The following is a 70,151-nucleotide window of genomic DNA, read 5'->3' as shown; positions in this document are numbered from 1 at the left end:
ATTACCTGTACAAGATTGGAAGTCCTGAAATAATTGATGGAAGAGATGTGGCTCCTTTGGGTTTTCTGCACTTTGCTGAACCCTGTGGTGTATTTGGTGCTTGAACCTCAGTTACTGAGAGGAGCTGAACCAGCCTCTGAAGGGGTTACAGTCAGAAGCAAAAGCCAAAGTGTCTTGGAGTGTTAATTGACCCCTCTGAGGCCCATTACAGAGCAGGTGTCCCCATGGATTAGTTAGAGAAGAAAATTGGAAGCTGTGAGTACAGGTAGGCAAAGGCACTGTGCAAGGGGAGCTGATGCTGAGTAAAACTTGATATATTTTATCATGCCAAGTGGTCAGCCCCAAGAAGGGGGATCCCGTCCCTCACACTGGCTCAGGGCTCTTCCTGGGGCACTGTGGGGTAGGGTGGGCAATGCTGAGTGGAGGACAGTGGTACCACAGCTCCCAGCCTCCCTGGGGGGCTGCAAGGAAGCCACGAGGCCCCAGTTCCATGCGATTATCATGTTCCCTTTCAGGCCTTGGTAGCAGAGACAACTGCCATAGCCAAGGGGACAGAGACCCCCAGGCTGTGGACACCCAACCTATGGCATCTCCCTGCCTTTCCTGAGATCTCTCCTTCCTCCCTACCTGTTCCTTGGAACACAAAGCACTGCACTGATCCAGGCTCTGGGTGACCTCTGGCACCACAGCACTACCCTTCAAGGGACATGTCTTTCTCCTCCTGTCCAGTCTCAACCTCCCAAGCTGCACTTTGCGATGCTTTTCCTTTCTCAGGTGGTTTCCCACTACAAAGAAAAGGTCCAAAATCTCTGAAAACACCCAAAACTCCTAATTTCAAGCTACTTTTTTACTCCCGCATGACCTTCCACACCATCAGGACAAGGAAGCCCAGGTCCCTCAGCCACTCCACACACTTCATGTGCTTCATGCTCTCTAAACCCACCTTTGCAGACATCCTCTGGGCACTCTCCCGTTCCTTCCTGCTCCTCAGAATGGGAAGCCCCAGAGAATTTTACAGGTGTGACCACACCAGTGCTGAGTCGAGGGGGATGATAACTCCCCGTGTCTCGATGTTCATGCTACAGTGCAGCTCCGTATGCAGGAGCTGGCTCTATTCATGGTGAGCCTTTACCAGCGGCACATATGGCATCACTCACAGTGCCCAGGGCCTTCTCCTCAGACTCACTCCTCTGCTGGTCCAGTCTCACTTTGCCCCTTCTCCTTGTACAACTTGAGGTTCCTGCTGGCCAAAGCCCCAAGTATCTCAAGGTCCCTGTGCACTGAAGCTCCAGCACATCAGCATTTAAGGCATGTGTGCAAATGGTTCCTCTGAGAAGACAATAACTTGAGTGGATGTATGGCAGTATGGGTAAGAAAAAGAAATGCTCATTTAATGGAAGTGATGACGAAGGTGGAAAGCACCACTGTAACGATGAGCTAGCTCATCCTCAGTCACACTGAACTTCACAGGAAGACAATGAGCAGCGAGGTTGACCTAAATATATGTGCCTCAGAAGGTCAGTACCACACCTTATTGGGCAACAATAAGGTCAAGTTCAGGGATAGGAGTGACAAAAATCAGCATTTGCTGCTTTCTAAAATTTGCAGCAAACTCCTGCCAGCAGGCAGCGGAGGCACAGATGCAGAAGCCATCCCGACAAGAATGTTGTGCACACTGAAAAGTCTTCTTGGTTGAAGGCAGACTGTGACGAGGGCTGAGCAGTTTGTCACAACAGGCAGAGCACAGCCTGACATTTCCGATCCTAGTTCACGTGACTGCAAAGAACAGGAAGGAAATTGGTGCTTGCAAACAGCCTGGATCGTGAGCATGACCCATGGCCTTTGGTCACAGAGGCCAAATGATCCAACCAGCTGGTGTGCATGTCAGATGCAGAGGGCAGTGGGGCCCATAAGAACTTGCCTATTTGACAAAAAGGGTTGCAAGGAGCCAGGCTTACCAAGAAAGGCAATCTGCAAAGTCCTGATTTCAGCTGGGACAGAGTTAATTTTCTTCCTAGCAGCTGGTACAGTGCTGTGCTTTGGGTTTAGGGTGAGAACAATGTTGAGAACACAGGGATGTTTTAGTTGTTGCTGAACAGGGCTTATCCTAAGTCAAGGATTGTTCATTTTCCCATGCTGCCAGTGACGGGGGGCACAAGGTTCTCTGACCACAACCCTGAGTAGTACAGCTGGGAGTGACAGTTGGTTCTTACACTAATAACCGCCATGCAATACAAGACCTGCAGCAGGTGAGTTTGGTGTCTGGATGGTGCCATTTGTTGTCGTGAGACAAATGTGAAGACTCTGGTTATGTCCTATTAAAGAGGAGCCCAAGCACCCCTCAGGTCGTTCTGGATATCCAGAGAAGTGGGGGGTGGGAGCAATGGACAGGCCTGAAGTGTGTCTTCAATTCTTAGAGGTGTTTCTTTCCCAAGGTGGAGATGGTGTGGGTACAAGGAGAGTGGCCTGATCCTCCCGTGCCAGGCAGAGCATCCAGCCCAGGGGTGCAGACGTCTGGAGGAGGCTCAGACCAGAGGTGTCTATAGGAGATCCCCCTGCCAGCAGTGAATTTGGGAGATGCTTTGGCAGGGCTTCCTAAGGGCTGATACAAAGGAGACAATTCCTGGTGGCAAAAGGCCAGTGCAACCCTTCGTGCCCACCTCCCCTCTCCCCTACAGCCACTGTTATGGAGGCTGTTGATCACCTGTGAGTGGCCCTCACCCAGGCAAGAAGAGCTGCCCAGAGGAGCACGGAGCCACGTGGAGCAGAAGTTGCCAAAGGCCAGAAGGGCGATGAAGCTGCCCTTGGGTTGGCAGCAGGTGGAGCAGGACCCAGCAACAGCTGGTGGCTAAAAGAAGCATGTCCCCAGAGAAGACTGGTGGCATCCTGAACCTGGGCTGGTGCCCAGCAGATGTTGTAGCCCCACCTCTCAGTGAGATGAAGGAGCTGATGCAGGGAGAAGCACCGCACTTCCCCAAATCCTGCCTCAGCACTGAAAAGGGGACAGTCAAACCCTGTCACTTCTCTGTTCCTCCAGGAATGGGTGCAGCAAGATGAGAGGCTTGATGTGTCCTGTCGTGTCATTCTGGAGCAAATATTTGAGACAGAGCGCCAGGAACTTGTAACCATGGGCACGTGAGCTTTTCCTCTGAGGGTCGGTGTCACATGGCTGCAGTGACCAGGAGATGGTGGGGTTTAAACTCCCAAGAGAGGTGTGCAGGACAAACCCCAGAATCAGAGCCTTGGAGTACAAGGGAGAAATTTTTGTCTTGCTCAGGAAGTTCCTGGGCTGGATTTCTTGGGAAACTGCCCTGTAGAACAAAGGAGCCTTGGACAACTGTTTCATCTTCAAGGCCAACCCTGTTGAAATGCAAAAACTATGTGGGCTTTTTATGGATAAAGTTGAGCAACCATGGCAGGAGGCTAGCACACTTTCTTGTGCACCCTTGCCACTGCAGTTGCCTGTGCCTGAACATGCCCACTTGCTTTCGCTGCAGCCACATTTTCACTGGAATTTCATGGAAATCCCAGCGCTCCTACTCTCAAGTTGGCATCCACCTCAAGCCCATACAGCCTGGCTAACCACCAAGGCACCAGCCACCCCGTGCCCCTGTGTGCAGCCCAGGGCATGGTTCACAGCCCCCCTTTCCTTGTTGGTGACCCTGCTCCCAGCACTGCTGTGCTTTTCCCAGATGCCCCCCTCTTGCCACCAGCCTGCCTGTGGGATGGGGTGGAGATGCACAGAGGGCTGAAGGGGCTCAGGCTGCCCTGGGGGAGCACAGAGACCTTGTCTGTACATGCAGGGATGGAGCTAAGAAAGGCAGAGCTCAACTGGTGCTCAAACTGGCAAGGGATTCAGAAGGTAGCAAAAGGGGCTTCGGTAACAGTGTTGGCAGCCACAGCAAGGCTAAAAAAAAAAAAAAAGAAAAGCGGGCCCAAAACTCAGTGAGGGAGTGGGCCTAGTGACCAAGAATATGTGGAGAGATGTTCAGCAAGCTGGTTGGCCATACATGACTCTGTGGGTCCTCTATGAGGTGAGTTTCAGCCAAGGGTGCTGAGGGTGCTGGCCAAGGTCAGTGTGTGGCTGCTTCTGTCACCCTGGAAAGGCCATGGCAGTCAGGGAGGGTCCTGATGCCTGGGAAAAGGCAAACATGCCACCCATCTTCATGAAGAGCAAAAAGGAAGACGAGGGAGCTACAGGTTGCTCAGGCTCACGTCTGTCCCTGTGAAAGTAATGGAGCAAATCCTCCTGGAAGCCATTTCCAAGCACCTGAAGGACAAGAAGGGGATTTGGAACTTCCAGTAAAAACTGAATAAGGGCAAATTCTGCCTGACCAACGTGAATACCGTTTACAATGAGATGATGGGCCCTTTGGATGAGGAGAGAGGTGGATATAGTAGCCCTCAGTGAAAAGGGCTGCCTGGGACCCACACAAAGTTGAAGACAAATGCCAGTGTTCATCCTGCCAATGCGCTGGGACAACTCCAGACAAGAGGCCAGGCTAGGGACAGCAGCTCTGCAGAAAAGGACCTGGGAGTCTGGGTGCACAAGTGGGACAGGAGGGAGCAGTGTGCCCTTGGGAAGAGGCAGGTCAACCTCATCCCAGGCAGGATTAACAAAATCACAGACAGCAGCTTAAGAGAATTGACTCTTCTTCTCTATTCATGGGCCCCAATAAGGTTACTGTGTCCAGTGTGGGTCTCCCCAGCACAAGAAAGACCTTGACAGGCTGTGAATAGTCCAGCAGAGGATGGAAAGATGGTTTGCGCCTGGAGCACACTGAATACTAGGAGAGGCTATGTGGGCTGTTTGTTTTTGAGGGTTGTTTTTTTTGGAGAAATCCCTCAGAGCCAAACAGCGGATCAAGGGCCCAGGGGAGATGGTGGGATCTCGGTCAATAGAGATGTTTCAAAGTCATGGAGACAAGGCCCGGTGCACTTGATCTGGCACAAGTTGTCTGAGTATGGTGTTGGAGACCAGCTTAGGCAGGAGCTATGGCACATCAGGTCTGAGGGTCAGTATGAAGCTGTTTTCTTCTTTAGTCATAACGGTGGTGGAGTTGGGTATCAGAGTTGTGCCTGTATGCACCCCCACTGCACTGACATCATTAGAGCCCAATAAATTTTTCCTTTTAAAAGATTTTCCTTCTACCTCTGGGTGCTTGTGCAACCCTCACAGCTTCCATCCAGCAGAAATCACTTCAGGCTGCCATGGTTCCCCTTTGTACCAAGAAGAATCCTGGTGTGAGGACATCTCGAAGGGCTCACCCATGCCCCCAGCACAGTGTGAGCTCTTCTACAGGAGTCGTTCCTAGGCTGGCACTCATGCCATGGGCTGAGGACTATCACAGCTCATCTCCAAGGCCAAGCCTTGCCAGGACCGTGCAGACAGGCCAAGGCGACCAGCTCCAAGCAGAGACACACCCTCTGGGTGCCCACGCAGCTCACAGAAGGGCACCCACAGAAACCTCATCGCCCAACACAGAGGGGCTGTGGCAATGCAGATGGGTGGCAGTGGGCAGAGCAGGGAGGACCTCCTCAGCTGGGCTGGCCAAGTCCTGCTGCCTCACATGGCCCCACAGCCCCATGGTGCAGGCACTGCGTGGACCAGGGTGGTTGTTCAGGGTGGGGAAATGTCTGCCCAGCACAGACCCCGTGGCAGCCGACCATGGTTCTTCCTCCAGCAGTGGCAGCCTCTCACCAGCACCCGACCCTAGGTGAGCCCCACGTAGGGTTTTTCAAGCAGCCATGTGTAAGAAACTGAAAGAATTGTTGCCTCAAACAGTCATAAACACAGAAAAATTTGACAAGCTTTGGCCATTGTGATCGTTCTAAGGAACGCCACCCAAGGAAGCATGGAGTGTATCGAAGGGTGCACAGCTCCACTCCCTCATGGTTGTATTTCCAAATTCCTTAGATAAGCCTCAATGAAGGGAAACAAACTGAGTGAAACCATATGTTCAGGTTAAAGGAGTGATAAGAGAGAGAAAGAACCAGCACCAGAAGGACCTAAGCAAAAACTGAGGAAAAAATCAAGGGTGTTGGGGCGAGCACAACCACTGACTCAATTGACAAGGGGCTAGGGGCACCTGATCTCCCTTCCATGCACACAGAACCCATGTTCCACCTTTTCCTCATCTCTCATGGAAATGAGTTGGAGGAGAACCTGCCTCTCCTTGTCTAGTATGAACGTCAGCAGAGAAAATGAACTTAAAAGGCAACAGAAAACTTTACTGGGGGTGCACCTACTGCTCAAGATTACCAGACCTGAGACAATGCTGGAACTTGGGGTGGTGATCCGCATACTTCGACTCTCTCTCTCTCCCTTTTCCTTTTATTCCTTTCTTTTCTTCCTTACAGGTTTATTAATAAGAGGCCACAGTGCTTGCTATCCTTTTCCAAGTTTAAGTTGTTTCTACTGCAAGTAAAACATTTTAACCTGTCATTTGGTGTCATTTCACTTTAATTTAACCCAAGGGGACCACAGAACCTTTATGCTTCCCTGCATTCCCAGTCTGGCTCATAACAACCTTGGAAAGGCTCATTGCCAGTACGATATTCATTTTTGGCTATCTGGCCTCTGCCTTCAAATGCACGCTATGAGAGAAGCACACCTGTGGAGCACCTCATCTGCACAGTCAGAAGGGGTTCTGTAAGCATCAGCAATGTTGCCCTCGAGAAGAAGGCATTTCTCAACTGCCAGAAGGCACAGAGCACATTTAGGGAATATTAATGCACTCAGAAACACACACCTCCGTGGTTCACCTCGCTGAACTTCCTTCACCATTCTTTTAAGCAATGAACACAGAGAAATGTTCTTCCTCCTAGGGGTCCTACTAGGAGAGAGTGGAAAAGAAGGACCTTGGCCTTCCATGGTGTTGGAGAAGAGCAGAATGCACCTCATTCAAAAGAGGGAAGCAGCAATATGTTTTATTGAGGTAAAGTACTAAATAGACAGAGTTCCATAAGTGCGAGGGAACTGAACAAAGTTTTGACAGGGGCTTGATAAGGTTCAGTAAGATTGATGGTGAGGTTCACCTTACTAATTACTGCATGGAGGAAACCCACAAAGGAAAATAGAGTTAGAATTGAGTTAGAATGTTTCACATAAAGACCAGAGATGCAAGGAGAGAGGAGGACACTCCCACTGTGTCACACTCCAAGGGGCCCCCATAACAAATCCTGTCACATGTAAAGAAGGGTCCAGCCCAGTGAGCCAGACTGGGAGGCCCCCACATCCCAGACCGGTCATGCAGGGTTACTGGGGCCAAGTCTGGGCTTTGAACTGTGCAGGAAGACACAGTCCATGTACGAAAATGGAAAACCAGGGCAAAATGCCAACTTGGGAAGGCCATGTGCGTCGGAACAAAGAGGAAAAGACCCAAAGGGGATCCCCAGGAAGAACCACATGAAGGAGGAGAAACAGAAAATGGGCCTGTGAAATGCAAACTGCTTTTTGAGGTGTGACACCAAAAATTCAGGTGGTGGGGGGGACATCCAATTCCCCAAGCTTGTGAGGGATCTCACAGCTACCTGTAAGACCATTGTGGCGGGCAGGTCAGTGCTACATGTTTTGCCTTGTCCTTTGGCTGACGACCTGATCAAAAAGCTCTGTCTGACTGAGCCAGGGGAGAGGTCAGGAGTGGGCTGGGACTTGGGCACTCACCCTACAGCTCCAACCCTTCTGAAGGGCACAGCAGCCCCAGGGAGCATCCCAGAGAGGGATGGCAGCCTCCCCAGTGTCCCCACTACTTGAGCTGGTCCAAAGGGCGTGAGGAAACAGAGGCCAGGCACTCTCTGTCTGTCCTGCATTCATGCTGCAAGTGACCTTCAGCCCTGGCTGCCTTTGTTCCCCTTCTGCCTCCCCACCAGCCCTGCTGCCCAGGACAGAAGGAGATCCCCTGCCCTGGGACTCCTTGAGCAGCTTCCACGTTTCTCCTGTCTCCTTTCCCCGTGCCTGCTGCATTTTCACTGGCTCCCACCAAAATGCAGGGTCATGGCTTATGGGTATCTGGATTTAGTGCTTTACTCTGGGTGATCCTCACCTTTGAGGGATGTCTCATCTCCTGAGTGTCCATTCACTGCCCACCCCAGGGCACAGAGAGTGTCCTTTATTTCCTGACCCCTCCAGACTCCTTTCCACAGGGAACACTACATGCCATCAGCCCTGCTATATATGTGGCTACCTAAGAGGTAATGGAGAGCTCCTGCAGCACCTACACAGCCCCTGGGCCCCAGGAATAGTCTTTGAAAGCACCACATGGTGTCCAATAGATCTCACACTTGCCACAAATTTATCGCCCCAAAGCAGGAAGTAAATATTGAGAAAAGACATTTTTAAAAGTCCAATTCCTTGGGCTTATTCTTGGCAGCAGCTTTGTTAGGACAGCCCAGCCTTCAGGCACTGCACGCAAGAGACCCTTTTATTGCTGAGATGCTCTCAGGGAAGCCGGATCTGGTAGAGTGTTCAAGGCATTTGTGAAAGGGTGAGACACAACAGATGAAGCCTCTAGAGAAGTGGAATGAAGCCAGGCAATTACCTCTTATGATAATTATCACAAGGGAAAAATAAATCAGAGGCTTGGCCTAAGCCAAGCTCTGGGTACTCTGCAGAGAAGGTGAGGCAGGTTACTGCTGGTGGAACAAGGTGCGTTGGATCAATTCCTTCACCGCATCCTTGAGCTCCCTGTTCCTCATGCTGTAGATAAAGGGGTTCAAAGCTGGAGGTATCACTGAGTACAGAACAGCCACCACCAGATCCAGGGATGGGGAAGAGAAGGAGAGGGGCTTCAGGTAGGCAAAAAATGCAGTGCTGATGAACAGGGAGACCACAGCCAGGTGAGGGAGGCACGTGGAGAAGGCTTTGTGCCGTCCCTGCTCAGAGGGGATCCTCAGCACGGCCCTGAAGATCTGCACATAGGACAGCACAATGAAAACAAAACAAGTAAATAATAGAAATGCAGTAACCACAAGGACTCTAACTTCCCTGAGATAGCCTGAGTCAGAGCAGGAGAGCTTAAGGATCTGGGGGATTTCACAGAAGAACTGGTTTATGGAATTGCCTTGGCAGAGTGGTAGGGAAAATGTGTTGGCAGTGTGCAGGAGAGAATAGAGAAATCCAGTGCCCCAGGCAGCTGCTGCCATGTGGACACAAGCTCTGCTGCCCAGGAGGGTCCCGTAGTGCAGGGGTTGGCAGATGGCAACGTAGCGGTCATAGGCCATGATGGTGAGAAGGGAATATTCTGCTCCAAGGAAAAATACAAAGAGAAAGACCTGGGCAGCACATGCCAAGAAGGAGATGACCCTGGTATCTTGGAGCAAATTGGCCATGGAATTGGGGAGAGTGGTGGAGATGGAGCCAAGGTCGAGGAGGGAGAGGTTGAGGAGGAAGAGGTACATGGGGGTGTGGAGGTGGTGGTCGCAGGCGATGGCGGTGATGATGAGGCCGTTGCCCAGGAGGGCAGCCAGGTAGATGCCCAGGAAGAGCCAGAAGTGCAGGAGCTGCAGCTCCCGCGTGTCAGCAAATGCCAGGAGGAGGAACTGGGTGATGGAGCTGCTGTTGGACATGGTTTCCCTATGAACCTGGGTGCCTGTACTAGAGGGAAAAGACAGTGACGAGTGAGGACAGACTTCTCTGTGAAAAACCAAATAAATCACTCAAATAATCATGCCCCCTAGACATACTACCCCTCACATTTTCCTGCTTCTTAGGACCTTTGTGGACATCCCTGGATATTACTCTGGTTTGTGCTGGCTGGGGGTGCTGTGAAGAGCAGGGCCTGTGGGCTCCCAGATGTTTTGGACATGCTCTAGGCCAGGCTCTGCCTGGGAGCAGGGGGCATGTAGGGGCCAGGTCTCACAGATTTTCTCAGGTGAATTCCCTTCGAACATTAAAGGGCTTGACAAAATCTACAGCCCCAATTCCAAGGAAACTTGACTGCATCAAGGAGTTTCAGGCTTTTGTTTCTGTTTTTTCTTTCAGAAAGCTCTTCCCTACCACCCCACTGCCCCCACCCCAGCCCCATCTCCTCTGGGGACTCTTCTGTGAAATCAGAAATGCTCAGCATCTCTGCTGTGCTCAGTCTGAGCAGCCACAAGTCCTGGGAGGCAAAAGGATTTGCTGTGGCTTAGCACAGGGGCAGGCGAGCTGGTCTGTCCGTTTGTCTTGTTCCTGACTGCCCTGTGTCTGCCCCTTGAAATGGAGGGGGATTGCACTCCTGAGGTACCTGGAGAAGCAATCAGATCCCTCTGAGAGCAGAGGGATCCACTGCAGGTCACTAAATACTTCACCCTGTCACCAGGTACTTTAGCAAAGTCTTACCACCCCACTCCTTGCCAAAGACATAGAGTTCATTTTTCCAACAAATTAACATTTTCCTTCTTGTAGCATCCCAGGGATTCTACAATGCGTTTTACACACAAATGCTGGGGGAGAGATCTGCTGTCTGCAGGGTGACTCCCAGCTTGGGAGGACATCCCAAGGAGTCACCAAGTGTCCTCTTGGTGTCATCTCCTGAAGTCAGCTCAGTCCCCACCCGCACGGGCTGCATGGCCCAGAGCCCCACAGCTTCTAGGAGAGCTGAGACACCGGGTTCCCACGGACACGTCTGCGTGGGAGGACCCACGAGATGCACCGGAATGGCCCAGCTGGGAGAGGCCAGCAAAGAGACAGCCAGGCACTCGGGACAGCCTTCCCCTGTCCCAGCTCTGCCCGCCAACTCCCAGCTGGTGACACCGCAGGGCAGTCACCCTCAGCCCCTGTGCTGCACGGGCACGGGGCAGGAGAGATGCCCTTCACCTCTTTTTGGTGCTCAGGGGGGCGAGGAGGCTGCTGGTGGGCTGGACTCCATGGCTGTGAGGGCAGAGGCTCTGCTGGGTGGGAGAGAGAAGGGGAGAGATGTCAGTGTCACAGAAATCGGGAATGAAAACTCCTTCATGCTGGGTTTAGCATTAACAAGCAGGCATTACTTTATGTGGCTGGGGACATGAGGGAATCATTCCACCTGACATGTCCACCGTACATTACAGTAGCCAAAGCTTATATCCCTCTGTTGCATACATATTCATTAAAATTTCCTAAAACTCATGATCTTATATACATAGTTATTAGGCATGCAGTTTAGGTCTCCGAGGGGCATCCATGGGGGTCGTTGGTGTTCTCTAGCAGTCTCTGGTGGTGTTTGGAGAGGAGCCCTTCTTGAACATTTCCTATATATTGGAATTGGACTTCATTGGTTTATGTATGCACTTCTTATCTCCAACCAGCTTCAGCTAGTTCATTCTTTTGCAGAGCACCTTAATCTCCAAGGACAAGGGTTTCTGATTAGGAGTCTCCCAATTTACACACAAAGCCTCTCCATTTAGGCCTTCCCCATGAGGTGTTTATCACACTTGCCTAGCTGAAGGACCTCCGTGGGACAGACAACGTGTTGCAGGTGTTTGACTGATTGCTTAAGTTCTTATGCTACCCTAAACAACTTTATTTTTCTTCACCCATTTTCTAACATCAGGGGAAGGGACCTGCACTGCATGAGACTGGAGGTGCCAGTGGATCCCCTGAAACAGGATTTCTGTTAAAATTCTCACTCCCTGCCCACGTCTCTGCTGCCTGCAGCTGTGCCTGCTGGCAGCCTGTTTTTTTTGGTCCCCATCTCCTGCACACACAGACCCCATCCCAGCTGCTGTGTGTTCAGCTCTGCCCTGCAGACACCTCCTGGGGCAGGGCACTGCCCAGGACCTTCTCTGCTCTTCAAATTTCAGGTATATATGGCAGAGAAAACCTGCCAAGCCTGCTGCTGGTAATGCTGGTGATCTGTAAGCTGTGGGGGATTGCTCTGATGCTCCCAGACTCATCCACCTCTCAGTGAAACAGATCTGCATTGTCAGTACCTTCTCCAAACCAGTGAGAGTCATTCCCATCTCTCACTGCTCACCCAGCCAACCCAGAGTAGCAAACTGAAAGCACAGGCTCCTTCCCTTGCAGCTGAAGCCTCCCTTTTTTCTCTCTTACAAGATTCCCCTCCAGAGCTGTCCAGGCTGTCAGCAGGAGCTGTGGGCAGCCCTGACCCACGCATCACCCCCTCAACAGCACAATGACCCTGCCCTACCAGGGGTGATTGTGATGAAGGACAGCCCGGGGTGCCCCTGGCTGCACACCCAGCTTCACGCTCCTGCAGCCGTGCTCAGGAAAAGGGAAATGACATGCCCTGTCCCTCTGACCGTTCGGCAGATAATCACTGCTCCAGAGAGCATCATCCCTGGGATGTGCCAGCTCTAGAAGGACCCTCCCAGAGACTCTACAAGTACCCACCTGCAGCCAGAGACTTACCGTGTTAGGAGCTGTGATGATTTGTCCCCCAGTGAACTCTCAGCATCCTCCCACTCCACACTGTCTTAAATCCCTCTCACTTCTCTCCTCTCCCCTTGTCACCTGTGGGCAGTGCCCTCAGCCCTGCCGTGGCTCTGCAGAGATGCTGCTCCCGGGCAGAGCTGTCTCTCTCCTGTGCTTCCCGCTTGCCATCAGCTCCTCCTGCCCCCGGAGCCCGGCCCAGCCCAAGGCACCACTTTCTCTACACTGCTGCTGTCCCTCGAGAGATCCCTGGTGCTCGAGGGCTGACAGCTCCTGAAAGGCAGCGGGGCCACCCCTGGGGAATGTTCTCTAAAGTCAGCTGAAGTAATCACCAATGTACCTCTCCCAACAGTGGAGAGAGACCGGTTACAGCATGGTCTGGCCTGTGAAAGCCGTCAATGTCCCTGTCTGGAAAATGTCATTTTCCTGTCCCAAACCAAAAAAAGGATGCTTAGGGAGGGATAAAGAAGGAATTTGTTTCCCCTGTGCAGGGCAGGAATTCAGCTGAGGCAATGTGAACATCTCATTCAGAGCTGGAAGCCCTTGGGCTAAAGCAAGACTCAGCTCACCCCATGCACCCCACATCTGACATGATGGGGCAGCTTCTGGCATCTTCTCACAGAAGTCACCCCTGCATGCCCCTCTCCCTGCTGCTAACAAAAAACCTTGCCACGTAAGCCCAATACAGGTTCCTGGTCATCCTTCCTATGATGTGCCCTCAAATACTCCAGGGTGTCTTAAATCTCAGGGTATGACTGCTGCGTGACATATTCAGTATGTTTTAACCACTGAAAAATGGTTATTGTCAGCCTGGCTTGCACTTCCAACTCTTTAAAATCTTTTGCACTGTGTCTTGTGTATGTGACAAAGACTTTGAGGGAGGGAACACAGAAACAGAGGTGGACGGGACTGAAGAGGAATTACCAGGTAATTGGGATAGATGCATGTTATGGTCCTTATCATGTGTGATCAGTGCCAGTAAATGCCTTGTGGAGTCGATGTCATCAGGACTTGGTCATGGTCAGACAAACTGTGCTCCTTTTCACATATAACATCCATGGACATTTTTATCGGACCTAATCTCCAGCACTTCCACAAACAAAAATAATTTCCATTTCTTAGGACAGGAATCACCCTGTTTTCAGAGAAACAATTTAAAACCCAAAGTGAAAAATACTCGTTCACAGAGAGGTCCAAAATATCTGGGTTTGACATTTAACAAGTGGGTCAATCGGAGGAGCCTCCCAGGGTGACCTTGCCGATTGAGGGTGGGGGTTTCTGCTTCTGGGGGTCTGAGACTCCTTATGGGATGATGGAGAGAGCACTGGGGATTGTGCCAGGCTTGCTGTGGCATGCCTAGTGAAAAACCAAAGGCAGGGAAAGAGAAGGACCAAGGTGGTTTGGGAAGAAAGAAGCATCGGAAAACAGGTGGAAATGAGGATGAAAGGAGCTGGTCATGTGTGGCTGGTCAGTATACTGGTTTAGGCGTACCATGCAACTGATGACTCCAGTCTGTCCTGTCTTCTTTTGAAATTCCATCCAACACAACTTTCTGGGGTGAGGACATCTCTGCTCTTGGTACGGATAGAGGTCCAAGGGCCCATCCCTGGAGTGGGAAGCACGAGTCAAAGGGGCTCATGCACCTTCAGGGCCAGCAACTGGAGAGATCAAGCTGTGTGCATGTGTCATGTTGGTGGGTATGTCAGTGGGTGGAACCACTAGTGTACATCAAACCAGATTAACCAGCAAGTAGGCGAGTCCTGGGAGCCAGGTATTTAGAGACCCTATGTCTGGACTAGACCCTGGTGAGCCCAGAGGATCTGTGAGTTGGTTGCTTGAGGGAGAAAGTGGCCCAAAGCGGCACCTGGAGAAAATGTGGGGTCTTGCAGTCAGGTATTGATAAGGCCACAGGTCTGGACCTGGAGGGGAGGTTGTCCTTGGTGTGAGAGAGCAGCAGGAATGCATGGAGCTCTGCCTGGGGACTAACAGTGAGTTAGCTGCGAGCTGGTAGGCCAGGATCAGAGGGCAGAACAACATGGACAGCACTGTGGGAGGATGGGTGGATTTCTGCTCCAGACCTCTTGATCAGGTAGATGAGGCCTTCTTCAGACAACTGGAAGGAGCTTCATGCCTGCAGGCCCTGGATCTCATGGCAGACTGAAACTGTCCCAGCTGCCTCTGCTGAAGGGGTGCAAGCCACCCAGGAGGATTTTGGAGCTCACTGGTGACATCTTCCTGACAAGGGTGACTGAGGAGCCAGTGAGGTGAGGTGCCCTGCAGCAGGACTTGATACTTGCAAACAAGAAAGAGCTGCTCAGGGCTGTAACAATCAAGGGTGAGAAAGTAGAGTGTGGGATGCTGAGAGAAGGGAAGAAATCAAGGGACAGGACGTCAGGAGAGCAGGCTTTGACCTGCTGAAGGACCTGCTTGGAAGAATCCCATGGGATACAGCCCTGAAGAGTAAAGGGTGCAGAGAGCTGTTTGATGGTTAATGATCTCCTCTGCACTCCAGAACAGTCCACACAGACATGCTGGAAGTCAAGGAAAGGTGGCAGGAGGATGGCATGGATGAAAAAGGAGCTCCTGACAGAAGCCAAGCGTGAAGGGGAAGGACAGAGGAGGTGGAAGCTGACTGCTTTCCAGGCTCAGCGGTTCTGTGATGTTGTGCTGGAGAGAGACATTAGTGTGTGCGTGTGCTTGTCTGTGCATGGAGGAACTGGGGGGATGAGGGAATCCTGGATCCAGGTCCCAGACAGCTGGAGGACCTAAAACCAGCTTCTGGAGAGATCCTTATTGTTTCAGTCTCTATACAACTGCAACTCCTCAGGGTGTTATTAGGTGTGAGACACCACCACCATCAAGGTGAGCTATCTGCACAGAGGCACTAACAGCTGACCAAATGGAGCTTCAGCCCAGGGAAACCTGAGAAACTCTGGGATTCTGGCCAACAGAAACCTCTTGAAGTTTACAAGGAGAAGTGGCCAGTCCTGCATTAGGAGGAAGAATAATCTCCTCATTTCTCAGGGCAGGCATGGACCTGAGTAGCTGAGCAGGGACCCTGAGGAGAAGGGCTTGGGCACTACGAGGACACCATACAAGACAGCGGTACATGCTGGCCACAAACAAGGCCACCTGCATACAGGTCTGCACTAGGATGAGCATGGCCACCCAGACTATCCTGACATGCGTTGAAGTGTGATTTCAGAGATGGTTGGAGATTTTTCTCACGGTGAAGTGAGAGCAAGTCTGGTAAGCATGGTGGATGTCCAGAGCCTTCAAGAAAACAAGTGCAGGCGTAGGCCACCATAGGAGAGCCTGTGGTGGACATGGCCAAGGGAGCTGACAAGGTTGAAAGCCCCTGGCAGAGCTGAGCTCTTTCTCCTGTTGGCTCTGGCTGTTGGCTGTGTCACCAAGGCCTACCAGGAGACACCTAATCCTTACAGCACTGGGGCCTCATGGCCCCCTTGTCTCCACCCAAGAGCCTGGTAGGTGTCGAACCATAATCCTGCCCTTGGCATTGCACATCCCCACAAAACTCTGCCCTGAGAAGAGCTCTGAGCCTTCAATCACTTCCTCAACACAGGTAAAGGAGATCCCTCCCTGTCACTGTCTGGAAGCCCTGCCTGTTACTAAGACAAGAAAAGATGGTTTTTATACTTAAGTCTTTTCCTGATAAAAGAAATGACACCACTGAAAATAAGTTTCTCTCCCCACCTAAGGGCAACATCAGTGATTACTTCAGTCTGCTTCAATGTAGGTTCCCCCAGAGCTCCAGGGACACCCGGGGGGAGCTCAGAGGGGACAGAGTAAGTGCTGCTTTGGGCTGGTCCCCTGATGCTGAGCTGGGCTGGGCTCCTGAGCTGGAGGGAGCTCCTGGCCACTGAGCAGTGCTTGTGAGAGACAGCTCTGCCCAGGAGCAGCTCCTCTGCAAAGCGCAGCAGGGCTGGGGGCACTGCCTGCAGGCACCCAGGGCAGAGCAGCGAGGCAGGGAGAGGTACCAGGCAGCGTGGAGCGGGAGAGTGCTGAGAGCTATGATTATGAGTCTTCTTCCAAAGTTGTTCTCAAGAACATGCCCAAGTAATAGACTCTAAAGAGGACTGTTTCTTTGCTCAGGTGCTACCTGTTGGTGGACAGCACCCACACAGATGATGAACAATCTCCAGTTAACTTGCCTGGGGCTTTACAGCATGTGATAGGGCTGATGGCAGATGAGGGTTTTTTTTCTGGAAGGAATCAGGAGCTGCCAGCAGAGTGCAGGGGACCTGCAGGATCAGCATGCGCCAGGAGGTCAGCAGTGACTGAGCATAAACGTGTTCAAGATGGGGGGTCCCAGGTCTAAAGTGCTAAATCTGGGTGTGAAGTGCTGAGTGAGGGCTCTGCACCCCCAAGGGACACAGCAGGCACAGGGAAAGGAGCCTGGTGAGTGATTTGTTCCACCATCAGTGGACTCTTGTAGCCTGGATCCAGTGCAGCACCCAAACACATCTTGTGGTGTTGGCAATAAGGCAGGATACCTCTGAGCACCCTCCATGGCCACATAAGAGCTTCTGTGGAAGGCAGTCGGTGGCAGTGATGTCCCTGATCTTGGTATGCCTCCCAGCCTGACCAACACAGCACTGTAAAATCATCCTGTGACCCCAGGCAAGCCTACTTGTTCCTCAGATCAGCACCAGCAGCTCAGGGGCTGTGGAGAGCATGGAAAGCGGGTGCAGAACTGGCTGTCCAGGCCAGCACAGATGTGCCCACCTTGAGGAAAGGTCCTGTGGAGAGGTGGGATGTCCTGGGAGAAGAGCAGGACACCATGTGCATGGAGGGCAGACGTGGAAAGAGAAATTCTTTGCTGTGGGTGCCAGCTGAGGGCAGGGTGCCCTGTGGCTGGGGCAGCGGAAGCTGCCTGAGGAGTCCCAGGGCCAGGACTCTGTGCTGTCCTGGGGAGCGGGGCTGGCCCGGGGGGCTGCAGCCTCCTGGGAGGAGATCTCCAGGCTATGACAGCAGGAGAGACACTGACAGTGACCTCCATTTCCTCCTTTCTGCGGGGCCAGACCAGACCGGGCTGCTCTGTTCATCTGGGGAGAAGGCTGGGGAGTGGGGAGAGCTGGAAAGGCTGGGATGTCTGGGCTTGGAAGTGCTGGGCAAAGCAAAACACTGTGTACCCCTAACGTGTGTGAGAGTGAAATGTCAGAGCACACAGCTATGTCCTCGCACAGCCAGGCCTCTCCTGGGAGAGACATGAGGGACCATCAGAGCAAGACCTGTTCTCTGCCCGTGTGTGCTGGACACCCCAGGAAAGCTGCCCCAGGGCAATTGTCACATACCAGCCAGTAACAACCACCATTTCCAGCACGGGCCTCTCACCCCAGCTCAGAGAGGTTGTTTATCCCTCCATGGAGGGACACTGAGTGACCAGGTCAGCAGCCCATGTTTGCATTTTACAGATGAGTCGTGAGTATGCAAATTGTGTGCACGTGGGGAGATGAACCTGAATGAGCACAGATGCCCTCAGCTATTCCTGGGTATCCCATGAACATCTGTGGGACAGACAGTGTCTCACAGTCACTTCACCTTGAGCGTATTGTCCCCTGGGAACCCACCAGAATGCAGCACTGGGATGTGCTTCCTTGAGCTGAGGTCCCCGTGTCCATTCCTCATGCCTCGGGGCACCTCAGAGGAGTGCAGAGCAGGGTAGTACACTGCGAGGCTGAGATGCCCTCCAGCCTCTGGGAGCGGCAACTGGAGGCCAGAGAGACACTACAGTTGTGACAGTGCACTGCCTCTGCGTGTGCAAGGGAAGGACTCGTGCCTCTGAACACCCCTGTGGGCATGAAGAGCACACGAGGCCAGCTCAGATGTGGACATCATCTCCTCAGATGTGGTCCAGGGGGTCCCTGTTATGGTGACAGCAATCTTGCCTGAGCCCACCATCCCCCCAACCCCCATCACCATTCCTCCCGGTCCCTGTGGCCCTGTGCCCCACACTGTCCCCATGTCCCCCCAAATTCACCAATTCCCACAGGTGATCACCTCCAGCACCAGCCTAGCACCCACTGCCACCTCCCCTGTCACCACCACTCTCCCCAGTGTCCAGCCCATGGTCAAACCGGTGGCAGTGTAGCCCATGGTCCCCAGTACCACAGGCAGCGTCCAAAAGTACATCATGGTTTCCACACCCCCCACCAGTGACACCAATGTTTGCACCAGGACCCCTAAAGGTACCACGGTTCCGGGACCCCAACTGTGCCCCTCCGCCACTGTCTCTCCTGCTGTCCTCTCCACTGTCCCCCCCAAATCAGAGGCCTGAGAGGACTGTCCCAACCCCCCCCCCACACACACACACTCAGGAAAGCTAACGAGACCGCTTGATGGTGGCAGACTCCCCCCAGTGACCCCACTGGGACCCCACTGCTCTGGAGATGGGTGGTGGCCTGGGTATCTCCTCACTGTTCCCATGTCCCCCACACAGTGTCCCCCACACAGTGTCCCCCAGTGTCCTGGAACCACTCTATGGGGACGAGGGGTGGCCTGGGGATCACCCAGTGTTACCCTGTATTGTTGTCCTGGGTTTCAGTGAGTGGTGGGGTTGTTTTTCGTAGCAAAGGAGGGGGCGACAGGGATGGCCCCTGGGAGAAGTTTGTTGAAGCTTCCCCGGCTCCAAGTCTGCCCCACCTCCACACCAAGGCCAAGGCAGTCAACTGCGCCTCTGTGCTAATATGTTTAAGAAGGGACGTGGTGAGAAGGAGTGGGACTTGTAAGGAGGAATTGCGGCAGCTGCGTAAACAAAAAGGTCAATGGAGGAACGGAGGAAGAAAGGAGGGGGGAGGTGTGCTGGAGCAGAGACCCCCCTGTATCCTCTGGTGAGATAACAGGGTGTCCCTCCCCCTGCCACCCATGAAGATCTACGGTGGAGCAGACACTGATTTAAGGTCTAAGTTTTACATAGATGACCAAGGTGACAGTGCCCGAAAAAAGCTGGGATCATGTGGAAAAGGTAGACCTTGCTGTTGTAGTTCAGCGCTGGGAGTATTCCAGCACGTGGGGCTGTCCCAAGCCAGAGCAGCTCGGGAAGGGCTGCAGCCCATGGGTGGAACTCCAGTTGGAGAAAGTTGGTGCCCCACACTGGAGAAGCGTAGGGAAACGCTGTGGCCCATGGGAGGGAGTCACATCGGAAAAAGTTTGTGGAGGACTGTCTGGTGTGAGAGGGGGACCACGCTGGAGCAGGGGAACAAGTTCCAGCAGCTCCCCCCACCGAAGACGGAAGAAGTGGCAGCACTGACTGCACCCCCCCATTCCCTGCCCCTGCGCCACTGGGGGAGGAGGTAGAGATATCAGGAGCAGAGCTGAGCCCGGGAAGAGGGGAGGGGTGGGGGGAAGGTGTTCTCAAGATGGGGAAATGCTTCTCACTGTCTTATTCTGCTAAGTGTTGTTGTTAGTGTCTGTAATAAATGTATGTTCTCTTTTTCTTCCCCTAACGAGTTTGCCTTTTGCCCATGATCATTATGGGTGATTTGCCCATCCTGGTCCTATCTCGAAGCCCAAGCCTGGCTTATTTGTCCCTTCTCATTGATGGGAAGGAAGGGAGGAGTGAGCGGCTGTGTGGTGCTCAGATACCCTCTGAGCTCAAACCACAACAGTTGAGCAACCGGCTCTGACCTCAGAGCTGGCCCTACCTGGAACCAAAGGCAGGAGGAGAGACTTCCTGAGCACAGGGCAGTCGCACCCTGAATTGTCCCAAGAGCTTATGCTATAGAGACCCTCAACTCCTGGTGGAGCTGAACCCTGAAAACCTCCAGAGATGGAGATCACAGAGAGTCTCTGGGTGTCCTGCTGCACTGCAGCACCAGCCTGCTAGTCAGATTTTCCTGTTGCCCAGGGTGAAGCTCTCAAGAGGCACTTTGTGGCAGTTGCCTCTGCCATACCATCTGCCGCCAGAGAAGAGTTTGGCTCCACCATGATCTATTCAGGTAGGCGTCACCTGCCTTTAGAGTGCCCTGTGCCTCTCCTTCAGCAGGCTGAAGAGGCCCCGTTCCCTCAGCCTTTCCATATATCTCATGTGCTTCAGAGCCAAAACCTCATCATGACAGACTTCCTCTGGACCTTCTCCAGTTTCTCCATCCACCCACTGAAAGGGGAAACCCACTGGTGCATATAGCATCCATCATAACTCCCATGCCCAACTCTTCAAGGCCGCTCCTCAGCCAGTCCTGTTAAAGCCTGTCCTGGAGCAAGGGGTTATTCTGCTCCTGGTGTGGACCTTGCCCCCTTCTCCTTGCAAAACCCTCCTCCTTGTAAATCTTCAGGAGATTTCTGTTGGCCAAATAGGAAACTGCCAAGGTACCTAAGGACTGAAACTTCAACATTTCAGCATTTCAGGCTCATGGGCCAATCCTCAAACAAGATAACAATATGAGGAGTTGAAAGACATTACAGGTAATGAAAGAGAATTTTGTGTTTAATGGGGTTGCCGCCCAAGGAGCAAAATGCTACAGCAGCCATGTCAGCAATACTAAAAGAGGGTACAAAAAAAGAAATGCATGGCCAATGGGGAAAGCATTAACAGGCTAGGCTATTCTTTTTGGAGGGTATTAGGATAGTGAAAGAGAAATTAAGGAGGAGGAGGAGGAAAGAGGGAATGGTAACATTTAGGGGGTGGTTAATGATGGGGGAGAGCAGAATCGTCAGAGTTTGAAAGTGAAGGCACACGAGTGAGACCCCGGTGTGATGTGCTCTGTATTCACGCCCTGCCCTGCACCTGCGTGACAGGGAACGGCCAGCCCTTGCCTCACTGCAGTGGGATGCGGGGGCTGGCCCAGGGGCACTGAATCTGTCCACGGTGCCCAGCACGGTGCCTGTAGCACGACCAGGCTGAATAGGGGGAGGTCCCTGCAGAGGGCCTGTGGTGTCCATGTCAGCGACACGTAGTTGTGCTGGAAAGCACTACTGGCCCGTATTTGCATATCCTGTATTTGGATATTAAACTGAGATTCATCTGCTTTAAATTAGGTTAAGCACTGAAGGGATGTACATGAGAAAACTGCCATTATATTCAAAGGACAGGTGGGAAACTCATCTAATGACAAAAGGAAAGAAAGGCTTAGATCTTCCTAGGGTACATGATTCCATTTGGTCAGATAAATATCTCTGTAGGCTGCCATGCACATACGGAGTAGGGAAACGTTCAGTCATCCTAAATGTGGGCATCTGCTGTTGGGCAAAGGAACTCACAACCAGGCTCCAGGATGCTGCCCTCAGATGCTGCCCCGTCTCTCAGAGCTGCTCCACCAGAGATTGAAGCTACTTGTACTTATCTGGAACCACCTCTGGCACCCCAAATGTCACCAGGTATTTGTCTAAGGAGCTCACTGCTGGCCTCCATCTCCATTAATTAGCAGGGCAGATGAGACAAGCTTCTCACATGCAGGTGCCTATTTTGTGCACACCTGAACTGAGGAGAGAGGAACCCCAGGTCTGTGGGTTTGTGACAGTCACAAGAGGGAGCTGAATCCCCTTCTAGGCCCAGGACCACAAGTCTAGAGTGAGATGCCTCAACAGACTCAGCTGAATCAGTTTCTCTTCAGGGGTAAAGAAATCCCTCCTTGGCACTGTCTGCAATTCTTGTCTGATATTAAGTCAAGAAAGGATGAGTCTTATACCGAAGTCTTTTCCTGATAATAGAAATGACACTGCTGAAAATAAGCGTTTGTCCCCAGCTGAGGGAGGGAACATCAGCGATTCCTTCAGCCTGGTTCACAGCAGTTCCCCTGGAGCCTCAGGGACACCCGGAGGGAGCCCAGAGGGGACAGAGAAAGTGCCACCTTGGGCTGGTCCCCTGCTGCTGAGCTGGGCTGGGCTCCTGGGCTGGAGGGAGCTCCTGGCAAGTGGGCAGCGCTGCAGAGAGACAGCTCTGCCCAGGAGCAGCTCCTCTGCAAAGCGCAGCAGGGCTGGGGGCACTGCCTGCAGGCACCCAGGGCAGAGCAGCGAGGCAGGGAGAGGTTCCAGGCAGCGTGGAGTGGGAGGATGCTGAGAGCTCACTGCAGGAGAAATCTTCACAGCCCTTGACTCAGTAAGTCTGTGGGTGCAGGGCAATGTACCTGAGAGTCCTGGAGGGTCTCTTAGAGCTGGCCCATCCCAGAGCAGATAGGATCTGGCAGGATGGCTCTCAGGGTTTCTTTTGTGTGGAGAAGGACATGGTACAGAGCAGGGCTTCCCTGATGCACCCTCAGAGGGACAGGGCATCCCATCTCCCTTTTCCTGGGGCCGGCTGCAGGGGTGTGCAGCCGGGTGTGCAGGCAGGGGTGCCCAGGGCTGTCCTTCCCAGCAGGGTCCCTGCACCCCAGGGGCTGTGTGCTGGGGCAGGGACTCTCCCGCCTGCCAGGGTCAGCACTCAGCCTGCCCGGGGAGCTCCCCACGGCGCTGTGGGGAGAAGCTGTGGGGGGAAGGAAAGACCCCTGCCAGGGCAGGCTCCTTCTGCTGTTGAGAGAGATTGCTGTGTGGATCAGGGCTGCTCACAACTCCAGATCACCTTCAGGATATTACCTGGGGGATGTTTCAATGGGAAGGACAAGGGAGGGGCTACCTGAAGCAAAGTCACTTTCTAGAGTCTGTGCTTTTGGTTTCCTGCTGTGATGGGGAGGCACAGAGATGTTAATGGAGATGTCATGTTTGTACAAGACACCGAGACTCCTTGAGCATTTCAGTGACAGGTTAATAGGTCAGCAAGGAATTCATAAAGCCCTTCCCCACCTTCAGCCCAATGATCAGCATCAACATCATCCTCAGGGTTGATCTCAGCTGTTCTTTAGGGCCTCCAAACACCGAGCTATCCTTAGACTATGCATGCTGTCAGGAGGTGTCTGCAGGGCAGAGCTGAGCATGCAGTGGGTCGGATGGGGGCTGTGGGCACTGACAGGGAGGAGACATGGGGACAGAGAAAGAGCCCCTGGCAGGGACATCTCCAGGCAACAGAGAGGGCAGGGAGAGAGAGGGAGAGGGAGCTGCTCCCAGAGACACCGAGGGAGGGGGGATTCAGGCAAGTCCCTGCCATCCCCTGCAGTGCATACTCCTCCCCTGGTCTCTACTCTCACTCAGCAGAGCTTCTGCCCCAAGGCCATGTGTTCCCAGGCTTCATCACCCAGATGGCATCCTGACCCTTTACGACTTTGAACATCCCAGTACCTGTCTCTCTCCCCCTGTTCTTCGTCCCTCAGCAGGAGCACTGGGACATGTCTCTGCATTTCCCCTCCTGTCTGTGCTGCCCTTGTTCTTGCCCTCAGTCCCTCTGGGGAGGAGGGTTTCAGCTGCAGATCAGACAATGAAACATTGGGTAAGGCCCTGTAGATGTGTCCAGGGGAGCAAAGTGCCCTGGCCCATCCTAACCCGGAGGGCTCAGGGCAACACAGTGCTTGGGGCTGGGGAATGAGCTGGCTCTGTCTGCTCACTGCAGCTGTGGCACAGCCAACAGTCTCTCTGGGGTTGTCCTCCTGGAAGATGCTGAAGAGCACTTCTGCATTACTAGTGAATTATAGCTGACATGAACTGTTGATTTCATACCCTTTCTGTCATACCCTCTGCTGTAGAGAAGGGCTGACTCCTCCAGAGCCAATGGGCCAAGGCCACTGCTGCTGGAAAGTCACTCTGCCTGCACAACCCAGAGGCCCAGCCTGAGAGACGAGCAAGGAGGGAGGTAATGTGTGTTTGGGTGGGGACAGGGGACAGAGAAGGGGAGCATTGAGTAATGCATAAAAATTTACTCACAGAACTCTGCCCCAAATTGTAACTGCCTTTTTCCCCCTGGACAGGACTCCATGCTCAGAGGCAGCAGATATCTAACAGCAGCTCCATCACCCAGTTCCTCCTCCTGGCGTTCACAGACACTCGGGAGCTGCAGCTCCTGCACTTCTGGCTCTTCCTGGGCATCTACCTGGCTGCCCTCCTGGGCAACGGCCTCATCATCACCGCCATCGCCTGCGACCACCACCTCCACACCCCCATGTACTTCTTCCTCCTCAACCTCTCCCTCCTCGATCTGGGATCCATCTCCACCACTGTACCTAAAGCCATGGCTAACTTGATCTGGGACACCAAGGCCATTTCATATGCAGGATGTACTGCCCAAGAGTTTCTGTTTGCCTTCTTGATGTCAGCAGACTTTTCTCTTCTCACCATCATGGCCTACGACCGCTACGTTGCCATCTGCCAACCCCTGCACTACGGGACCCTCCTGGGCAGCAGAGCTTGTGTCCACATGGCAGCAGCTGCCTGGCGCAGTGGGTTTCTCAATGCCGTGCTACACACAGCCAATACATTCTCACTACCACTGTGCCAAGGCAATACCATTAACCAGTTCTTCTGTGAAGTTCCCCAGATCCTCAAGCTCTCCTGCGCAAACTCCTTCCTCAGGGAAATTTGGGTTCTTTTGGTTGGTGCCTGTTTAACATCCGGGTGCTTTATTTTCATTGCGGTGTCCTATGTGCAGATCTTCAGGGCCGTGCTGAGGATCCCCTCTGAGGAATGGCACAAAGCCTTCTCCACGTGCCTTCCACACCTGGCTGTGGTCTCCCTGTTTGTCATCACTGCCATGTTTGCCTACCTGAAGCCCCCCTCCATCTCTTCCCCTTCCCAAGATCTGCAGGTGGCTGTTCTGTACTCAGTGGTGCCTCCAGCAGTGAACCCCCTCATCTACAGCATGAGGAACAAGGAGATCAAGGATGCCATTAGGAAAGTGATTTCATGGCTATTTATCAATACTGTTAAGTTTCCCTCCTCTCTGCAAAAGTGACTCATAGGGTATCCCATGCTAGGCCTGTGCTTTTTTATTATTATCATTAACATAATTTGAATTATCATCACAATTTTTGTTATCATTCTCATTTTTATAGTTATCATTATTGGTTTTGGTAATCTGTGGTTGTTTTTTTCCTACACAAATGTTTAGATTCAACTCGCTTGTACTGAGATATGACTCTGCTCTGTCTCCTGGAGCCTGTATAAACTATGTCTAACACTGGGTCAGAGCTGACTCTCTCATAGGATATCTACAATAAAATGGGATCTTCCCGGTGCACTGCTGAAAGGTTAGGCTCTTCTACCAAAGCTGGTGCCAGGAATAGGCACGAGAAACTGCTCCCTGAGTGTCAGTTACTCCATGTAGTCAGGGGCCAAGAGCTCGATGTCATGGCATCCATGTTTAGTGACAGTGGAGATGGTGAATGGTCTCTGAATTCCATTCCCATGGTTGTCCCACAAGTGACATGCAGATGAAGTCCTTAAGGAGGGGAGCCAGGAGCTGGCTGAAGAGCACGGGGTATCTCCATGGACAGCAGGTGCCTGGGGCCAGCAGGGACTGGAGCCCCATAAATTGAGAGATCACCCAAGGTGGGGAGTCACTCAAAGGGAAAGTGCTAAATCCAGGTATCTTCAGGAAAACAAGGACTCTGAAATCCCAGAGGGGCCATGGGGACGCAGCAGGCACAATGAAAGGAGGCTGCAGAGCGATTCATCTCACCCTCAGGCACAGATAAACACCTCTGCTCCCCTTGGAAATGCACCATAGTCCCTCCCTTCAAGCACTGCCAGCTCCACAGACCCTTTTGGAGGGGGTTTGCAGCAGTGATCCCTACAGATCCTGGGGCCATATGGAGAGCACAAGGAGGGGGCCAGGAGAGGCTGCCCAGAGCAGAGTAAGGATGGGGGGAGATCAGAAGGGAGGTGACCTGGGCTGGGCAACGGCCTCCAATGGAAAAATGATGATGTTCAGCTAATCCAAGGCAATGTCCAGACTCTGGGTCTGTTGGTTGTCCTTGCTGTCCTGGTGCTCCAGCAGGCCAGGGAAGTGGCTGAGGAAGGAGTGGTGCCCCCAGGCTCTTGGTGCTGTCGTCCTCCAGTGTGGAGCTGGCCACATCAGCCTGCCTGCATGGCCCTAGGGGGTCCCAGTGAGGTCATGCTTGGAGAGTAGGTTGTGATTAGCATTGCTCTGAGTCGGTGTGATGGATGATCTGGGTGGGCATCACAGAAGGCAAGGACAAGAAGCAGGAGGTGAAATTTCAAATGAGGTTTTGAGGAAAGAAAAGAACCCCAAACCCACAATGACAGTGGGCCAGGGGCCTGTGAGTTTCAAAACTCTAATTTCTAAAGAGTTTAACAGGGAAAAAAATCATCATGATTAGAGCTAGCTCAGGAGAAAGCACTGACCAATCTGATCTAACTGTAAAGTTATCCCTCATCAGAGCAGACCACACTGCTAGAGACATCCAGAGGTCCCTTCTGACCAAAACCACTGTAGAGGGATGGGCTGGGCAGCGTAGGGGAGGAGAGTGGACACTGCTCTGTGCTGAGGTGTAGGAGGGACCTTGTACGGAGTGCGAGACCGGAGTTAGACCTCACACCAATGCGATGAAAGTCGTACTCTCTTTATTAGTCCAGGGTACATATATTTATACAGACAACGCTAATTATTATGCCTACTAGTCACTAGCTGATTGGCTTAAGCTCTAAAGGTCGTATTCACACGGTCCACGTACTTGCAGTCAGCTAACAGCACAAGCTGCTCATAACACTAAGTTTCTCATGCCACTATTTCTAATTCCTCTCAACCTGTTTTCGACACACCACGGTACACAGGGCTGAAGCGTCCTTGACATTCTTCATGTATCAGCAGCCGTGAGCAGCGGCAGGCAAACCCTAGTGAGGCCCAGCATCAGCGAGGCAGCATCAGCCCCTAGAACAGGCTCTGATCGTACAACTGCTCGGGGGGCTCAGGACCCTTGTCTCTCAGCCATTCTCCAACAATTCCCCCTTTTTCTTTTTGTACGAGCAGAGCCTGCCCTAATGTTCATTCAAAGACTTTCTTAATACCTGATAAAGCACAGCTTAAGCATGCAAGCTTACAATCTATCGGCTAAAGGCAGTTATCACATCCCCCACCCCCACCCGGAAGTGCTGTGATAGGTCTGCATCATTAGTCGATGTGTATAAACTAAATCTACTTTGTGGTTAGTGCATCCAGGCATTCAAACAGGAAGGAAGCACTCGCTTGGCTTCCTCCTTCTTGCCCTTCCAGGTGACCTCAAGGGCAGGATTACCACGGGGCAGTTTTCTGCTCAGAGACCCAGCCTGGATTGTCCAAACCCTGTAGGATCATTGCATTACCCTGATCCCTAAAAAATCCTCCCACATTTCCCCCTTTTTCTTTTTAGACAATCCAGACTCCTTTTAATGCTCAATTCATAGCATTCATAAAGCATTTCCACACAGACCCCAATACCATCATGACAGTCATAATGACAATCAGTATTGACAGTCCATGCCTCAACAAACCTTTCAGCCACCCACTAATTCCCAAGTTTTGTAGATTTGTAACCATTCTGTCAGTCCATTTTCCAGTCTTATGTCTTGTACCTTTTTTTTTTTTTTGAACAATAATCAACAATTTATTAACAAACAAGAACCTGAAATAATTAACTGTATAACAATCCAGCGAAGTCCCACGCGACACAATCAGAAAGAGAAAAAGTAAGAAACAAAGATATCAGCACTGTCCTTTGGATGTTGTCCTTCGAGCTCTTGTTACCCCTGCTCACGGGGGCGATAGCGATAGAAAGATAGAAAGAGTCCAAGAACATCAGTCACACGCCGCGCGGTAACTCCTCTGATCAACAACATTTCCTTCTTTGAACTATAAGTCTGTTTCCATCACCTCATCAAGGTTTCAAGGGCGTCTTAGTTGTCTTCGTGATCTTGGAGGATTGGGGGGAGGAGGTGATCTTCTCCGACACCAGCCACGAGACATTCCCTCGCATACCGCGATGGCAACGACGGTCACCACCAATATAACGAAAAATCCCAACAGCAGGGCGGCGCACACAGGATCGTCCCCTACTCCCATCTTCCCAAGCTTGCAATCCAGTGGGATCAGTAAGATTAGTGGGATAGTCCAGCCCCAGGCTAGCGGCTTGACCGAGGAAGGTCCAAGTGCACAATGAGCGGAAGTTTCTCTTCCACCCAGAATGCCCGTGTTGCCTAGATCTGGGCGGGCCTGGCAGTTGTTTTTTTCCATCCGGGTATAGCCGAACTTTCGAGACCCTCCAACAACACATGCGCTTTGGACTGGGGGCATGGAAATCCATTTTCCTGCTGCATATGTGGACCCTGACTCCCGATCCCTACGGACCAAGCGGGTTGACGACTTGCGCTCTCACTTTTGTGCCTCCGAAACTGCGAAAACAATGGAGCATGCTTATGTATGGGTAGCAATTTATTATGCAGCCTTGATGTTGGTAGCCCTCGCTTTGTTTGCCTTTTTACTACATATCTTTTGCCCTTGTAAATGTTCCTCTTTCAAGTGCCCATGTAGTTGTATCTGCTTACGTAAACCACCATCTCCTAACCCTCCCCGTCCCCAAAGTCCGGGAGCACATCCCTCAGCCCAGCCTGAGACACATGCTGTTTAAGTAGGTTTGGGTAGAAAACTGTTGATTGGTAGTGTTACTGTTATTGTTACCTTGTCTATGTTTGGTTAACCATGTCGAAAATTCTGTTATAGGTCTTTTCGGCGGTTTTGGTACTGGCTGTTTTACTTCTGTCACATCTTTTACTTGGATTTTCTTCTTCCCACTAAAAATATCTCCATCCACCCTTCTGTCTTTGGGAAAGCAAAGCCACTCTGATGTTGGACATAACAGTAAAGCACTTGCTGCACAAATTTGCCACTATTAAAGCAAACCATATCAGGATAATTAGCAGAGGTCCGGTATAACATATACTCCCACCTCTCATGCCTATGGGGTTGCAACCCACAGCTGAGATAAAAGTCTTCCTGGTGGTGAGCACAGAGGTTAACCCGGTCTCGCTGTCTACTTTTAACGAAACCGTGTGTTAAGAGTTAGTCAATTCAAGTGCAGCTCCTTCGTAGCCACTTCCTTTGTTTCTAAGCAAAGCAAATTTTCTTTTTCTTTGGCACTTTCTGATAGTGTCCTTCCATCAACTTTCAGGGACATCCCAAATTCTGGGGACTAACCTCTTTTTCCCGTAAATCAAGGTTACAGTTCATGCCCCTTCCCTATACAGTTATAAGACAATTTTCTCCATCTGCAAGAAATACCACCTCCGGTGACACATTTCACACTCACACAAAACCCACGCTTCATGACATCCATACATACACTCGAGACAAGGTATTACCCTATTATGTTGATTTTCTAGCAATGCCTGATTGAATCCAAAATGCTCATAATCTATTACCAAAAGCCACTCTGTCACATGTCTGCCAGTTAATGCTCAGTAAGCGCCAGCTTTTCCCCGACATTTTTTTTTTTTTTTTGGTTCCTTATAAAGCCAGTAAGTAAATGAATAAGTAAATTTTCACAATGTTACCTCTGAACCCAGTCAAAAACCCAGTCAAACCACTGGTTAAGAGTCATTCAATCCCCTCCTGATGAATTTACTTAGTCCTTTGAGGGTGACTTGTAGTTGGTCAGTTGATGGTACCACAGTCCACTCCTGAGGCTTTTCCACCGGTCCTTTTCCTCAGGAGGCAAGAGTCCACCCCTTTTCTTTTGTTCGGATCTCTGTCTCGGTGGTCAGCAGCACCTGAAATGGACCTTTCCACTCGGGAGTTAATGATTAACCTTTCCACACTTTTATCAATACCCAATCACCTGGTTTTACATTGTGGATATTAAAATCCAATGGTGGTATTCAAGGCAGAAGCCCTTTCTTTCTTACTTTCATTAAAGTGTTAGCTATTCTTATTACATACTTTCTTACATACTGATCTCCTTCTTCAGGGATGACAATAGCCCTGTCATTACTCATATATGGCAATCCAAACATTATTTCATGGGAAGAAATTCCCAGGTCTGTTCGTGGCTGAGTATTGATCCTTAATAAGGCCAACAGTAGGCATTTAATCCAAGACACCTGAGTCTCAGTCATTAACTTAGTCAAGGTTTGTTTTGAAGTTTGATTCATTCTTTTTCCTCTTCCAGAACTCCGAGCATGCCATAGGGTGTGCCACACCCGTTCAATCCCTAAGGCTTCAGATAGTTGTTGCATAATTTTTGAAATGAAATGTGTTCCTCTGTCCAAGTCTATTCTTTCTATTAATCCATATCTGGGGATAATGTTTTCCAGTAACACCTTGGATACCATGGTTGCCATTGCCCTTGGTGTGGGGGATTGCTTCCACCCAATGAGTTAAGTGAGCCACTAATACCAACAAATACTTCCACCCTTGTATTTGAGGTAGCTCTGTTAAGTCTACATGGAGGCTTTGTACGGCTAGCTCCTGTTCCCCAGCCACCTTTTTCTCATTACCTTTTTGTTCACTTTTTAACAAATCAGACACTTTTATTGTATAAATGGTTACATATTCATCTACCCTAATACATATGCATCACTACTCCAAGGATAGGGAGGGAATATTACAGTTAGTTCTGAGAAATCATTAATATATCCCCCCACCCCAAATTCCTCCCGTCGCACCTGCACAGTACGCCCTGGTGGTCGTGGGCAGGGGTCTGCAGATGAAGGCCCGTAGTCTTCTTCAAGGTGTTCGTTAGCTGACCCTTACTTCTGCGCCAACTCAGTCCTGTGGTCACGTACACATTGGCCTTCAGGTCTGGGCCAATTTGCAGCTCCTTTGTCTTTCTGGCTCAGTGGTTCAGTTCCTCTCTTATCTCAAGGACAAGGGATACCAGGGATGGCCCGTCCTGTTCTTTCTCTTTCCATTGCAAAGGAGTTACCGCCCTGTGATATGGACCATCTGGTGAGCATCCCAAGGAGGGGGGGGCTGTTAGGTTAGTGTTTCCTCCGATCAATTCCCCCCTTTTCCCAGTAGTAAATTCTTTTACTTTTCTTAAAATTTGGATCGTGGTACTAATAATAGCTTTAGCCTAACTCAGTAAAATTAATTGTTTAATTACTTTTAGCGAAAGCAAAATTCTTCTATTATTTATCACACAGTCCAAATAAAACTTAGTAATGGGATAAAGAATATTACAATAATAAGAGATTTCAGTAGTATTTTTTGCCACTTTAAGGATGGTATCCAACTAAACATGTCAGAAAGTGAAAATCCACTGGGAGCTATTGCAATTTGATGTAACGTTTTTAAATGTTTGGCAATGGCATGGAATATCGTGTTCGATTTGTTGAGATTTGTTAACCTCGGCACAAGAGGTGCTGTGAATCAATGCACAGGCACCTCCTTGGTGCAGGGTAAGCATTGCAAGTACTAGACAATTTTGTCCTGCCATCAAAGCTAAAGGAGAATTTTCCTGTTGCAAGGCTAAAGTGGCATCTGCTGTCCAACCGTCTGTGGCAGCAGAGAGATTTCTGAGAGGTCTTTCTAGTTCGTTTACCCCAAGTCTGGAAATTAACATTTTGATTAGACGTCTCCATACAGAATCCTGGGGGGTTCCTCAGACAGTGGGGTGACGAGGTGGAGGGTCAGATCTACGCGTGGGGCAGGGGCTGTGTTAACCCCCCCACCTCCCGCTGCAGGAATGCCCGCTGGCAGAGGCGCTGTGAAACAATCCTCAACCCTTTAATGACTGAAGAAGGAAAGAGAGAGATGGGAAAGGGCTGGGGCTGGGGCTGGGGCGGGCGGGTGCGGGTCGCATGTCCCAGGGGTTCGTGCCCCACAGCTTCTGTGCCCAGCTGTCAGAAGCGGCCGGGGGGGTGTGGGGCACTCTGCCCCGTGGGGTCCCTCAGGGCTCTGGCTCGCTTGGTGGGCACGCTGCTGCCATGGGATGCTCTCCGCTTGCTGCCGCCCACTTGCTGCCTGCTGCTGCCTGCCGCCGCGTTGTCCCTGTTGTGCTTCCCCTCCCACGGGGTTTTGGAGTGTTGTCTCACCCGGCACGCCCCCATGCTTTTCCTCCTCTTGGGTGGGATGTTGTCCCGGGGGAAGGTCTCCTGCGCCGTGGGGGTACAGAGCGGCGCGGGTCGCTTGGCCTGCTTGCCGCCCGCCTTGCCCGATCCGGGCACCCCCCGGCTGGAGACAGCGCCCGGCGGCAGCGCCAAGGGGGTTAAAACCACCCGGGGCTGCCTCCGCAGCGCCTCCCCCCCCAGTTGGGTGCTGCGGGGTGGGTGGCACCGGGGGGCAGGCGGGGGGCTCAGCAGAGGAGTCTCCAGAGGACCCTCTGGGCGACTCTCCAAGGGCCTCTCCACAGAAGCCTCCGGGGGACTCCCTGGCAGCCACGTGGGGAGGACCGCTGCCGCCGTGCCCTGCTGCCCCTCGGGCTCCAGCAAGGGGGACATCCCCAACCCCGAGAGGGGCTCTCGGTCCCCCAGCCCTGCCGCTGCTGCTCGCTGCTTGGGACAGTCGCCCTCCGCCACGTCCTCGGAGAGCTTCTGGAGGAGGGCAGTCGAGAAGGAGCTGTTGGCAACTTCAGAGACAGTGTCATGGCTGTCCACGGTGTCAAGCCAGGTGAGTATGTCCGTGATATCCACGGTGAAAGACAGCTCGTCCTGAAACTGCAGGTTGTCCCCAGCCAGCTCAGGAAAGGCCTCGGCAAAGGCACCTGGCCCCAGCTCAGGCAGGTCCAGGGACTTCTCTGGGGCCTCCGGGATGGTCACCCCTGCGGAAAAAGCAATGAAACCCAGCCCAGCCCCGGGGCCACACGAGCTTTCCTGGGCGCAGGACACCTGCCCACAGGCTCTGCCACCCCCAGAGCTCACCTTTGGGCTTTGTCTTGTTCTGCCCCATGCAGGGGGTAGCTGGGGTGAGCCGGTGGGGGCTGCTGTGGGGGACGCTGTCCTTGATGACCACCACGTCACTGTCGGAGGCCTCCAAGGGCTTCTTGGTGCTGCTGGGCAGGGTGTGGGGCACAGGGAGGCCCTGCACCCAGTGCTGAGCCCTGGGGTGCAGGGGATCCCCCTGGAGCACAGCCCCTGGCCCCAGCCCCATCGGCTGGTGGGGCACCAGCGTCCCCAGCACCAGCTGCTGTCCCCAGCTGTAGGCAGGGGGACAGGGAGCAGCCACGGGGGAGAACTGCACCCCAGGGGGGACCTGCACCCCAGGGGGGACCTGCACCCCAGTGGGGAGCTGCACCCCAGGGGGGAGCTGCACCCCGGGGGGAAGCGGCACCCCGGGGGGGAGCTGCCCCGGGGCCCCCACGGGCCCTGGCACCCCCTGCCAGACGCTGGCCTGTGGCAGCTGGGAGGTGATGGGGTGGAGCTGGGCGGGCTGGGAGGACACCGGCAGCCCTGGGACGGAGAGCAGCGTGCCGGCAGGGACCGGTGGCGGCATGGCCGGAACACTGAAGCTCTGAAACCCTGTCTGCGGGGGGGTTGGAACGTGCCCCATTATGGCATCACCTCCTAACGACATCACACACGCAGGGGCCGGGACCCGGGACCAGCTGTGAGCCCCTCCACGGGCAATGGGGTCCTGGTCCCCCCGGCCCCCTCGCTCCATGGCCGCCCTCAGCCTCTGCTCAGCCACAGCCCAGGTGACACCCACCCTGTGCCTGCACCCTGCTGGGGGCTGCTCTGGGCAAAACCAGCCCTGGGATGCCCCCGCAGCTGATGAAGATTATTTAGCCTGGATAGGGAGCTCCCCAGGGGGAGGCCCCAGCTGCCCTTGTAGCAGCCCACGCAGGAGGAAGCTGAGGCCCAGGCTCGCTAATGCAGTGTATGAGGTGCTGACTTTCAAGTTCATCTTACTTTGCTTACTCCTCAAGTAACTGACCTCCAGGCGCCTGTGTTCCTCAGCAGTACACAGCCTCTAGTGTGCTGCTTCTGCTTTTTGTCACTGGGAAATTAAAGGGCAGCGTTGCAGTCAGCAGAAGACTGATGGACTTTTGAAGAAAGTACTTTTTAAAGGTTCAGCCATCTGTGATTGTAATGGCACATGTATAGAAACAGAGATGCTGCTTAAGATGATACAACTTACCTGCATGCTGAGCTCTCTGAAAGAACTTTTTTTCAGTAACAGAAGTGAGATGCTGAGAACAAAATCTGAGATGTCCATTACGTTGTCTCTCAGCTGTGTATTGGAACACCAGTTTGAGGCTCTAGATTTGTGATAAAGACTAGTGCTGGTATTTGGCTACTGTTACGTTTCCTCTGTTAGACAGTAGGAGAGTGGTTATTTTTGGCACTTAAAAATCTCTATTTACACTTCCTTTCTATTACAAGTAACACAACAAAAAAGGAAACCTGAAAACTAAAAGGTCATTGTAACTTTTCCCGTAACAGGAGAGCTTTTAGGGTTTCTCTTTTGAAGTCCTTTAATAATTCAGTATGAACTAATGAACATCTTTCATCTGGCTCAGAAATGTTTCAGGTGCATGTCGAGTCATGACCGTGCCTTTGTATGGTTGGTACTTTCTTTGAGTCATGGGAGCTTATTTTTTTTGTTTTGACTGGAGGAAATCTGTTACACAGAGAGTCTGGAATCAGTGTTTTACTGTTTCCAAATCCCTGCTCCCTTTTGTTCCAGAGGAAAATGGGATTCTGGCTGCTTGATGATTGATGGAATGGTTTCCCAGTTCGGAGACCGAGGAGAGGAGTTGTGGAGGAGAGATGAAGGAGGAACTGGGAAATACCCACCTGCTAGTTTATATGGGAGTGTTTATGTTCACTGAAAACAGTAGCAGCAACACCAGCCCCCAAACCCTGCCAGATTTTATGATTTATAAAAGGAGATTAAAAAACTGTTAATTTTTCATTTCAGGCCGTGCTGGATCTCTGTTTGCTAGAAAGCACTGAAGAAAGCTACAGCCATGCAATTGTATCCTTCCTGGTTATTTCTATTACACCTTCATTTTGTGCACACAGACGTTCTTAAATGTTTGGCACCTGCGTGTTTAATAACAGTTTTTAATTTATGCTTCAAACACAATGCGAGTGAAAACATTTAGTTTAGAATTAAGTTGTAGACAGAAGCATTGGATTTTTTTTTTTCTTAGTACTGCGTATTTTTTATGATTTGTCTGGTTTTTTAATGTTTTGTGGCAAAGTCTTTTCTGATAGGAGAAAACACATTTACCAAGAAATGGTAAAGATAAAACTGGTTTTCATCCAGTTTTAATCATTCAGCGCTAAGTTGTATTGCAAAAACACCATAGTTTGCCTTATTTTATATATTCTGGAAATGAGGAAGATAACCAACTGTAGATTTTGTTGGCTTTACTAATGACGTATTGGATGTTCAAATGTTTTGAATGTCTGACTGGTAGCTCCACTGACTAAAGAGGGAGCCTGAGTTTATAACTGAAGTACTTAAATATCTAAAGTGAACCTTTCTGAACGCCTCCACAGAAATCAAAGAGTATTTCTCTCTGGCTGTTTATGCAGAATGTAATTTTGTGGTTAGGACCTGACTGTCTTCAGGTTATAAGAGCTCCAAATGGCAAGACTAAATACATTAGTATTTTCTGCTTCTCGCCCTTTTATATTCTTAATTCATTATGTTTTTCTAAATGTAACGTGATACATTTTTGGCCTTACACATTTATTAGCCTTAATTAGGTACTCGATACCAGGCAACATGCTTGCTGCTAAATATCACACGTTCCTTTCTGAACAAAACAAACTTCAGTCAACTCCTTCCCAACTACCTTTGCCATCCCTTGGGGTCTTGTGAAGCTTATTGAAGGTTTTTGGCTTCTAGATCACAAGAATTATGAAGTAAGTATGTTACAGGTTAGTTAGAAACACGGTACAGTGTGAAGCTGTAATCTTCCAAGTGGATTTTAAAAACTGGTGCTTAGCTAATGACAGGTGCTAAACCATGAGAAGCTTTTTTGTAATACTGCTGCGACATCTTCAGCAATAAATTAGGATTGGAAAGTTTGTTTAAATGGCTTTGAGAGGAAATGGATTAAAACAAAGAAGAAATCAACTTTCATAGATTTGAATTTTCCAGGCCATTGGTTTAGGTTGTTTTCAGCAGCCCAGTTGGGCACTTTCTCAAAAGCAGTGGTTTAGGTGCTTTAAATATGCAAGCCATGATCCTAGCAGCAAGGTTGGAGAGAGACTTTTCAACCTAATCCATGTTCTTTCCGATGCTGAAGGTTGTTCTTTGCCTGTCAGGATGTAAATGTAAACTGTTTGTCTGGGAGAATAACCTACTATTTAGTAATGTATTTCTGAAGAAGTGATGTTTGTATGCAGAGATTTGGCTAACCCAGAAAAGTGCAAATTACTCCTTTTAAAACACTCACTTTGTTCTGTATGGCTGACTGAATTTTCTTCCTGCAGATCTTTGAGAATTTTGGTTTCCACGTCCTCTATCAAGTATTTCGTCTGTCAGTCATCTCAGTGTATTTACGCCACATTCTCCCTCCCTGAAGAGACTTCTGACTATTTTTGTTGCAGCCGTGTCCGTGTGGATCTCAGTACCCCTGACCTCAAACTCCTGCAGAATTCCCCGGCCCCGCTTTTCCCTCCAGCAGCCCCCAAACTGTGTCACGGCCACTCGCCCCCCCGCTCTCCCCGGGACCCCGCAATGGGGGGGCGGGAGCGCCAAGGAGGGGGAAGCTTTGGGCTAAAAACCTGAACTTTTACACCGCTGCAATTTCAAAGAACCCCAACAGGTTGGTTGTCCCAGTTGGGGCTGTGCAGATGTGCTGGTGTGTGACTGCGCTTGTCCTTTTCCCTGGGATTTGACGTTTTTTTACTGTCCGTAAGGGCTTGTTGTGTCTGCGGGGTTTCTCTATCAGGTCACCCCAGGGGAAGCTGATTTTAGCCCTTTGCTTTCACTCCAAATGTGAAAAAAAGTGACGCATTTCATGTTTGAAATTAAAACCCAATCAGGCCTCCTCCTGGGGCCAGAAGGAATGACGGAGCCCCGTCACTCTCCCCACGGGGACTGACCACTGTCCTTGGTGTCTGTCCCTGGGGCTCCCCAGAGCTGGCCGTCCCTGCCGGGCTTCGGGGCCAAGGAAACGCCGGGGTGCCAGGGGCTCGTGGGGCTCAGGGCAGCTCCGGGCACATCCGAGGCCGAGGTGCATCTGCCCCTTGGATTCTGCAGGGGCGGTTATTTGCTGCCCCCTTAGTGGTTGAAACTGTTTTGCTTCCTGGCACAGGGACTGGACAGAAGCTCCTTCCCTGTTAGTCTGGGAGGACTTGAGGAAAATGAGGAAGGCACAGCATGCACGCAGGTATGAGGACAGGGAAAAGGAGCCGTGTCAAGGTTTTTCTGCTGTTTCAGATATGAACTCAGACATTTGTGAGCATCCCAGCATCCAAAGTCAGATATTTTTCCTCTGAGCCACGCAGCTTTTCGCCAGTGAAAGTGAGTTGGGCTGAGCTGGCCTTTGGGATAACTCAGCTCCTCTCTTTTTTCATGGTGTGCCTACGCTTTCCCTTGCTCTGCAGGAGTTTGTATCTTTCTTCCCCTTTCCCCCCTGCCCAATTCCATCCTCTTTCAAAGGTAATCATGATTTGGCTTTCTGGAGAGATCACTGTGTAGGTAGACACAGGGTGTAAGTATAGGCTGGTTTATACCTCCAGAGCTGTAGGTTGAGCTCCTCGACCTTTAAAAGGTAGAGAGGTATGGGCTCTGGGCAGAGTTACTGTTTGCCAGGTATTATTTCTCTTGGGGTCCTGTGAGAGTGATGGGAAGGTCATCAACCTGCAGCTCTGCAGCAGCTAAAACTACCACTGAAAGCGTTCTGATGGCGGATGCTGTTCTCTGTGTTTCATTTTCAATAATCATTTCATGGAGCTAGAATTCTCCCAATGTGACCAGGTGATGGGGATCCTCTTGCACTGGTCTTCTGTTTCTGGAGCGTGTCCCGACAGCTTGTGTCATCTGGAGCTGTCCCGTCTGTTCCCGAGAGGGGTGGTGGGCACGTGTCTTAGTTTGGGCTGAAATAGAGTTAATATTCCTTTTCAGGGACTAGATGAGTGCTGTGTTTTGGATTTAGCTTTGGGTTTGGTATGGGAAAAATGCTGATAGCACACTGATGTTTTCAGCTGCTGCTGAGACTTCAAGGACTCTCCAACTCCCCATGTCCTGCCCGTGCACAAGGGCACAGGGAGCAGGGAGGGAGAACAGACAGAGCACCTGACCCTAACTGGCCAGTGAAATATTCCATATCATGGAATGTCATGCTCACTATATAAAGGAGGGGTGGTTGGGAAGGAGCGCTCTCGCTTCCGGGTTTGCGATTGTGGGATCTTGGTATCTCGGAGTCGCTGGCCGGGAACGGGCTGGATATTAGTTAGCGGGTGGTGAGCAATTACGCTGTACATTGCCTGTTTATGTATTTCTTTTTGTTTTCCCCCCATCATCGTTATTGTTTTCATTTTATTGCCATTATTAAACTGTTCTTATCTCAGCCTGCGAGTCTCCCTTCACCCCTCTAATACCCTTCCCCATTCCCAGGAAGGTTTTTGACTTCTCATCCCTTTTCCAACCAAACAGCTTTGGCTTTGTTCCTGGGGTGATCCCACCTTTGGGAAGCTGTGACAGGCCCTGGCCCAAACAGCTGAGGGTGCCTTCCCCGCACCAGTGCTGAGCTTTGAAATCTGTACCTTGGCCATGAGCTGGCCCTGGTCACTCATGCGAAAGAAGAGCGGGAGCAGGCCCATCCACGCTTTCTTCCTCATCTCTTTCTTGGTTTTGCCCACCACGGTCTTAATCAGGTCTCTGAAGAGGCTGATGGAGAGCTCTCACAGCTGGCTGAACCCCTGGCAGGGAGAAGCACAGCACGACTTGAGCAACCACGACTCTGCCCATGATAAGGAGAAGCGTGAGCACGGCTGGGGTGAGGGGAGACGCTCCAGGCTCCGACTCTGCCCGCCGGAGTTGGGGGCCAGATCTGCAGCCGCGGCTGAATGGCCCCGGGCTCGTGGAAGCCCCCTCAGGAGATTTCCCTCAGGCACTGCCTGTGCCCCAAAGTGTTCTCCCAGCCACCCCGCATTCCCCAGCAGCTGCCCCAGCCACGCTAGGCAATATATATTGAAAAATAACGCTCATGTCAACAAGTGATGGCCATGGTTGACAACAACGTGCGGGGTCATGCACGACTCTTCTGCATCTTCAGAGAGCAGGGGGATGAGGGAGTCCCTTGGGACGATGATGATGAGGGCAATGCCACCACTGGAGATGTCCCCAAGAGACATAGGGTCACCCCCAAGTGAGATGGGACCCTTGGAGATGGCCCCAGGGAGGAGGGGAATGGGACTAGAGATGACACCCAGTCATGAGAGACTCCCTGGGGAGATCCCCTGGAGAAGAAGGAGACCCAGAGACTTCCCAGAGGGAGACAAGATCTCTGTGAAGATGTCATCAAGGGAAAGGCATCCTTTGGGGCATCACTGGGACACAAGAACCCCAGAGGGTGTCCTCAAGTCCTTGAAGACCCCATGAGATGTCCCTCCTCAGGAACATCCTCAAATACAGAATAAAGCCCATGACCATCCCCATTCAATCCCAATTCTGCCAACAATTCATAATTGCCCTGATACCATTTGCCACATGCACCCAGAGGAAATGCTATAAATTTAATAACAGTAGCATTTTTCAATTCTTGAATTTCATCTTTGAGGTGCTGATGTTTCTTTACTTTGTTGCTGCTTCCACCAAAGATGTTGATTTACTTTCATGCCTAATTGTGAGATTTACCACCAAGGCTTTTTCCTCTTTAACAAATACCAAATCTGGTTCATATAATTCATTTTGTTTGTCTTTCAACAATGGCTCCTGAAATACTACCCATTCTTTCTTTTTAGCTTCTTCCATCATAGTTCACACAGTTGGTTATTGTCACGTCCCACTCGGACAAGAGAGACAAGTGACATCAATTCGCAAATCCCCAGTGGGGTAGACAACGGTGAGACAAGTCTCAAAGTCCACACACAAATATTTATTAATTTCCCCACATTGTACTAATTTGATACCCAATAACTGGCTAAGTATATAACGAATTATGGCAAGTGATCTAGTATGCTTCACATTACTTAATGGTAATAAGTGAAAAAGGGAAAAAGAAAACAAGAGAGAGAGAAAATAAATAGAGGCCACTGGTCTGTGGTCCTGTGTTGGTCCCTCCCGAGTTCCTCGGGGATGCATCTGTCTCCTTCACTTCTTTCTGTCGCTTGCTCGCTTGTTTGCTTCTCGTCCCCCCCGCCCCAGTTTACACACACTTTCCTTGGGTCCGTCCCCTAGGCCAACCCACATACCTACGTATGGGGAAGAGTAAGGTGCTTTATGAGATGATGTAATTAGCATGATCTTGTTAATCTTTGTTAGTATATTCAGGGGTGACAACTTTAATATGCATTTAGTGGATAATGAAGCAAAGGTCATTCAGCGGACACATGGCCCTTGAAACTTTATGAGCTGCCCCAGGGCAGAGCCATCCTGCCTTCACAGGGCTCCCTCCCCACTGCCCCCTGTGCTGTTTGGGCAGCCTCATCACCTCCAGACTCCACATTATTCACCCCGTGACTAGAGTTTCATTTTATTTCTTTGGAATAAGACTTAAAATCATTTGGGCACTGCCCTGAGGAGATCCCCTTTCATGACGGAGATGGTGTTGCAGAGGGCAGCTCGGTCACAAATCTACTGTGCAGAGGCTCTGTACACAGGAGCTGCCTCTGCAGCTCCAGACAAGGTCTCAGAGGAAAAGCCTTAGGCAAAAATGTTACTGCAGGGTCCTTTTTAGTGTTTAAATGCAGAGGGTGTGGAAATTCATTTACACTGTCTCAGGGTCAAAAAAAAAAGAGGAGTACAAATATTTCAAAATGGTATGAGTAATGAAAATTCTTTATGGACAAATTTATCAGGAAAAAAAAATAAATAAAATCAACAACTACAAAATATATAGAAGACAGGTTGGTCCTGTAATGAGTTCTGTTATGAGTGATAAGGAGAAGAAGATGGGCAGTATATTGCTTCTAAAAAAAAATCTAGTCATCAGCTTCCGAACTGCATCCTTGAGCTGCTGGTTCCTCATGCTGTAGATGAGGGGGTTCATTGCAGGAGGCACCACTGAGTACAGAACAGCCACCACCAGGTCCAGGGTTGGGGAGGAGATGGAGGGGGGCTTCAGGTAGGCAAACAAGCCAGTACTGACAAGCAGAGAGACCACAGCCAGGTGAGGGAGGGATGTGGAGAAGGCTTTGTGCCGTCCCTGCTCAGAGGGGATCCTCAGCACGGCCCTGAAGATCTGCACATAGGACAGCACAATGAAAACAAAACACCCCAATGCTACACAGACACTAATCACAATAAGCCCGGCCTCCCTGAGGTACATGCCTGAGCAAGAGAGCTTGAGGATCTGGGGAACTTCACAGAAGAACTGGTCCAGGGCATTGCCCTTGCAGAAAGGTATTGAAAATGTGTTGGCTGTGTGCAGCACAGCAGTGAGGATCCCACCACCCCAGGCAGCTGCTGCCATGTGGACACAAGCTCTGCTGCCCAGGAGGGTCCCGTAGTGCAGGGGTTGGCAGATGGCAACGTAGCGGTCATAGGCCATGATGGTGAGGAGATAAAACTCTGCTGACATCAGACCAAAAAAGAAAAAGACCTGGGCAGCACACCCTTGGTAGGAGATGGCCCTCGTGTCCCAGAGCAAGTTGGCCATGGAATTGGGGAGAGTGGTAGAAATGAAGCCCAGGTCGAGGAGGGAGAGGTTGAGGAGGAAGAAGTACATGGGGGTGTGGAGGTGGTGGTCGCAGGCGATGGCGGTGATGATGAGGCCGTTGCCCAGGAGGGCAGCCAGGTAGATGCCCAGGAAGAGCCAGAAGTGCAGGAGCTGCAGCTCCCGCGTGTCTGCAAATGCCAGGAGGAGGAACTGGGTGATGGAGCTGCTGTTGGACATCAGCTGGTTCTTGACATGGGGGCACTGGTCTAAGAAGGAAAAGATGGGACAATTGTGACAGACTGCAAGCAAAGCCAGGGCATTTCTCTTCGAAATCCCTCCCCCCAACTCCCAATTCCAACACATTTCCTTTGTTTGCTCTGAGGAGCAGGACCTCTGTCCCATGTGCTGCCAAGGAGCCAGCTCTGCCCTGCTGCCATGAGGACATGGGATTTGGTTCTTGTCTCCTCCAGTGTTCACAAGGGACGTCAGATGCAATTCACTCTTAAAGGAGATGTTCAGTGTTTACACTCATGACTCCCAAGAATGCGGGCAGCAGAAGAGAGGTTTAGCAGGTCTTTATCATAATATTCTCTGTGTCTTTTATTTTCCACCATCACATATGGTGAATACTATTTTCAGGGGTAGAAATAACTTTTGTGCCTGAAAGTGTGGAGTATTAAGACGGGCAAAAGGGCTCAGCAATCTGTGGCTCAGTGCAGAGTCAGAAGAGCTGCAGTGTCCATCACATTTTGTCCCAGCTGCCCCGTGTTTTTACTTCTGTTACCTCATGGATGACTGCACACACAAATTACTCTCCAAAAGAAAAGCAACTGGACTCTGCTGAAAGCAAGGAAGTCTTGTTTCTCCAATCTGTAGAGGCAGATCTGCAAAATCTCTAGCTCTATGACCATTTCCACCTACCATCACAGCCCGGGAGTGAAAGCACCAATCCTGGGAAGCACCTTTACTGCCAGATAGCCCCCGCCTTGATGTCCTTCTTGAGAAGTGCCCTGTGAAATGTCCCAGGGGTGATCTGGAACTGTGATCAGCCCTGTCCCATGCAGCACCCTCTCGACAGCAGAACGACCCTGCTCTGCCCTACAGTGGCTTGCTCCTTCCCCCCACAGCTTCTCCCCACAGCGCCGTGGGGAGCTCCCCGGGCAGGCTGAGTGCTGACCCTGGCAGGCGGCAGAGTCCCTGCCCCAGCACACAGCCCCCTGGGGTGCAGGGACCCTGCTGGGAAGGACAGCCCTGGGCACTCCTGCCTGCACACTGTGGCTTCACAGCTATTCAAAATTACCTAAAAAAAAACCCCTCCTTGCAGATCCCATAAGCTGTGGGCTATGCCAGCTTTAGGAGATGCCTCCAGGAGCTACAGACACATCACCCTGCACCAAGAGACTTACCATGTCAAGGGCTGCAAAGATTTCTCCTCCTTTGAACTCTCAGTCATCCTCCCAATCCTGACCACCTTTAAACTCTTAATCTCCCTCGCTCATCTCCCTGAGATACCCTGGGAGTGCCCTTCATCCTGCTGTGCTTTGCAGAGGAGCTGCTCCTGGGCAGAGCTGTCTCTCTGCAGCGCTGCCCGCTTGCTATCATCTCCCTCTGTCCCAGCAGCGGGGACCAGCTCAGCAGCAGAGGACCAGTCCAAGGCATTTTAATGATCCCTCAGGTGGGCTTGGTGCCCAGTCCATGACCCTGAGAGAAAGCTGATGAAACCTCTCAAGAAGGCAAAGTCAGATGTAAATGCAGAAGTTTCTTGGAGCATTAATGGGTCCCCCAGAGGGACATTACTGCCAGAGCAACCCTGGGGGCTGGTTAGAGCAGAAAACTGGAGGCAGAGGCAATGTAAAGGTGGCTCTGATGCTGAGTAAGCCTGGATGCATTTTATCAAGCCAAAGGGCAGCCCTGGCCCCAGCCCCTGGGAAAGGAGATGCTGTCCTACACCCACGGCTCAGGGCTCTTCCTAGGGCAGTGTTTTGAGGGGATATGCAATGCCAAGGGCAGGACTATGGTTGGACACCTGCCAGGCTCTTGGGTGGAGACAAGGGGGCCATGAGGCCCCAGTGCTGTAAGGATTAGGTGTCTCCTGGTAGGCCTTGGTGACACAGCCAACAGCCAGAGCCAACAGGAGAAAGAGCTCAGCCCTGCTGGGGGCTTTCAACCTTGACAGCTCCCTTGGCCATGTCCACCACAGGCTCTCCTATGGTGGCCTACGCCTGCACTTGTTTTCTGGAAGGCTCTGGACATCCACCATGCTTACCAGCCTTGCTCTCACTTGACCATCTTCCTACCCATGCTGATATCTCTCCATCCTCACGGGCTGTTGGTTGGAATGCAGAGCTTTAGCTAATCCAGACTCTTTCTGGGTGGCCTACTGTACTGCACTTGGAAAGACTCTTGATGTAACTCAATGTAACACAAAATCTTCATGTCCAGTCTCAACTTCCAAAGCTTCATTTTGTGCCATTCTTCCTTTCTCCTGTTGTTTCTCGATGTAGGGAAAAACCTCCACCATCTCTGAAATCACACTTCAACGCATGTCAGGATAGTCTGGGTGGCCATGCTCATCCTAGTGCAGACCTGTATGCAGGTGGCCTTGTTTGTGGCCAGCATGTACCGCTGTCTTGTATGGTGTCCTCGTAGTGCCCAAGCCCTTCTCCTCAGGGTCCCTGCTCAGCTACTCAGGTCCAAGCCTGCCCTGAGAAATGAGGAGATTATTCTTCCTCCTAATGCAGGACTGGCCACTCCTCCTTGTAAACTTCAAGAGGTTTCTGTTGGCCGGAATCCCAGAGTTTCTCAGGTTTCCCTGGGCTGAAGCTCCATTTGGCCAGCTGTTAGTGCCTCTGTGCAGATAGCTCACCTTGATGGTGGTGGTGTCTCACACCTAATAACACCCTGAGGAGTTGCAGTTGTATAGAGACTGAAACAATAAGGATCTCTCCAGAAGCTGGTTTTAGGTCCTCCAGCTGTCTGGGACCTGGATCCAGGATTCCCTCATCCCTCCAGTTCTTCCACGCACAGACAAGCACACGCACACACAAATGTCTCTCTCTAGCACAGCATCACAGAACTGCTGAGCCTGGAATGCAGTCAGCTTCCACCTCCTCTGTACTTCATCTTCATGCTTGGTTTCTGTCAGGAGCTTCCTTCTCATCCATGCCAGTCTCCTGCCACCTTTCCTTGACTTCCAGCATGTCTGTGTGGACTGTTCTGGAGTGCAGAGGAGATCATTAACCATCAAACAGTTCTCTGCACCCTTTACTCTTCAGGGCTGTATCCCATGGGATTCTTCCAAGCAGGTCCTTCAGCAGGTCAAAGCCTGCTCTCCTGACGTCCTGTCCCTTGATTTCTTCCCTTCTCTCAGCATCCCACACTCTACTTTCTCACCCTTGATTGTTACAGCCCTGAGCAGCTCTTTCTTGTTTGCAAGTATCAAGTCCTGCTGCAGGGCACCTCACCTCACTGGCTCCTCAGTCACCCTTGTCAGGAAGATGTCACCAGTGAGCTCCAAAATCCTCCTGGGTGGCTTGCACCCCTTCAGCAGAGGCAGCTGGGACAGTTTCAGTCTGCCATGAGATCCAGGGCCTGCAGGCATGAAGCTCCTTCCAGTTGTCTGAAGAAGGCCTCATCTACCTGATCAAGAGGTCTGGAGCAGAAATCCACCCATCCTCCCACAGTGCTGCCCATGTTGTTCTGCTCTCTGATCCTGGCCTACCAGCTCGCAGCTAACTCACTGTTAGTCCCCAGGCAGAGCTCCATGCATTCCTGCTGCTCTCTCACACCAAGGACAACCTCCCCTCCAGGTCCAGACCTGTGGTCTTATTGATACCTGACTGCAAGACCCTACATTTTCTCCAGGTGGTGCTTTGGGCCACTTTCTCCCTCAAGCAACCAGCTTACAGATCCTCTGGGCTCACCAGGGTCTAGTCCAGACATAGGGTCTCTAAATACCTGGCTCCCAGGACTCGCCTACTTGCTGGTTAATCTGGTTTGATGTACACTAGTGGTTCCACCCACTGACATACCCACCAACATGACACATGCACACAGCTTGATCTCTCCAGTTGCTGGCCCTGAAGGTGCCTGAGCCCCTTTGTCTTATGCTTCCCACTCCAGGGATGGGCCCTTGGACCTCTATCCATACCAAGAGCAGACACCTCCTCACCCCAGAAAGTTGTGGTGGATGGAATTTCATAAGAAGACAGGATAGACTTTCAGTTTCATGGTGTGCATAAACAATTATGCTGACCAGCCACATATGACCAGCTCCTTTCATCCCCTTTTCCCCCTGCTTCTTTCTTCCCAAACCACCTTGGTCCTTCTCTTTCCCTGCCTTTGGTTTTTCACTAGGCATGCCACAGCAAGCCTGGTACAATCCCCAGTGCTCTCTCCATCATCCCATAAGGAGTCTCAGACCCCCAGAGGCAGAAACCCCCACCCTCAGTTGGCAAGGTCACCCTGGGAGGCTCCTCTGATTGACCCACTTGTTAAATGTCACACCGATATTTTGGACCTCTCTGTGAACAAGTATTTTTCACTTTGGGTTTTAAATTGTTTCTCTGAAAACAGGGTGATTCCTGTCCTAAGAAATGGCAATTATTTATGTTTGTGGAAGTGCTGGAGATTAGGTCAGAGAAAAATGTCCATGTGGGGTATGTGTGAAACGGAGCACAGATTGTCTGACCATGACCCAGTCCTGATGACATCGACTCCACGAGGCATTTACTGGCACTGATCACACATGATAAGGACCGTAACATGCATGAAAATGCAGCAGGCATGGGGAAAGGAGACTGGAGAAATGTGGAAGCTGCCCGAGGTGCCCCAGGGAAGGGGGTCTCCTGCTGTCCTGGGCAGCAGGGCTGGTGGGGAGGCAGAGGCGGGACAAAGGTAGCCAGGGCTGAGGGTCACTTGCAGCATGAATGCAGCACAGACAGAGTGCCTGGCCTCTGTTTCCTGATGCCCTTTGGACCAGCTCAAGTAGTGAGGACACTGGGGAGGCTGCCATCCCTCTCTGGGTTTTTTCCTCAGTTTTTGATTAGGTCTTTCTGGTGCTGGTTATTTCTCTCTCTTATCAGTCCCAGGCAGCTCTTTTCACTGAGGGCTACTACATCCACCTCTCTCCTCATCCAAAGGGCCCATCATCTCATTGTAAACGGTATTCAGGTTGGTCAGGCAGAATCTGCCCTTGTTCAGTTTTTACTGGAAGTTCCAAATCCCCTTCTTGTCCTTCAGGTGCTTGGAAATGGCTTCCAGGAGGATTTGCTCCATTACTTTCACAGGGACAGACGTGAGCCTGAGCAACCTGTAGCTCCCTCATCTTCCTTTTTGCTCTTCATGAAGATGGGTGGCATGTTTGCCTTTTCCCGGGTGTCAGGAACCTCCCTGACTGCCATGGCCTTTCCAGGGTGACAGAAGCAGCCACACACTGACCTTGGCCAGCACCCTCAGCACCCTTGGCTGAAACTCACCCCATAGAGGACTCACAGAATCATGTATGGCCAACCAGTTTGCTGAACATCTCTCCACATGTTCTTGGTCACTAGGCCCACTCCCTCACTGAGTTTTGGGCCCGCTTTTCTTTTTTTTTTTTTTTTTGGCCTTGCTCTGGCTGCCAACACTGAAGCCCCTTTTGCCTCCTTCTGCATCCCTTGCTGGTTTGAACTCCAACTGAGCTCTGCCTTTCCTAGCTCCATATCTGCATGTACAGACAAGGTCTCTGTGCTCCCCCAGGGCAGCCTGAGCCCCTTCAGCCCTCTGTGCATCTCCACCCCATCCCACAGGCAGGCTGGTGGCAAGAGGGTGGCATCTGGGGACAGCACAGAAGTGCTGGGAGAAGGGGCACCAACAAGGAAAGGGGGGGTGCGAGCCATGCCCTGGGCTGCACACAGAGGCACGGGGTGGCTGGTACCTCGGTGGTTGGCCAGGCTGTATTGGCTTGAGGTGGATGCCAACTTGAGAGTAGGAGCGCTGGGATTTCCATGGAATTCCAGTGAAAATGTGACTGCAGAGAAGGCAAGTGGGCATGTTCAGGCACAGGCAACTGCAGTGGCAAGGGTGCACAAGAAAGTGTGCTGGCCTCCTGCCATGGTTGCTCAACTTCATCCATAAAAAGCCCACATAGTTTTTGCATTTCAACAGGGTTTGGCCTTGAAGATGAAACAGTTGTCCAAGGCCCCTTTGTTCTACAGGGCAGTTTCCCAAGAAATCCAGCCCAGGAACTTCCTGAACGAGCCCAGAATTTCTCCCTTGTACTCCAAGGCTCTGATTCTGGGGTTTGTCCTGCACACCTCTCTTGGGAGTTTAAACCCCACCATCTCCTGGTCACTGCAGCCATATGACACCGACCCTCAGAGGAAAAGCTCACGTGCCCATGGTTACAAGTTCCTGGCGCTCTGTCGCACGTATTTGCTCCAGAATGACAAGACAGGACACATCAAGCCTCTCATCTTGCTGCACCCATTCCTGGAGGAACAGAGAAGTGGCAGGATTTGACTGTCCCCTTTTCAGTGCTGAGGCAGGATTTGGGGAAGTGCGGTGCTTCCCCCTGCATCAGCTCCTTCATCTCACTGAGAGGTGGGGCTACAACATCTGCTGGGCACCAGCCCAGGTTCTGGATGCCACCAGTCTTCTCTGGGGACATGCTTCTTTTAGCCACCAGCTGTTGCTGGGTCCTGCTCCACCTGCTGCCAACCCAAGGGCAGCTTCATCGCCCTTCTGGCCTTTGGCAACTTCTGCTCCACGTGGCTCCGTGCTCCTCTGGGCAGCTCTTCTTGCCTGGCTGAGAGCCAATCGCAGGTGATCAACAGCCTCCATAACAGTGGCTGTAGGGGAGAGGGAAGGTGGGCACGAAGGGTTGCACTGGCCTTTTGCCACCAGGAATTGTCTCCTTTGTATCAGCCCTTAGGAAGCCCTGCCAAAGCATCTCCCAAATTCACTGCTGGCAGGAGGATCTCCTATAGACACCTCTGGTCTGAGCCTCCTCCAGACGTCTGCACCCCTGGGCTGGATGCTCTGCCTGGCACGGGAGGATCAGGCCACTCTCCTTGTACCCACACCATCTCCACCTTGGGAAAGAAACACCTCTAAGAATTGAAGACACACTTCAGGCCTGTCCATTGCTCCCACCCCCCACTTCTCTGGATATCCAGAACGACCTGAGGGGTGCTTGGGCTCCTCTTTAATAGGACATAACCAGAGTCTTCACATTTGTCTCAGGAGAAAAAATGGCACCATCCAGACCCCAAACTCACCTGCTGCAGGTCCTGTACTGCACAGTGGTGATTGGTGTCAGGACCAACTGCCACTCCCAGCTGTACTACTCAGGGCTGTGGTCACACCATCAGATGACATTTGGGGCACCAAAAAGGATTATTGTGATTTACCCTCAGCTGACAGCTAAGCACCATGCAGTCACTCTCTCACTATCCCCACATCTCCCCTGGTGGGATGTGGAGGAGAATCAGAAAAAAAAAAATAAAAACAACAAAAAACCCTCATAGGTTGAGATAAGAAGAATTTAATAATTGAAAGAAGATGTAGTAATAATAATAATATTAATGATAACAATAGAAATAATTGCAATAATTGTAATTGAAAGGAAGATAACAAAAAGAGAGAGGAATAAAACCAAAGAAAAAGACAAGGGGTGCCCAGTGCAATTGGTCCGTACCCACTGATCCATGCCCAGCTGGTCCACCCAAGCAGTGATCCACATCTCCCGGCCAACCCACCGCCTTCCTCCTTCCTCTTTATATACATTTCCTGATGTCCTGTGGTATCAAATAGCACTCTGGCTAGTTCGGGTCAGCTGTCCTGGACATGCTTCCTCTCAGATTCTTGTGCCCCCCCTCACTGGCAGCATGGGAAACTGAACAATCCTCGACTTAGGATAAGCCCTGTTCAGCAACAACTAAAACATCCCTGTGTTCTCAACATTATTGTTCTCACCCTAAACCCAAAGCACAGCACTGTACCAGCTGCTAGGAAGAAAATTAACTCTGTCCCAGCTGAAATCAGGACTTTGCAGATTGCCTTTCTTGGTAAGCCTGGCTCCTTGCAACCCTTTTTGTCAAATAGGCAAGTTCTTATGGGCTCCACTGCCCTCTGTATCTGACATGCACACCAGCTGGTTGGATCATTTGGCCTCTGTGACCAGATGCCGTGGTTCACGCTCATGATCCAGGCTGTTTGCAAGCACCAGTTTCCTTCCTGTTGTTCTTTGCAGTCACGTGAACTAGGATCGGAAATGTCAGGCTGTGCTCTGCCTGTTGTGACAAACTGCTCAGCCCTCGTCACAGTCTGCCTTCAACCAAAAAGACTTTTCAGCGTGCACAACATTCTTGTTGGGGTGGCTTCTGCATCTGTGCCTCCACTGCCTGCTGGCAGGAGTTTGCTGCAAATTTTAGAAAGCAGCAAATGCTGATTTTTGTCACTCCTATCCCTGAACTTGACCTTATTGTTGCCCAATAAGGTGTGGTACTGACCTTCTGAGGCACATATATTTAGGTCAACCTCGCTGCTCATTGTCTTCCTGTGAAGTTCAGTGTGACTGAGGATGAGCTAGCTCATCGTTACAGTGGTGCTTTCCACCTTCGTCATCACTTCCATTAAATGAGCATTTCTTTTTCTTACCCATACTGCCATATATCCACTCAATTTATTGTCTTCTCAGAGGAACCATTTGCACACATGCCTTAAATGCTGATGTGCTGGAGCTTCAGTGCACAGGGACCTTGAGATACTTGAGGCTTTGGCCAGCAGGAACCTCAAGTTGTACAAGGAGAAGGGGCAAAGTGAGACTGGACCAGCAGAGGAGTGAGTCTGAGGAGAAGGCCCTGGGCACTGTGAGTGATGCCACATGTGCCGCTGGTAAAGGCTCACCATGAATAGAGCCAGCTCCTGCATACGGAGCTGCACTGTAGCATGAACATCGAGACACGGGGAGTTATCATCCCCCTCGACTCAGCACTGGTGTGGTCACACCTCTAACATTCTCTGGGGCTTTCCATTCTGAGGAGCAGGAAGGAACGGGAGAGTGCCCAGAGGATGTCTGCAAAGGTGGGTTTAGAGAGCATGAAGCACATGAAGTGTGTGGAGTGGCTGAGGGACCTGGGCTTCCTTGTCCTGGTGGTGTTGAAGGTCATGCGGGAGTAAAAGAGTAGCTTGAAATTAGGAGTTTTGGGTGTTTTCGGAGATTTTGGACCTTTTCTTTGTAGTGGGAAACCACCTGAGAAAGGAAAAGCATCACAAAGTGCAGCTTGGGAGGTTGAGACTGGACAGGAGGAGAAAGAAATGTCCCTTGACGGGTATTGCTGTGGTGCCAGAGGTCACCCAGAGCCTGGATCAGTGCAGTGCTTTGTGTTCCAAGGAACAGGTAGGGAGGAAGGAGAGATCTCAGGAAAGGCAGGGAGATGCCATAGGTTGGGTGTCCACAGCCTGGGGGTCTCTGTCCCCTTGGCTATGGCAGTTGTCTCTGCTACCAAGGCCTGAAAGGGAACATGATAATCGCATGGAACTGGGGCCTCGTGGCTTCCTTGTAGCCCCCCAGGGAGTCTGGGAGCTGTGGTACCACTGTCCTCCACTCAGCATTGCCCACCCTACCCCACAGTGCCCCAGGAAGAGCCCTGAGCCAGTGTGAGGGACAGGATCCCCCTTCTTGGGGCTGACCACTTGGCATGATAAAATATATCAAGTTTTTCTCAGCATCAGCTCCCCTTACACAGTGCCTTTGCCTACCTGTACTCACAGCCTCCAATTTTCTTCTCTAACTAATCCATGGGGACACCTGGTCTGTAATGGGCCTCAGAGGGGCCAATTAACACTCCCAAGACACTTTGGCTTTTGCTTCTGACTTTAACAACTTGAGAGGTTGGATCAGCTCCTCTCAGTATCTGAGGTTGAAGCACCAAATACACCACAGGGTTCAGCAAAGTGCAGAAAACCCAAAGGAGCCACATCTCTTCCATCAATTATTTCAGGACTTCCAATCTTGTACAGGTAATTGGACAGGCTTCAGCAGTCTAATTAAAATGGAAGATTTTAATAACAACTTCATAAAAAGCTTTTTCTTTTTTTTTGTTTTTGGTTTTTTTTTTTTTTTTTTTCATTTTGAAGGTGTTTTTATTCCTTTTTTAATTTTACAGAAGTGATAGAAGCTTTCTCCAATTCAGAGGGTCTCCTAAGGAGGACAGGAAATGTAGCAACAGCGGTCTCCTCATGGTCCCCCACTGTATGGGCAGCTTTCCTCCCCACCTCCCCAGCCCCACCATTTCCCTCAGGGGCTGCCTGGGACTTGCATTCTTCTACATCAGGCTTCCTCACTGATGTTCACAGCTGAATGTTACAGCTCCTTTGCACCAATTCCCACCTGATTTACCCTGAAGCTTGATTGTAAATAGTCACAGGAATCTTATTAATTTGAAGAAAGAGAAGTAAAACATGATACAAATTATTTTAAAAAAATCAACAATGAAGTCCTCAACTGTATGCCAAGTCCAAGCCTCCACTAAGGTCTACCTTCCTCAAGCGATGACCATAAAAGGAATACGCTAGACAAATAGATAGGAAATTATAACTATACACACAATTAGCAAGTTGGCTAAAAAGAGAGTTTGGCAGTTTAAATCAACTTTTCCACCTTCTTGGCCAAATTTCTAGCCTAGAGCCTTGTCACCAGCTCATGCCTCTAGTGATCTCCCTGCCCATCTTCCTGTGCCTCCTTAGCCCATGCCCACCTCTAGCAAATGAAGTTGGGGTGCTGTGGGCAACATTTTACAGTCAACTGAAAAATCATTTGTCAATGTTCAAAGCATTTCTGAGGTATAACTGAGAAAGAAATGAACTTGTGTTACATCATGTGGTTGTTAATATCATTATATTTAGCAAAACCCATCCTCGAAGACAGTCTGTTCTAAAAGCCCCCCTGCAACTGGACAGAAATTAAGATGCAAGAATAAACTAATTATAGCTGCTGCACTGTAACAAGCTCCCAGGGGAAAGTTACTGAGTCTGGAGAGCTATGGGAGGAACAAAGAGTCTTTGGGGTTTAGAGGGGCATGCTGAGGGGTTTGGGTGAGGAAGCTCCCTCAGGAGATTGACGTGAGCCTCTCTGGGGGCTGATTAGAGCAGAAGAACAGAGGCAAGTGACTTCAGGGTGACAACGAAAGGAGACAGAGACATCCTGTGTCGTGTAGCCCCTTGGATGTGCCCTGCCAAGGGGCTCAGTGCTAATTCCTAGCCCATTTGAATGGTGATGCCTTTGGTCATCAGCATCTGAGGTTTTCCCCCGGTCACTCTGAGGACAAATACACACCGAGTGCCACATCCTTGCCCCTCAGGCCTGGCACTGCCCAGCTCCCCCTAAACCTTTGCCCATACCCTAACACCTAACCCTGAAAGGTGAGCTCTCATCCTTAGCCCTGCCCTGATCACTGAAGCTGAAACCCCCACCAGATGCCTGAAATCTAAGCCCTACCTACCTCCCTAATCCTTTCCCTCAACACCTCTCATCTTCAACCTCTCTCCTAAGCCTAGCTCATGTTTTCTGGCAGATAGAAGGAGAGCAAAGATTGTGAAGTTCTGGAGGGAAAGGTCAGGGAGATGAGAGGTTGGGTGCAGCCAATAGGAAGAGGATGACAAAGGGGACATGGGTGGTGTGTAGGTTGTCGAAGCTGGGTCCCCTCCAAGAGTCGGCCAAGTAACGACAATCTCACTGATATGGCTACAGTTCGTCCCACTTTATTGCCCGAATCGCTTGGCTATATCCTTTGCACAGCAAGCACCCGCTGTTCACACACCCCATACCCCTTCATTATTGGTCATAAGCAACTTGTCACATGCCCAAAGGGAAACTGTGATAGGCAAGCATCTTGCTGTTTGCTGCATACTTGTGCTTAGCTTAGCCAGATACATAGCTGGGAAAATTCCTCATTTATCTTTACTCAACAGATACAGTTCCTCACAACACAGCCCTTCAAGGTCATTCACATAACACAGCTGTTGTTAGCAGTATGATCTCAGGCCAGAATTGTCCAAACCTTGCAACAAAATATCGTGGCCATTCTCTGTCAGAAATGCTCCTACATAGGGTCTCTAAATACCTGGCTCCCAGGAATCTCCTCCTTGCCGGTTAATGCACCATCATGACACATGCACACAGCCTGATCTCTCCAGTTGCTGGCCCTGAAGGTGCCTGAGCCCCATTGACTCGTGCTTCCCACTCCAGGGATGGGCCCTTGGACCTCTATCCGTACCAAGAGCAGACATCTCCTCACCCCAGAAAGTTGTGGAGGATGGAATTTCAAAAGAAGACAAGATAGACTTCCAGTTGCATGGTGTGCATAAACAATTATGCTGACCAGCCACATGTGACCAGCTCCTTTCATCCCCTTTTCCTCCTGTTTTCTGATCCTTCTTTCTCCCCAAACCACCTTGGTCCTTCCCTTTCCCTGCATTTGGTTCTTTCCTAGGCATGCCACAGCAAGCCTGGCACAATCCCCAGTGCTCTCTCTGGCATCCCATAAGGACTCTCAGACCCCCAGAAGCAGAAACCCCCACCCTCAGTTGGCAAAGTCACCCTGGGAGGCTCCTCTGATTGACCCACTTGTTAAATGTCACACCCAGATATTTTGGACCTCTCTGTGAATGAGTATGTTTCACTTTGGGTTTAAAATTGTTTCTCTGAAAACAGGGTGATTCCTGTCCTAAGAAATGGCAATTATTTATGTTTGTGGAAGTGCTGGGGATTAGACAGATACAAATGTCCATGTGGGATATGTGTGAAACTGATCACAGTTTGTCTGAACATCTGTCTTAGTTTGAGCCTGGTCAGCAGCTAAACGCCACGCAGCCACTCGCTCCCCCTTCTCTTCCAACAATGAGAAGGGACAGATAAGCCAGGCTTGGGGATCAAGATAGGACTGAGATGGGAAAAATCATCACCCTTTATGGTCACAAGTGAAAGATAGACTCGTTAGGGGAAGAAGAAAAAAGAGCATACATTTATCACAGACAATAAAAACATGTAACAGAGTAGGACAGTGAGAAGCATTGCCACATCTTGAGAACACCTTCTCCCCACCCCTCCCTTCTTCCCGGGCTCAGCTCTGCTCCCGATATCTCTACCTCCTCCCCCAGGGGCGCAGGGGCAGGGAATGGGGGGTGAAGGCAGTGCTGCTGCTTCGGCCATCTTCAGTGGGGGGAGTTTCTGGAACTTGTTCCCCTGCTCCAATGTGGTCCCCCTCTCACAGGAGACAGTCCTCCAGAATACTACAGGTGCCTAGGCACCTGTATTGGGTTTATGTGGCACGTTTTTTATGTAGCAGCAGGGATGGGGACATAGAGGGGTGACTTCTGTGAGATGATGTCAAAACCTGCTGCATCATGTCAGATGTAGGGTGCATGAGGTGAACTGGATCCTGTTTGAGCCCAAGGGCTTCCAGCTCTGGATGAGATGCCCACATTACCTCAGATGAATTCCTGCCCTGCATAGGGGAAACAAATCCTTTCCTTGTCCTGCTTTGTGTGTCATTTTTTTGTTTTGGGACAAGGAAAGTACATTTTCCAGATATGGACACTGACAGCTTTTGCAGGCAACCACGCTCTGCTAGGCCAGACCATGCTGTAGCCAGTCTCTCTCCGGTGTTGGGACAGGTACATTGGTGATTACTTCAGCTGACTTCAGAGAACATTCCCCAGGGGTGGCCCCGCTGCCTTTCAGGAGCTGTCAGCCCTCGAGCACCAGGGATCTCTCGAGGGACAGCAGCAGGGTAGAGAAAGTGGTGCCTTGGGCTAAGCCGGGCTCCGGGGGCAGGAGGAGCTGATGGCAAGCGGGAAGCACAGGAGAGAGACAGCTCTGCCCGGGAGCAGCATCTCTGCAGAGCCACGGCAGGGCTGAGGGCACTGCCCACAGGTGACAAGGGGAGAGGAGAGAAGTGACAGAGATGTAAGACAGTGTGGAGTGGGAGGATGCTGAGAGTTCACTGGGGGACAAATCATCACAGCTCCTAACACAGTAAGTCTCTGGCTGCAGGTGGGTACTTGTAGAGTCTCTGGGAGGGTCCTTCTAGAGCTGGCACATCCCAGGGCTGATGCTCTCTGGAGCAGTGATTATCTGCCGAACAGTCAGGGGGACAGGGCATGCCATCTCCCTTTTCCTGAGCACGGCTGCAGGAGCGTGAAGCTGGGTGTGCAGCCAGGGGCACCCCGGGCTGTCCTTCATCACAATCACCCCTGGTAGGGCAGGGTCATTGTGCTGTTGAGGGGGTGATGCGTGGGTCAGGGCTGCCCACAGCTCCTGCTGACAGCCTGGACAGCTCTGGAGGGGAATCTTGTAAGAGAGAAAAAAGGGAGGCTTCAGCTGCAAGGGAAGGAGCCTGTGCTTTCAGTTTGCTACTCTGGGTTGGCTGGGTGAGCAGTGAGAGATGGGAATGACTCTCTCTGGTTTGGAGAAGGTACTGATAATGCAGATCTGTTTCACTGAGAGGTGAATGAGTCTGGGAGCATCAGAGCAATCCCCCACAGCTTACAGATCACCAGCATCACCAGCAGCAGGCTTGGCAGGTTTTCTCTGCCATATATACCTGAAATTTGAAGAGCAGAGAAGGTCCTGGGCAGTGCCCTGCCCCAGGAGGTGTCTGCAGGGCAGAGCTGAGCACGCAGCAGCTGGGATGGGGTCTGTGAGTGCAGAAGATGGGAACTGAGAAACCAGGCTGCCAGCAGGCACAGCTCCAGGCAGCAGAGACGTGGGCAGGGAGTGAGATTTTTAACAGAAATCCTTTTTCAGGGGATATACCAGCACCTTTGGCCATGCCCTGCAGCGCAGATCCCTTCCACCGATGTTGGAAAATGGGTAAAGAATAAAAGAGTTGTATAGGGTCGCATAAGACCTTAAGCAATCAGTCGAACACCTGCAACACGTTGCCTGTTGCACAGAGGTCCTTCAGCTAGGCAACTGTGATAAACACCTCGTGGGGAATGCCTAAATGGAGAGGCTTTGTGTGTAAATTGGGACACTCCTAATGAGAAGCCCTTGTCCTTGGAGATTAAGATGCTCTGAAAAAGAATGAACTAGCTGAAGCTAGGTTGGAGATAAGAAAGGGCAGACATAAACCAAAGAAAGGCCAATTACAAATTGTAGAAAAAGTCCAAGAAAGGCTCATCTCCAAACACCACCAGAGACTGCTAGAGTCCACCAATGACCCTCATGGAAGCCCCTCGGGGACCCAAACTGCATTCCTAATAGCTATGTATATAAGATCATGAGTTTTAGGAAATTTTAATGAATATGTATGTAACAGAGGGATATAAGCTTTGGCTACTGTAATGTACGGTGGACATGTCAGGTGGAATGATTCCCTCATGTCTCCAGCCAAGTACAGTAATGCCTGCTCATTAATGCTAAACCCAGCATTAAGGAGTTTTCATTCCCGATTTCTGTGACACTGACATCTCTCCCCTTCTCTCTCCCACCCAGCAGAGCCTCTGCCCTCACAGCCATGGAGTCCAGCCCACCAGCAGCCTCCTCGCCCCCCTGAGCACCAAAAAGAGGTGAAGGGCATTTCTCCTGCCCTGTGCCCGTGCAGCACAGGGGCTGAGGGTGACTGCCCTGCGGTGTCACCAGCTGGGAGATGGCGGGCAGAGCTGGGACAGGGGAAGGCTGTCCCGAGTGCCTGGCTGTCTCTCTGCTGGCCTCTCCCAGCTGGGCCATTCCGGTGCATCTCGTGGGTCCTCCCACGCAGACGTGTCCGTGGGAACCCGGTGTCCCAGCTCTCCTCGAAGCTGTGGGGCTCTGGGCCATGCAGCCCGTGCGGGTGGGGACTGAGCTGACTTCAGGAGATGCCACCATGAGGACACTTGGTGACTCCTTGGGATGTCCTCCCAAGCTGGGAGTCACCCTGCAGACAGCAAATCTCTCCCCCAGCATTTGTGTGTAAAACCCAATGGGGAAACCCTGAGATGCTACAAGCAGGTAAAGGGTGATTGGTTGGGAAAATTAACTGTGTCCTTGGCAAGGAGTGGGGTGCTGAGACCTTGTGAAGGTTCCTGTTGACAGGGTGAAATTCTTAGTGATCTGCAGTGGATCCCTCTGCTCTCAGCGGGGTCTGATTGCTTCTCCAGGTACCTCAGGAGTGCAATCCCCCTCCATTTCAAGGGGCAGACACAGGTCAGTTGGGAACGAGACAAATGGACAGACCAGCTCGACTGTCCATGCGCTAAGCCACAGCAAATCCTTTTGCCTCCCAGGACTTGTGGCTGCTCAGCTGGAGCACAGCAGAGATGCTGAGCATTTCTGATTTTACAGAAGAGTCGCCGGAGGAGATGGGGCTGGAGCGGGTTGGTGTGGTGGAAAGAAATAACTTTATGAAAGAAAAAAGAAAAAAAAAAGCCTGATGCAGTCAAGTTTGCTTGGGATTGGGGGTGTAGATGCTGTCAAGCCCTTTGATGATGAGAGGGAAGTCACCTGAGAAAATCTATCACACCTGGTCCCTACGTGCCCCCTGCTCCCAGGCAGAGCCTGGCCTAGAGCATGTCCAAAACATCTGGGAGCCCACAGGCCCTGCTCTTCACAGCACCCCCAGCCAGCACAAACCAGAGCAACAGCCAGGGAGCTGCACATAGGTCCTTCCAAGCAGGAAAAAGGGAGAGGGTCTGAGGTGGGGTCACGAATGTGTGAGAGATGTCTTTGGTTTTACACAGAGATCTCTGTCCTCACTTGTCACTGTCTTTTCCCTCCAGTACAGGCCCCCGTGTTCATAGTGAGACCATGTCCAACAGCAGCTCCATCACCCAGTTCCTCCTCCTGGCATTTGCTGACAGACGGGATCTGCAGCTCTTGCACTTCTGGCTCTTCCTGGGCATCTACCTGGCTGCCCTCCTGGGCAACGGCCTCATCATCACAGCCATCGCCTGCGACCACCACCTCCACACCCCCATGTACTTCTTCCTCCTCAACCTCTCCCTCCTCGACCTTGGCTCCATCTCCACCACTCTCCCCAATTCCATGGCCAACTTGCTCTGGGACACCAGGGCCATCTCCTACCAAGGGTGTGCTGCCCAGGTCTTTCTCTTTGTATTTTTCCTTGGAGCAGAATATTCCCTTCTCACCATCATGGCCTATGACCGCTACGTTGCCATCTGCCAACCCCTGCACTACGGGACCCTCCTGGGCAGCAGAGCTTGTGTCCACATGGCAGCAGCTGCCTGGGGCACTGGGTTCCTCTATGCCACACTGCACACTGCCAATACATTTTCCCTACCACTCTGCCATGGAAATGTGGTGGACCAGTTCTTCTGTGAAATCCCCCAGATCCTCAAGCTCTCCTGCTCTGACTCAGGCTATCTCAGGGAAGTTAGAGTCCTTGTGTTTACTGCATTTCTATACTTTGCTTGTTTTGTTTTCATTGTGCTGTCCTATGTGCAGATCTTCAGGGCCGTGCTGAGGATCCCCTCTGAGCAGGGACAGCACAAAGCCTTATCCACGTGCCTCCCTCACCTGGCTGTGGTCTCCTTGTTCATCAGCACTGCACTTTTTGCCTACCTGAAGCCCCTCTCCTTCTCTTCCCCATCTCTGGATCTGGTGGTGGCTGTTCTGTACTCAGTGGTACCTCCAACTTTGAACCCCTTTATCTACAGCATGAGGAACAGGGAGCTCAAGGATGCGATGAAGGAATTGATCCAACGCACCTTGTTCCACCAGCAGTAACCTGCCTCACCTTCTCTGCAGAGTACCCAGAGCTTGGCTTAGGCCAAGCCTCTGATTTATTTTTCCCTTCTGATAATTATCATAAGAGGTAACTGCTTGGCTTCATACCACTTCTCTAGAGGCTTCATCTGTTGTGTCTGACCCTTTCACAAATGCCTTGAACACTCTACCAGATCCGGCTTCCCTGAGAGCATCTCAGCAATAAAAAGGGTCTCCTGCGTGCAGTGCCTGAAGGCTGGGCTGTCCTAACTAAGCTGCTGCCAAGAATAAGCCCAAGGAATTGGACTTTTAAAAATGTCTTTTTTCATTCTTTTTTTCCTGCTTTGGGTCGATAAATTTGTGGCAAGTGTGAGATCTATTGGACACCATGTGGTGCTTTCAAAGACTATTCCTGGTGTCCAGGGGCTGTGTAGGTGCTACAGGAGCTCTCCATTACCTCTTTAGGCAGCCACATGTATAGAAGGGTTGATGGCATATAGTGTTTCCTGTGGAAAGGAGTCTGGAGGGGTCAGGAAAGAAAAGACACTCTCTGTGTGCTCTTGGGTTGGCAGTGAATGGACACTCAGGAGATGAGACACCCCTCAAAGGTGAGGTTCACCCATAGTAAAGCATTAATCCAGACACCCACAAGCCATGACCCTGCAGTTTGGTGGGAGCCAGTAAAAATGCAGCAGGCATGGGGAAAGGAGACTGGAGAAATGTGGAAGCTGCCCAAGGAGCCCCAGGTCAGGGGATCTCCTGCTGTCCTGGGCAGCAGGGCTGGTGGAGAGGCAGAGGCGGGACAAAGGCAGCCAGGGCTGAGGGTCACTTGCAACATAAATGCAGGAGAGACAGAGAGTGCCTGGCCTCTGTTTCCTCACGCCCTTTGGACCAGCTCAAGTAGTGGGGACACTGGGGAGGCTTCCATCCCTCTCTGGGATGCTCCCTGGGGCTGCTGTGCCCTTCAGAAGGGTTGGAGCTGTGGGGCGAGTGCCCAGAGCTCGGCAGCACCCTGCAGCATGCACTGCCATGGGGCTGGCCCAGACTGGGCTGCTCTGCCAGGCTGCACTGGGGAGAGGGCAGGGGACATGGGGAGAGACAGGGAGGGCTTAGCCTGGGATGGCAGGTTTTTTGGGAGAAGAAAACCCCAGTGTTAGCTGGGCTGTGTTAACGATCAAAGTGGGAACACAGTGTCTCTGAAATCAGGAATGAAAACTCCTTAATGCTGGGTTTAGCATTAACGAGCAGGCTTTACTTTATGTGGCTCGGGACATGAGGGAATCATTCCACCTAACATGTCCACCGTACATTACAGTAGCCAAAGCTTATATTACTCTGTTACATGCATATTCATCAGATTTCTTAAAACTCATTTTTGTATTTATGTAATTATTAGGCATGCTGTTTAAGTCTCTGAGAGGCTTCCACGGGGTCACTGGTGGTCTCTAGCAGTCTCTGGTGGACTTTGGAGAGGAGCCCTTCTTGAACTTTGTCTACACTTTGAAATTGGCCTTTCTCTGGTTTATGTCTGCACTTTCTTATTTCCTGCCTAGCTTCAACTAGTTAATTCTTTTTCAGATGGCCTTAATCTTCAAGGACAAGGGCTTTTGATTAGGAGTCTCCCAATTTACTCACAGAGATTCTCCACCTAGGCATTCCCCAGGAGGTGTTTATCACGTTTACCTAGCTCAAGGACATCTGTGCAATGGACAACATGTTGCAGGTGTTCAAGTGATTGCTTAAGTTCTTATGCTACCCTAAACAATTATTTTTATCATCACCCGTTTTCCAACAGCAGCATTGTGGTCACAGCACACAGCCAGGCCTTCTGGAGAGGGATGCAAACCATCAGAGGCAAAATAGAGAGGAGCTGGTCTGTGCCATGGTCCCCAGACACCCTGAGGAAGCTGCCCCACCAGCCCTGGCTATTTCCATCTCTGGGAGATACAAGCAGCCCTGGGCAGGGGCCTCTGCTGCTTGGTGAACTCTACCTTCCTGCTGGGCTCAGTGCCCGCAGGGATGATGGCCAGCCCTGGGCCATCTCTCCTGACCCAGACACTACCAGACCCTGAAGCACGGTGTCACGACCCAGACTGGGATCCCACGGTGATGTAAAGGTTCTCTGATCCCCTTGGGTTAAATTAAGGTGAAATGACCCCAAAAAATGGTTAAAATGTTTCACTTGTGCTAGAAACCACTTAAACTTGGAAAAAGATAGTAAGGAATATGCTTTCTTATTGATAAATCTCTAAGAAAGAAAAGAAAGGAAATAAAAGAAAAGGAAAGGAAAGGAAAGGAGAGGAAGAGAGAGGGTAAAAGAGTCCGGTTCACCACCCAGGTTCCAATGTTGCTTCAGGTCCAATTATCTTGTGTGGTTGGTCAGCACACAGTAAAGTTTTCTGTCGTGTATTAAGTTAATCTTTATCAGCTGATTTGCAGCTCATTCCCATCAGAGACAAGGAAAAGGTGGAATATGGGTTCCGTCCGTGCGTTCAGCGGGGATCGGGTGCACCAACCCCCCTTGTCAGTTGAAACAATGGTTGTGCTCGTCTCCCCAGCCTTGATTTTTTCCTCAGTTTTTGCTTAGGTCCTTCTGGTGCTGGTTATTTCTCTCTCTTATCAGTCCTTTAACCTCAACATATGGTTTCACTCAGTTCATGTTTCTCTCCATTAAGGTTTACCTAAGGAAGTTGGCAATATAATCACAAGGGAGAGGAGCTGTGCACTCTTTGATACACTCCATGCTTCATTGTGCAGCGTTCCTTAGACTGTTCAAAAAGGCCACGGCTAGTCAAATTTTTCTGTGTTGATGACTGTTTGAGGCATCAATTCTTTCAGTTCCTTGCACATGGCTGCCTGCAAAACCCTACGTGGGGCTCACCTAGGGTCGGGTGCTGGTGAGAGGCTGCCACTGCTGGAGGAAGAACCATGGTCGGCTGCCACGGGGTCTGTGCTGGGCAGACATTTCCCCACCCTGAACAACCACCCTGGTCCACACAGTGCCTGCACCATGGGGCTGTGGGGCCATGTGAGGCAGCAGGACTTGGCCAGCCCAGCTGAGGAGGTCCTCCCTGCTCTGCCCACTGCCACCCATCGGCACTGCCACAGCCCCTCTGTGTTGGGCGATGAGGTTTCTGTGGGTGCCCTTCTGTGAGCTGCGTGGGCACCCAGAGGGTGTGTCTCTGCTTGGAGCTGGTCGCCTTGGCCTGTCTGCACGGTCCTGGCAAGGCTTGGCCTTGGAGATGAGCTGTGATAGTCCTCAGCCCATGGCATGAGTGCCAGCCTAGGAACGACTCCTGTAGAAGAGCTCACACTGTGCTGGGGGCATGGGTGAGCCCTTCGAGATGTCCTCACACCAGGATTCTTCTTGGTACAAAGGGGAACCATGGCAGCCTGAAGTGATTTCTGCTGGATGGAAGCTGTGAGGGTTGCACAAGCACTCACAGATAGAAGAAAAAATTTTTAAAAGGAAAAATTTATTGGGCTCTAATGATGTCAGTGCAGTGGGGGTGCATACAGGCACAACTCTGATACCCAGCTCCACCACCGTTATGACTAAAGAAGAAAACAGCTTCATACTGACCCTCAGACCTGATGTGCCATAGCTCCTGCCTAAGTTGGTCTCCAACACCATACTCAGACAACTTGTGCTAGGTCAAGTGCACCGGGCCTTGTCTCCATGACTTTGGAACATCTCTATTGACCGAGATCCCACCATCTCCCCTGAGCCCTTGCTTCGCTGCTTGGCTCTGAGGGGTTTCTCCAAAAAACCCAACCCTCAAAACCAAACAGCCCACTTAGCCTCTCCTAGTACACAAGGTTCTCCAGGACCCAACCATCTCTCCAGCCTCTGCTGGACTATTCACAGCCTATCAAGGTCTTTCTTGTGCTGGGGAGACCCACACTGGACACAGTAACCTTATTGGGGCCCATGAATAGAGAAGAAGAGTCAATTCTCTTAAGCTGCTGTCTGTGATTTTGTTAATCCTGCCTGGGATGAGGTTGACCTGCCTCTTCCCAAGGGCATACTGCTCCCTCCTGTCCCACTTGTTATCCACACAGACTCCCCGGTCCTTTTCTGCAGAGCTGCTGTCCCCAGCCTGGCCTCTTGTCTGGAGTTGTCCCAGCGCAGTGGCAGGATGAACGCTGGAATTTGTCTTCAACTTTGTGTGGGTCCCAGGCAGCCCTTTTCACTGAGGGCTACTACATCCACCTCTCTCCTCATCCAAAGGGCCCATCATCTCATTGTAAACGGTATTCAGGTTGGCCAGGCACAATTTGCCCTTGTTCAGTTTTTACTGGCAGTTCCAAATCCCCTTCTTGTCCTTCAGGTGCTTGGAAATGGCTTCCAGGAAGATTTGCTCCATCACCTTCCCAGGGACAGACATGATGCTGAGCAGCCTGTAGCTCCCCCATCTTCCTTTTTGCTCTTCATGAATATGGGTGGCATGTTTGCCTTTTCCCAGGCATCAGGACCCTCCCTGACTACCATGGTCTTTCCGGGGTGACAGAAGCAGCCACACACTGACCTTGGCCAGCACCCTCAGCACCCTTGGCTGAAACTCACCCCATAGAGGACCCACAGAGTCATGTATGGCCAACCACCTTGCTGAAAGTCTCTCCACAGGTTCTTGGTCACTAGACCCACACCCTCACTGAGTTTTGAGTTTTGGGCCCAGTTTTTTGTTTTTTTTTTTTTTTTTTTTTTAGCCTTGCTGTGGCTGCCAACACCCTTACTGAAGCCCCTTTTGCTACCTTCTGCACCCCTTGCTGGTTTGAGATCCAGCTGAGCTCTGCCTTTCCTAGCTCCATCCCTGAACACACAGACAAGGTCTCTGTGCTCCCTCAAGGGGATCTTGAACCCCTTCAGCCTTCTGTGCATCTCCACCCCGTCCCACAGGCAGGCTGGTGGCAAGAGGGTGGCATCTGGGGACAGCACAGAAGTGCTGGGAGAAGGGGCACCAACAAGGAAAGGGGGGGTGCGAGCCATGCCCTGGGCTGCACACAGGGGCATGGGGTGGCTGGTACCTCGGTGGTTGGCCAGGCTGTATTGGCTTGAGGTGGATGCCAACTTGAGAGTAGGAGCGCTGGGATTTCCATGGAATTCCAGTGAAAATGTGACTGCAGAGAAGGCAAGTGGGCATGTTCAGGCACAGGCAACTGCAGTGGCAAGGGTGCACAAGAAAGTGTGCTGGCCTCCTGCCATGGTTGCTCAACTTCATCCATAAAAAGCCCACATAGTTTTTGCATTTCAACAGGGTTTGGCCTTGAAGATGAAACAGTTGTCCAAGGCTCCTTTGTTCTACAGGGCAGTTTCCCAAGAAATCCAGCCCAGGAACTTCCTGAACGAGCCCAAAATTTCTCCCTTGTACTCCAAGGCTCTGATTCTGGGGTTTGTCCTGCACACCTCTCTTGGGAATTTAAACCCCACCATCTCCTGGTCACTGCAGCCATGTGACACTGACCCTCAGTGGAAAAGCTCACTTGCCCATGGTTACAAGTTCCTGGCGCTCTGTCTCAAATATTTGCTCCAGAATGACATGACAGGACACATCAAGCCTCTCATCTTGCTGCACCCATTCCTGGAGGAACAGAGAAGTGACAGGGTTTGACTGTCCCCTTTTCAGTGCTGAGGCAGGATTTGGGGAAGTGCGGTGCTTCTCCCTGCATCAGCTCCTTCATCTCACTGAGAGGTGGGGCTACAACATCTGCTGGGCACCAGCCCAGGTTCAGGATGCTACCAGTCTTCTCTGGGGACATGCTTCTTTTAGCCACCAGCTGTTGCTGGGTCCTGCTCCACCTGCTGCCAACCCAAGGGCAGCTTCATCGCCCTTCTGGCCTTTGGCAACTTCTGCTCCACGTGGCTTCGTGCTCCTCTGGGCAGCTCTTCTTGCCTGGGTGAGGGCCACTCACAGGTGATCAACAGCCTCCATAACAGTGGCTGTAGGGGAGAGGGAAGGTGGGCAGGAAGGGTTGCACTAGCCTTTTGCCACCAGGAATTGTCTCCTTTGTATCAGCCCTTAGGAAGCCCTGCCAAAGCATCTCCCAAATTCAGTGCTGGCAGGGGGATCTCCTATAGACACCTCTGGTCTGAGCCTCCTCCAGACGTCTGCACCCCTGGGCTGGATGCTCTGCCTGGCACGGGAGGATCAGGCCACTCTCCTTGTACCCACACCATCTCCACCTTGGGAAAAAAACACCTCTAAGAATTGAAGACACACTTCAGGCCTGTCCATTGCTCCCACCCCCCACTTCTCTGGATATCCAGAACGACCTGAGGGGTGATTGGGCTCCTCTTTAATAGGACATAACCAGAGTCTTCACATTTGTCTCACGACAACAAATGGCACCATCCAGACCCCAAACTCACCTGCTGCAGGTCTTGTATTGCATGTCAGTTATTAGTGTAAGAACCAACTGCCACTCCCAGCTGTACTACTCAGGGTTGTGGTCAGAGAACCTTGTGCCCCCCGTCACTGGCAGCATGGGAAAATGAACAATCCTTGACTTAGGATAAGCCCTATTCAGCAACAACAAAAACATCCAGGCGTTCTAAACATTGTTCTCACCCTAAACCCAAAGCACAGCACTGTACCAGCTGCTAGGAAGAAAATTAACTCTGTCCCAGCTGAAATCAGGACTTTGCAGATTGCCTTTCTTGGTAAGCCTGGCTCCTTGCAACCCTTTTTGTCAAATAGGCAAGTTCTTATGGGCTCCACTGCCCTCTGCATCTGACATGCACACCAGCTGGTTGGATCATTTGGCCTCTGTGACCAAAGGCCATGGGTCATGCTCACGATCCAGGCTGTTTGCAAGCACCAATTTCCTTCCTGTTGTTCTTTGCAGTCACGTGAACTAGGATCGGAAATGTCAGGCTGTGCTCTGCCTGTTGTGACAAACTGCTCAGCCCTTGTCACGGTCTGTCTTCAACCAAGAAGACTTTTCAGTGTGCACAACATTCTTGTCGGGGTGGCTTCTGCATCTGTGCCTCCGCTGCCTGCTGGCAGGAGTTTGCTGCAAATTTTAGAAAGCAGCAAATGCTGATTTTTGTCACTCCTATCCCTGAACTTGACCTTATTGTTGTCCAGTAAGGTGTGGTACTGACCTTCTGAGGCACATAGATTTAGGTCAACCTCGCTGCTCATTGTCTTCCTGTGAAGTTCAGTGTGACTGAGGATAAGCTACCTCATCGTTACAGTGGTGCTTTCCACCTTTGTCATCGCTTCCATTAAATGAGCATTTCTTTTTCTTACCCATACTGCCATACATCCACACAAGTTATTGTCTTCTCAGAGGAACCATCTGCACACATGCCTTAAATGCTGATGTGCTGGAGCTTCAGTGCACAGGGACCTTGAGATACTTGGGGCTTTGGCCAGCAGGAACCTCAAGTTGTACAAGGAGAAGGGGCAAAGTGGGACTGGACCGGCAGAGGAGTGAGTCTGAGGAGAAGGCCCTGGGCACTGTGAGTGATGCCACATGTGCCGCTGGTAAAGGCTCACCATGAATAGAGCCAGCTCCTGCATACGGAGCTGCACTGTAGCATGAACATCGAGACACGGGGAGTTATCATCCCCCTCGACTCAGCACTGGTGTGGTCACACCTGTAAAATTCTCTGGGGCTTTCCATTCTGAGGAGCAGGAAGGAACGGGAGAGTGCCCAGAGGATGTCTGCAAAGGTGGGTTTAGAGAGCATGAAGCACATGAAGTGTGTGGAGTGGCTGAGGGACCTGGGCTTCCTTGTCCTGATGGTGTGGAAGGTCATGCGGGAGTAAAAGGGTAGCTTGAAATTAGGAGTTTTGGGTGTCTTCAGAGATTTTGGACCTTTTCTTTGTAGTTGGAAACCATCTGAGAAAGGAAATCATTGAAAGTACAGCTTGGGAGGTTGAGACTGGATAGGAGGAGAAAGAAGTGTCCCTTGAAGGGTAGTGCTGTGGTGCCAGAGGTCAGACAGAGCCTGGATCAGTGCAGTGCTTTGTGTTCCAAGGAACAGGCAGGGAGGAAGGAGAGATCTCAGGAAAGGCAGGGAGATGCCATAGGTTGGGTGTCCACAGCCTGGGGGTCTCTGTCCCCTTGGCTATGGCAGTTGTCTCTGTTACCAAGGCCTGGAAGGAGACATGATAATCGCATGGAACTGGGGCCTCGTGGCTTCCTTCTGCAGGGAGTGAGCACGGCCAGAGCAGCTGACCCTAACTGGCCAGTGAAATATTCCATATCATGGAACGTCATGCTCACTATATAAAGGAGGGGTGGTTGGGAAGGAGCTCTCTCGCTTCCGGCATTGTGATTGTGGGAACTTGGTATTTCGGAGTCGCTGGCCGGGAACGGGCTGGATATTGGTTAGTGGGTGGTGAGCAATTACGCTGTACATTGCCTGTTTATATATTTCTTTTTGTTTTCCCCCCATCATCGTTATTGTTCTCGTTTTATTCCCATTATTAAACTGTTCTTATCTCAGCCTGCAAGTCTCCCTTCACCCCTCTAATCCCCTCCCCCATTCCCAGGCGGGGAGGGCGAAGGGAGGGTGATTAGCTGCGGTGTTTGGTTGCTGATCAGGCCCAAACCACAACAGTTTTTGGCGCCCAACATGGGGCACGAAGGATTGAGATAACAACAGGTTGATTTGTGTGCTCTTCTGAATTTGTTAAAATGTCGACTGCTCATCCTGCTAGAATGTCGATCAAATGGTTCCTGGAATTGTGGTCTTTCTTGTTACGGTTGTGGTATATGTCACCTTACTTGCCATATATATTCCCCATGCTGCTGCTTATCACCCGTGGGAGTTGGATTCAGATTGTTGCTTTGCTGTACTATGTAATACTGATTTATGGCACGATAAGGTTGTCTGTCCTGAGATTAGTCTGGTATTTGTACTCAGCATGGTTATCATTTGTGCATGTGGGAGGTCATCTAGCGGAATGGGTTAACAATTACACTCTCTCCCTTTTCTCTGCGGAGAGCCAGACCATAGGGGAGATATTTTCTTCCATTTCCTTCTTCTCCAGGCTATTTACAAATGTGTTTGAGAATGTTGGAAGTTTTGAATATCCGTGAGATATTCACACTAATGTTGTTGTCTCACTGCTGGGAGCTGTCATGTTCCTGAAGGCTGTTTGGGTTGTGTTTAGGGTTAAGCGAATATTTCTGAACATCACTCGGAGATCCCCCCCAGGGTTGGAGAGTTATGAGTGGCTGGGGGTGTGGGATAGCATGGGCAAGTACTTAGGACAGTGGGCACCTCCGATGTTTTGGAACTTCACCCCTGAACAAGTGCAGGATCCTGAGAAGCTAGTAAAATATTTAGAAAAGGTATGCTGTCATCCTGATAACTCAAGAGAGACGCAGATCATGGCAACATGCTGAGGACTGGCCCATGCCTACCGAGCCCTGCTCACCAGTATGCAGTACGCTCAAAAAAAAGAGGTCTCTGGATCAGAGAACAAAACAACAAGCACTGCAGCCGCTCCGACACCCCCACCGGATACTGCAGCTGCTCCGACACCCCCACCAGATACTGCAGCTGCTCCAACACCCCCACCAGGCACTAGAGCCACTCAAACTCTGGCAACAGACACTGCAGCCACTCAAACTCTGCAAACAGAGACTGCAGCTAATCTGACCCCTACAACAGGTACTGCAGGTGAACCAGAGAACCAATCCACGACTGTGTCAGTTGCTTCTGTACAGAAGAAGAAATATACAAAGAAAACACCCCGCCTTGTAAAGGATGAGGATGAACCAGGGCCATCACGAGAACAGGAGGAGGAGGCAGAACCAGTGGTAGTCACCCGATCGCTATCCCTGAGTGAGCTGCGAGACATGCGGAAGGATTTCAGCTGCCATCCAGGTGAGCATCTCCTTACTTGGCTGCTCCAATGTTGGGATAGCGGGGCCAACAGTGGAATTAGAGGGGAAGGAGGCCAGGCAGCTGGGATCCCTGTCTAAGGAAGCGGGCATTGTCAATGAAATTGCAAGAAAGACACAGACCCTCAGCCTTTGGAGGCGACTTCTGTCAGGCATAAGGGACAGATATCTCTTCAAGGAAGATCTTGTATGTCATTCAAGTAAGTGGACAACCATGGAGAGAGGCATCCAATACTTGAGGGAACTAGCCGTGCGGGAAATGGTTTATTTTGACCCAGATGATGCACGGCTATCCACAGACCCAGATGAAGTCCAATGCACCCGGCCCATGTGGCGGAATTTGGTACGGAGTGCGCCATCATCACATGCCAATGTATTAGCAGTAATGGACTGGCGAGATGAAGACGGACCACCTGTAGATGAGCTGGTGCGTCGACTCCAGAACTATGATGAAAGTCTCTCTCCCTCCATCATTGCAGCTGTGAAGGAACTAAAGGAACTATCCCGCCAACTCAAAGAGGATATGTCTTACTCTACGCCTGCATGGACTAAAGTCTCAGCTATCAGGAGCAGACGGTTCCCTACTCAAGAGAGACAGTACACACCACAGAGGGACCTATGGTATTACCTGCACGACCATGGAGAAGACCTGAGGAAATGTGATAGGAACCCTACCTACCTTCTAAGAGTGCGAGTTCAAGAGTTGGAAGGAAGA

The 70,151-nt window shown here is 51.2% G+C and overlaps 4 protein-coding genes across 4 annotated transcripts; 2 read left to right on the top strand and 2 right to left on the bottom strand.

Annotated features, from left to right (window-relative positions):
- Positions 1 to 8,628: 8,628 nt before the first annotated feature.
- LOC122154206 (olfactory receptor 14J1-like) lies at positions 8,629 to 9,222 on the bottom strand. The gene has a single exon (XM_042801433.1). It carries the CDS (start codon positions 9,220 to 9,222, stop codon positions 8,629 to 8,631), a length of 594 nt encoding a protein of 197 aa, XP_042657367.1.
- Positions 9,223 to 19,286: 10,064 nt separating this feature from the next.
- On the top strand, positions 19,287 to 25,121 carry LOC122154205 (olfactory receptor 14C36-like). The gene is made up of 3 exons (XM_042801432.1): positions 19,287 to 19,334; positions 20,217 to 20,307; positions 24,142 to 25,121. The coding sequence occupies exons 1-3, from the start codon at positions 19,287 to 19,289 to the stop codon at positions 25,119 to 25,121; spliced, it is 1,119 nt and encodes a 372-aa protein (XP_042657366.1).
- A 15,988-nt stretch (positions 25,122 to 41,109) lies between these two features.
- On the bottom strand, positions 41,110 to 42,120 carry LOC122154204 (olfactory receptor 14C36-like). Its single transcript, XM_042801431.1, has one exon. It carries the CDS (start codon positions 42,118 to 42,120, stop codon positions 41,110 to 41,112), a length of 1,011 nt encoding a protein of 336 aa, XP_042657365.1.
- Positions 42,121 to 58,654: 16,534 nt separating this feature from the next.
- Positions 58,655 to 59,593, top strand: LOC122154203 (olfactory receptor 14A16-like). Its single transcript, XM_042801430.1, has one exon. The coding sequence runs from the start codon at positions 58,655 to 58,657 to the stop codon at positions 59,591 to 59,593; it is 939 nt and encodes a 312-aa protein (XP_042657364.1).
- Positions 59,594 to 70,151: the final 10,558 nt, after the last annotated feature.

The sequence above is a fragment of the Tyto alba genome, unplaced genomic scaffold, assembly GCF_018691265.1.
Source record: "Tyto alba isolate M040663 unplaced genomic scaffold, T.alba_DEE_v4.0 Super-Scaffold_34, whole genome shotgun sequence".
NCBI classification, from domain to species: Eukaryota; Metazoa; Chordata; class Aves; order Strigiformes; family Tytonidae; genus Tyto; species Tyto alba.
Note: the sequence above shows the minus strand (reverse complement) of the source record. Positions and strands in the feature narration are given on the sequence as shown.

Bases quoted from the DNA above. Each gene is read 5' to 3' on its own strand.
- LOC122154206 (XM_042801433.1), bottom strand. From the start codon at position 9,222: ATGGCCTATGACCGCTACGTTGCCATCTGCCAACCCCTGCACTACGGG.
- LOC122154205 (XM_042801432.1), top strand. From the start codon at position 19,287: ATGACCAAGGTGACAGTGCCCGAAAAAAGCTGGGATCATGTGGAAAAG. The intron at 19,335-20,216 runs GTAGACCTTGCT...CCTGTTGCCCAG, and splicing joins GCTGGGATCATGTGGAAAAG to GGTGAAGCTCTCAAGAGGCA. The intron at 20,308-24,141 runs GTAGGCGTCACC...CCCCCTGGACAG, and splicing joins CTCCACCATGATCTATTCAG to GACTCCATGCTCAGAGGCAG.
- LOC122154204 (XM_042801431.1), bottom strand. From the start codon at position 42,120: ATGTCCAACAGCAGCTCCATCACCCAGTTCCTCCTCCTGGCATTTGCA.
- LOC122154203 (XM_042801430.1), top strand. From the start codon at position 58,655: ATGTCCAACAGCAGCTCCATCACCCAGTTCCTCCTCCTGGCATTTGCT.